This window comes from Acipenser ruthenus, chromosome 10, assembly GCF_902713425.1.
Source record: "Acipenser ruthenus chromosome 10, fAciRut3.2 maternal haplotype, whole genome shotgun sequence".
NCBI lineage: Eukaryota > Metazoa > Chordata > Actinopteri > Acipenseriformes > Acipenseridae > Acipenser > Acipenser ruthenus.
In genome coordinates this window covers 9,540,616-9,612,704 of record NC_081198.1, presented here as the reverse complement: position 1 = coordinate 9,612,704, position 72,089 = coordinate 9,540,616, and the positions used below count along the sequence as shown (strand labels likewise).

The window sequence follows — 72,089 nt, the reverse complement described above, 5'->3', positions numbered from 1 at the left end:
TATTGTAAAGGAAGAAACCTTTAAATATGAAAATTACACATTAAAGTCGTTTTCACAAGGCCTTATTCAACCCTGAAGGTAGATTCCTTTTACTCTGGATACTAGAATTAGGCAAAGCAAACTAAGGTAATGTATAACAGTGTCTTAGAAATTGTCAGCATCCTTTAGGCTGTTTTTAATAATTCAGGGGATCCTTGGCGAGACAGCAAGATTTCCTATGCTCTTTACAAGATTTTTTTAAGGTAATGATAAATACCCTATGGAATAGAAAGCTGAATTTACTAAAATGTTCTTTCAATATTCTTTCTTCGCTCTTTGTACAATAAATATAGAGGTTTCGTTACTTAAAATTGAATTGTGTTATTGAAGACTCAATGATCGAGTGAGCTGTAACATTCTAAGGGCTTCAAGAAAGGTTTTTACTGCTTCCCAGGGGAGTTCCTATTTTCTTTATCTCCAAAAGTGAGCACAGTGACAGTCACACACTGAAAGCCTGTGAGCATGAGCTGCTTAACAGCATTCAGATGCAGAGATGGCATTTGAGTCCTAGGCATCCCTGACTCCAACCGTCTTTATAGGAAATCTAAATCAGCAGTAAACCTACAGGGCATTGGGAAAGCAGACTTGTAATCTGTATAAAAAAGAAAATAATCCAATAAAAGGGACACTAAAAAAGTGCAAAAAGGTTCAGATTTACAGTAATTGAACAAACGGTGGTCCATATGCATGTTTTAAAAAATACCTTTGCAAACATATATAGCTGTTTAACGATAAGTATAGCATTCAATCCTACCTTTACAGTTTTTCAACTGTGCCACTTGTTGCTAAAGATGTTTTATCTGTTGTGACATGTGTTATTGCCTTAAACATTCATGTCTATATATAAAATACTGTATTTTTTGTGCTTGTTTTTACCAGTTTACAGCTGTATCAATTAGGTAATTAGATATTTTTCTTCTGTTTTCTTCTTGTGAAGGTTTGTGTAGAGTGTCAAAGTCAATTTTGCAAAGTTACCTTCAGAAAAATGTTCCCCTCTAACACACAAAAATCATTTGAGGAGTTTGTTGATACAAAAAAAACTAAAGCAAGGGATGAACCTTTGATCTCATGCCTCAGAGGGGGAGAAGCTACCTCCTCCTATCCACTTGCTTCATGTGATTGAAAATAAGGGCATATTTTGAACATCATTTAAAGTAGTATATATGTGTATACATTTAAAGTAGTATATATGTATATGTATATATATATATATATATATATATATATATATATATCCTCACGTTTTTATGGTATGGTAAACTGCATGTTGATTGGGTGCATTTTACAATCAATGAGTGATATTTACAGATAATTACAAAACATATAGACGGCAAAGCAAAGAGCACTGGGGGACCAGTGAATCAACAAGTTGGAGATTGCCGTTCCATAGGAAATTGAAAGTTTGTGTCAAAAGGAAAGAGTACCAAAGCTTACAAAGTGTAGATTTTAAAACTTTCCTATGCCTTTAAGATTGAATATATGCTAAATAGCTTATTCTCACCTAGGATAGAATTAATGTTGTGGTGGTTTCTGTTGAAATAACATTGCTGTATCTGTCCTACATTCCTTTCAGCTGAAAAACAAAACCTCCTGTTTTGAAATGCTATCATTCTGACAGTGTGACAAATCGCTGGAACAAATGCTAAATAGTTAAATGGACAGGTGATGGATGGCTTCATAAGCCTTGCAGGGCAGGCTGTGTAAGATACTAATTGGTTCTGTGGAACTGTTTTTTAGTCAATACATTCACTTGAGGTTTTTTTTCTTTCTTTTGTGTGTGTGTGTGTGACACCCTCAATGAATGTACAGCTTTTCTTCAGTTTTCATATCAATCAATCAATCTTTATTTTATATAGCGCCTTTCATAGTGGACCACCATCACAAAGCGCTTTACAAGATGCAGTAACAGCAAGAAAATCCATAATACTTTAAATACAGAGAAATGCATAATACATGCTATACAGTAAAAAAAAATGCATAATACATGATAGTAACATAATACATGAACTAGTAGCAGCAACACAGCAGCTAATAGCAGATATCGGGCTTAAAGAGCATGGAAAGCAAGAGAGAACAGGTGGGTCTTGAGAGTTGATTTAAAGCGAGCAACGGTGGGAGCATCACACACCAAAGCTGGGAGAGAGTTCCAGAGAGTCTGAGCCATGAAGCTCAACGAGCGCTCTCCAAGTGTGGTGCACTTTTGCTTGGGGATAACAAGCAGGCCAGAGTCGGAGGACCTCAGCTTGCGGAGGAGGTACTCAGGACCTGTGTGATGAAGGGCATTGTAGGTGAGCAGGAGAGTTTTGAAAATAATCCTGAACTTTACAGGTAGCCAGTGCAGCTGGGCAAGACAGGGGGTGATGTGATCACGTTTTTAACATCTGGTAAGGATCCTGGCAGCGGCATTCTGGACTAGCTGCAGTCGGTTTATGGTGTGTGCCGGGAGACCACCATATAGAGAGTTGCAGGAGTCGAGAGGAGACAAATGCATGACAAAGTATCTCCGCATCTGGGAGGGAAAGGTAGGGACAGACTTTGGAGGTGTTTCGAAGATGGTAAAAGGAAGATTTGACTACGGAGGCGATGTGGGCATCAAAGGAGAGGTTGCTGTCAAGAAGTATACCAAGGCTTCGTAACATATCATACCACCAGCATGTGTTATATTGGACATAGAGTAAATCAATAAATTACATGCCTCTACTATAGGCATATACCAGTTATGCAATAGATCTATTTTTTCAGTCAGTACCTACATGATTTTCAGAATTACCAAAAACCAGCAAACTATAGATCATCAAAATCCAGAACCCTTCCGATGCAGTGATACAAGCACACACATTATTTTAAGACTCGGTCGTAACTTGAATGCTGTAGGTTTGTGTAATATAGTCTGTATTTAGAATTGTGTAATTTGAAGGTCATGGACTTTCTAAAGCCCCTTTCACACTGGCATGCTCTACCCGGGTCGGAACCTACCTGGGTCAGGACCCGGTGTCATGCGGGTCGGCTTCACGATTTTCACACTGCTTTTGATAAAGCAGGGTTGACCTGGGTGACAGACGCAAGTAAACAATATACGTATCAATGCCCCGGAAGTAGCTTGTTACTGACGCTTCCATCCAAGCTTTTCTCGATTGAACCATTGGCCCAAATGTTGATTAGAGCAAATGTTTCTTCATCCCTGCTGCAATTTGACTCATGGTGTGTCTCGGGCAACAAAAATATGGCTAAACAGAATAAACAAAAACATTCCTTGAGGACGTGAAACCTACACGCAGGCGTGGCTGTTTGTTATTTTGTCAGCCGTCATGCATTTGGTCTTGCTCAACCCGGGTCAAAGCGTGTCAACCCACATCCTGAGGTGGGTCGCTGGGACCCAGGTCAACCCGGGTATGACCCAATTACGTGGTTTCACACTATGTAAGATTGTGACCCGGATAGCCATGCCAGTGTGAAAGGGGCTTAAGTGTCATTAAAATACCTCCACATTCTAGAGTTCCTAAAATCTACCCACTCTTGCTCTACCCTTTACTGTTTTGGTAGCAGCATACACATATTGCTTTTTTCATTATTATTGATTATTGGTACATGCAATGTGGCAGTCACCAATACAGGAGAGTTGTTTTTCCAACTTGGTAGATGCTCGCTTGAAAAGTTGAGCAAACATGTTGGAAAGTGATGCAGCTCTGGTATATGAACTGACTTGAGCGTTACTAGCGTGACACTGTGAAGTTAAATCGAAAATTTGAAATGTTTAGAACAAATGGAGTGGGAGGACATGACAAATGAAATATGGTGTGTACTGCCATTCCACTCCTGGCCTTTTTTTTTTTTTTTTTTTTCATTGCCAGGGTTTCCATGGAAAAATAAAAATACCTTTTTCTCATGTTATTTTGGTAGTACCTTTTGGGTAATTTGTGTTTCTGTCTGCATCCCAATTTGGATTTCCGCAACTACCCCACTCCACTTCACTCACAAACTGCTGATAAGCTACATTCTATTAACCTAATTTAGTATAAAAAGGGGAAAATAATAGGGCCCTGTGATTGTGAGTGCTTAAATGTATTCACTGCTTCAATAATGTTACAATTTAGCAATAACGGTAAGAGTCTTAAGCAGGCATATTTTTGTGAAACCTTTATGGCTTTTTTTCACTCAAGGGACATGCAAAGCAGCCAAGTGTAGAGCACACCAGATCCTTTAATTTGTGCTTCTTGCCTAATAAAGGAACTTCATAGTACTATATTTTAAATGGCAATGACCCAAATAGACCCCACGGGGGGTTCCTCTACCATTCCAATAAGAAAAGGTTCTTTGAGTGAATTAAATACATACCAACTACCACTATGGTATCTGAAACAAGCCACCATATTGTGTACAGTATACTGTCGGTGAGGTTAAGCTCACTTGACCCATGTTTTACCTTTCCTATACAATATTTGTTTACAATTTTGTTAAGTATTAGCATGTTCTGTACAGTTTATTGTCCTTTTTTTATAGCGTCCAACTAAATCCAGTGGAATACCAATTGCCCAAAAAGATGTCCGGTTTGCATAAAAACTTGTAAGGACATGACTCTGCTGGTTTACTTCTTCAATAGTATAGTATAGTATAGTATAGAGATGTGGCAAAGTGGCTAGTGAAGGGGAACAGGTGTAGCGGTGATGCGATGCAGGAGTGAACAGGCAGACAACGGTATACAGTGGAAAAATGGTGTTTTATTTATAATCCAGGTCTGGTGACCGTTAACTAATAAACCCCCGGCTATACACACCAATGTGTAAAGCACGGGGATAACAAAACAGGGCACAGTCCCGAACAAAAAGAACACACGGTCACCAGTCCTGGGTGAGTGCAGTCGTGCTGGTGCTTAGTGCAAACACAAGTATTTCCGTGACGTTTAGTGCAGTGGTGCTCCGGATTGTGCTGACCCTCGGCGACAGCTCCGGAGATGTGCTCTAACTGTCTGGTGAAGTAAAACACAAACAATTACCACACAGACAAACACAACACCAAAAACACGTATCACGTCTCTTTTATTTTCGTTATTGAGAGCTCCTCTCTCAGTCCTTCTCTCTCTCCCGTTTAACCCAAACGAAGGAAAAGAACAGCGTTACCCTGGCCCCTATATGTAATCCCGCATGATATCTAGGTAAACGGTTGCAGCTGCCTTTTTACTTGCAGCTGCCCCTTGTTTACCTGTCAAATCAATACGGTCTTACAACAGAGTCTCGCTTCCTTCCAGGCTGACCCACTTCCCGGTCCCGGAAACGAACTGTCAGGCCAGCCCTTCCAGATACTTCTCCTCCCGTTCTTTAGCGCCCTCACAGGTCGGGAGGAAGATTTATCACCAGAACTCATTGTATTTCTGTCACATATCCCACCGCTCAGAGTGGAGCCGAAGGAACACTCGGCTAAATCTACCTTTCCCATTGCTCCCCCCTCCCGGGAAAAATAATCCGCATTTTGGTGGTCTTTCCCCGCACGGTGTACCATATGGTACATGAAGGGCTGCAACGCCAGATACCACCGAGTTATCCGGGCATTGCTATCCTTCATTGTGCTTAACCACGTGAGTGGGGCGTGGTCTGTGACAAGATCAAATGAGTGTCCCAGCAGGTAGTATCGTAAAGAGTGAGTAGCCCATTTAATGGCCAAACACTCTTTTTCGACTACGGAGTAGTTACGTTCCCGAGGTAACATTTTTTTGCTCAGGTACAATATCGGGTGTTCTACTCCAGCTACTTTTTGGGACAAGACTGCACCCAAACCTACATCCGAGGCGTCGGTGTGGAGGATGAATCTCTTGGTGAAATCTGGGGTAATAAGAGTGGGGGCCTGGCAAAGTTTACGCTTAATCGTATCAAACGCCCCCTGACACTCAGCTGACCATTTAATTAAATTTGGAGCACTCTTTTTGGTGAGGTCGACTAACGGGTTAACCACTGTGGCGTACTCGGGGATGAAGCGGCGGTAATAACCGGCTAAGCCCAGTAGTGACCTCACCTGAGTCTTGGTTTTGGGGATCGCTGCATCAACCAAAGCCTGGATTTTGGTGACCACAGGTTTCACCCTTCCATTTCCCATTACAAATCCCAAATATTGAGTCTCTGTTTTGGCAAACGCACATTTTCTCAAGTTAGCTGTCAGCCGGGCTGCCCTTAGAGACTGAAGGACGGCTGCAACCCTAGCCAAATGCTCTCGCCAGGTGGAGCTGTAAATCACCACGTCATCAATATACGCTGCTGCATATTCATGATGTGGGCGTAAAACCTGGTCCATCAGTCTCTGAAAGGCAGCGGGCGCACCATGTAGCCCAAATGGCATGGTTTTAAAGTGGAACAGCCCTTCTGGTGTTGAAAATGCGGTTTTCTCTCTGGAGCTGCGGGTTAAAGGGATTTGCCAGTATCCCTTCGTCAGGTCCAGAGTGGAAATAAACCTCGCTTTTCCCAGTCTGTCTAAAAGCTCGTCGACCCGAGGCATGGGATACGCATCGAACTTAGCAATAGCGTTCACCTTTCTGAAATCTACGCAGAAGCGGTTGGTGCCGTCTTTCTTAGCCACTATGACAATGGGGCTGCACCACTCGCTCCTGGAAGGTTCAATTACCCCAAGCTCGAGCATATCCCATACCTCTTTGCGCACGCCACTTCGTCGACTTTCCGGGATCCGGTACGGTCTCTCTCGCACTGTGACACCTGGTGGAGAGATAATGTCATATTCAACTAAGTTGGTTCTGCCGGGCACATCAGAAAAAACATCGCTGAACTCCTCAATAAGCTTACGCAGCTCTCTTTGCTGATCCGGAACCAACTGTTCCCCCATCGAAATCGCTCTTGTGCTCGGGGTCTCTGGACAGGGACCTAAATCATCCTCCATATTGCCTGGGGCTATAAATAAGACCTCCCGTGCCTGCCAGGGCTTTAACAAATTAACATGGTAAATTTCACGTTCATTCCGGCGATCGGGCTGTCTAATTTCATAATTTACTTTCCCTATAGCCCGAATCACCTCATACGGCCCCTGCCATTTAGCACACAGTTTTGATTCTGATGAGGGAAGTAGCAGCATTACCTTGTCCCCTGGTCGAAAGGTTCGAATCCGTGCATTTTTGTTGTAATGCTGCTGCTGTCGGTGCTGAGCCGATCTGAGGTTGTCTTGGGCCAAACGACCGACCAAATCCAGGCGATCCCTTAGTAGGAGCACATACTTCACTACATTTTTGGACGAGCCTTTGTGCTCCTCCCACCCCTCTCTCAGCAGGTCGAGAATGCCGCGAGGCTGCCGGCCGTACAGGAGCTCAAAAGGGGAGAACCCCGTTGAACTCTGCGGCACTTCTCTCACTGCAAAAAGGAGGTAGGGAAGAAGCGATGCCCAATGTTTCTGCTCTTGTGTTACAAATCGCCTCAGCATCGACTTTAAGGTCTGATTAAAACGTTCCACCAGACCGTCCGATTGTGGATGATAAACGGACGTCCTGATGGGACGTATTTTCAATATTTTGTACACCTGCTGTAACGTATTGGACAGAAAATTGGTTCCGTGATCGGTCAAAATCTCCTTGGGGATCCCTACTCTAGCCATAATCTGCGCTAACTCGGTGGCTATTGCAGCGGCACTAGTGGACCTCAATGGAACTGCCTCCGGGTATCGCGTTGCATAATCCACCACCACTAATATATGCGTATACCCTGAGTCAGAAGGTAGCAAAGGGCCCACTATGTCCATTGCAATGCGTTCAAAAGGAGTGGAAATAATCGGCAGTGGGACCAAAGGAGCGGGGCGCACTCGACCCGGCGCTACTCGCTGGCAGTCTGGGCATGTGGCTACATATCTCGACACATCAGTATGAAGACCTACCCAATAGAATCGAGCCAATATCCGTTCCCTCGTCTTCTCGGCTCCGAGGTGCCCCGCAAAAGGGATATCATGCGCCAGCCTCATGACCTCGGTCCGACAAGACGGGGGAACCAACAATTGTGTTACAGGCTGTCCTGTGCCCGCGGCTAGGTTTACCCTATATAGTAATTGCCCCTTGATACTGAAATGTGGATATACTAGCGCCCCAGCGCCGTCAACATCCTTACCTTCAATGGACCGGACCTGCCCCCAAGCGTGCACCAGTGACGGGTCATTATGTTGGCCCCACACTAGGTCCGCGCTTGAGTACCACGGGTCCGGTACATTGAGAGGGGCCGGAATAACCTCTGCTCTGGTCGGTCCAGTAACCTCGCTCTCTCGGTCACACTGCGTTCCCACTCCCTTCGACTGGCGTTTGTTACCCTTGCAGCACTCTCCCACCAGACCCCAGCCTTGTCTCACAAATGCTCCCTCCCATTTCGCGGTCCGTCTCTCCTTATTTGTTTTTCTAGGACGGAAAAGAGGGGAAAACATTTCAGTGTGAAAAGGAAACACATCACCAATTCGTTCCTTTTTTTTTTTCTCTGCCACGTTTACGTGTGTGGCTGAGACTGCCATTATTTGCATCAATTCTTTGAATTTTGGCCAGTCTCGACCCAGAATAACTGGGTGTGGCAACCTTTCCGCCACCCCGACTACAAGGTGACGTTTTATCGGTCCTACCGATAAATATACTTTTAATGTGGGGTATGCCGCCGTATCTCCATGGATACAGGAGATGGCCACCTGACCTCGTGGCCGCCACGACACACCGCCCAGGAGAGCTGTCCTAATCAAAGTCTGCTCACACCCTGTGTCCACTAATGCGTGGGTTTTCACATTCCCTAACACAACATTAATCAAACAAGGCCCCTCCCGACCATTTTCCCCACGCTTACCAGTTTCAGGTGCCCAATTGCACGCGGCCACGTCACACTCCATGGCAGCGGGGCATGACCTGGCCAGATGTCCCGGCTGGTGGCACCTAAAACAGATAGGAGGGACAGAGGGGGCATAGGTCATAAATCTGTCCCGCTGCTGGTATGGCAACGGGGCAGGGGCAGCACCTCTACCCCAGCTGGGGGCCAACCTTGGTCTCCATGGGGGGGAGGCAAGGGGGCCCAATGGGGTCGGTGTTCTAGGAGGTCTGGGTCCCTGGAACGCGGGGGGGGGTGGTGGTGGTGGTGTTGGAGGAGAGGGAGGGAGAGGTCGGCTGCTCCGAAGGGCAGGGGCCGACAGGATCCCGATCCGGGCAGAAGTCAGGGAGTCTTCGAAGTCTTCAGCCAATTTGACCGCCTCCTCCAGGGTGTCGGGGTTGTGGCGCCGTATCCACGCCTGGGTTTCGGCGCCGACCACATGGCAAAATTGCTCTACCACAATGGCTTCCCCCATCTGCTGGGCGGTCTTCTTCCCGGGGGTCAGCCAATGCACCATGTGGTCGCACAACCGCTCTGCAACCACCCTGGGGCGTGTCTCCGGGGCTCTCCGGTACTCCCTAAACCGCGCCCGGTGGGTCTCCGTGGTGATGTTCAGCCGGCGGAGGATAGCCTGCTTGACCAGGTCATACTCGGTGGCGTGATGGTCGCTCATGGCTTGGTAGGCTGCCTGAGCCTCCCCAATCAGGCAGGGTCCCAACTGGCTGGCCCAGAACTCCCGCGGCCAAGCCGCCGCGGTAGCCAGCCGCTCGAACGCCACCAAATACGCCTCCGGGTCATCCTCCGCCGACATCTTCATTGCCCGTGCCTTCGGGGGCGACATCAGCGGTGTTGTGGTAGGGGTCGTTGCTGCGGCAACGGCCAGCCCTACCCGTTCAATGAGCGCCGTGTAGCGCTCCTCCCTCCTCCTCTCCTCTGCGTCGCGTCTGCTCTCCAGCGCCTGCAGCAGCTCCGCCAGTGCGTTGCGATCCATGATCCCGGATCTGACACCACGTGTGGCAAAGTGGCTAGTGAAGGGGAACAGGTGTAGCGGTGATGCGATGCAGGAGTGAACAGGCAGACAACGGTATACAGTGGAAAAATGGTGTTTTATTTATAATCCAGGTCTGGTGACCGTTAACTAATAAACCCCCGGCTATACACACCAATGTGTAAAGCACGGGGATAACAAAACAGGGCACAGTCCCGAACAAAAAGAACACACGGTCACCAGTCCTGGGTGAGTGCAGTCGTGCTGGTGCTTAGTGCAAACACAAGTATTTCCGTGACGTTTAGTGCAGTGGTGCTCCGGATTGTGCTGACCCTCGGCGACAGCTCCGGAGATGTGCTCTAACTGTCTGGTGAAGTAAAACACAAACAATTACCACACAGACAAACACAACACCAAAAACACGTATCACGTCTCTTTTATTTTCGGTATTGAGAGCTCCTCTCTCAGTCCTTCTCTCTCTCCCGTTTAACCCAAACGAAGGAAAAGAACAGCGTTACCCTGGCCCCTATATGTAATCCCGCATGATATCTAGGTAAACGGTTGCAGCTGCCTTTTTACTTGCAGCTGCCCCTTGTTTACCTGTCAAATCAATACGGTCTTACAACAGAGTCTCGCTTCCTTCCAGGCTGACCCACTTCCCGGTCCCGGAAACGAACTGTCAGGCCAGCCCTTCCAGATACTTCTCCTCCCGTTCTTTAGCGCCCTCACAGGTCGGGAGGAAGATTTATCACCAGAACTCATTGTATTTCTGTCACAAGAGACCAGAGACCTTTTTTGCAGTTACTTACATGATACTCATAACAGCAAAACCTATAACATAGAACAACTACTGATACTGCACTTAGAATGATGTCATTTCAGCAGGTAATGGACCTTCTAAGTGTCATTAACATACCACATATGCATTATTTTAAAAAGTCTGCTGATTGGTTGCTTTATAGTTTTAGTCCACCCAGAGGATCTCTGTTTGGCCCAAGAGTTGTCAACAAGACCAAAGGTATGTTAAAAAAGATGAGGCACAAAGGTGAATGCGGGGCAAGGGGGGGGTCGCTCGACCGATTAAATTATGCTTTGCTGTTCACTCTCGCTTGCCCCATATAGATGATGCTGGGTTCAACAAGCCGATGTAAACAACGCAAAGGAACGAATGCCAGTGTGGAAAGGGTGAAGGCAAGCATGGCTGAGGACGCTAGCCGCCTGGAAATATAAAGTAGTTATAATTTTGATAAGTACCCGAGTGGGATGTGTAGCACCTCAGCTGGGGAACGCCTGGGCAACCCCGACAGTATAGAGAGAGATTAGCAAAGTACAGGCTAAAGACCCGAGCCATACGGCGAGATCGCAGCACCTTTTGTTTTTAGTTTTATTATTGTATTTTATTTTCCTTCTTTCTTTTGCCTTCTGTTTTGATTATTATTTTCAGCACCTGCATGTGCACTGGAAGTCGTCTGATCAGAGAAATTTACCATCGTTGGTATTTTCAGTAAGATACCGTGAGACCGAACCTTACCATTGCTGGTATTGTTCATTCGCGGTACAACAGTGCCCCCTTGTCCCCTAAATAAACTTGGAGGTGATCTCAAAGAAACGTTCTGTCTCCCGTGTGAAACCCCACACCCTCTCACATTACACACATATATATATATATATATATATATAGAGAGAGAGAGAGAGAGAGAGAGAGAGAGAGAGAGAGAGAGAGAGAGAGAGAGAGAGAGAGAGAGACACACACACATACACACACATCAGACATGTAGGACTTGAGTTGGACTCGAGTCACATTTTTCATGACCCAGACTTGAGTCATGGCAGCAAAAGACTTGGATTTGACTCAGACTCAATCTTGTGTGACTTGGACTCAGACTCGAACATTCGGGCTCCATGACTCAGATATTAATGATGAGTCCTTTTTTTATTTTCTATTACACAAGTAATATTACAGTTACTAGGAAACTGTGCACAATAAAAGCCCACCCAACAAAACATTATCCAACCACTGCAGTACATTGGGTCTTGTACATTTTTTTTTACTTGTGCAACTTTGCGGTGGACTTCTTGCAAATAGTTTTTTTTCTTCTTTGATTGTCTATTTCCAGTTTAAGTTTGCAAAAATAATGTTTAATTAATGATAAATGTACCTCTTTTTGACAATAGGAAAACACCCATCAGAACGTAATTGATTGCACCTGAATCAAAATCTGACAACATACCACTTGTAATCTGACAGCATACCACTTACTGACATTACATGGGTCAAGTTTTGGTATGCGTACCACATTCTAACGATGTACCATTTTCTAACACTACACCGGCTTTATTGTCCAGATCACAGCTTCTATCAACGCATATCTATAAACTTCAGGTACATTCAAACAGTATTCCAATTTCAAAAGAAAAGAATATAGTCACAGACAAGTTGAAAAAGTCATGCAAATAGAATAATCTAGCTAGAAAAAATAAATCTAAATCATTTTTTTGTATTTTTATTTTTTATGTGAATTTTTCCTGAGGGATATCAGACAACGTCCATTAGGTAAACTGTTCCCACATAATACCACTAGTTTAATGAAAATTGATTTGAGTTTCTTTCAAGGACTTGTGACTCGGACTTGACATTCTGGACTTGCACACGGACTACAGGTTTGAGGACTCGACTACAAGTCATACATACATACATACATACATACACACATACATACACACACACACGTACGTACATACATACATACATACATACATACATACATACATACATACATACATACATACACACACACACATACATACGTACACAGATACACACATACACATACATACATACATACATACATACATAGATACATACATACATACAGGATTCTGCCAAGTCAATTTTAACCATTCATTTTCAATTTTTAATAACACTGTGTAACAATTTTTTCTTTTTTTTTTGGTTCCTGGGTAGTAAGTGTTATTTCCTAATTGCTTATGCCTCAAAAGTATAGAAAATGGCTATTATTCCCCACAAACTTTGCTTTTGTGACCAGGACAGTGATATTTTGAAATGTACCTATTTTCCAGAACATTCCAGATAGATTCAGTGCTGAGTAAACTTGGAGTAACTTCTAGAACTTTCTAGAACTTTCCAGTAATATAAATAGTAGTATAAATACAGGGGCCTTAAGCCCACCAGTTCAGTTTAGTTCCAGCTGCCTAAGTGGATACATATCTGCATTTTTCTGAGATGGCATCAAGGTCATAGGAGACTTCAAAATGGTGGCATTCCTGATGGGTCTCCAAGGCGGTTTTACCAAGTTTCCCTGCTATCTTTGCCTTTGGGACAGCAGGGACACCAAGGCGCACTACCACAGGCGGGACTGGCCATAGCGGACCGAGTTCTCTGTGGGGAGGAACAACGTCAAGTGGGAGCCACTGGTGGACCCCCGGAAGGTGCTGATGCCACCACTGCACATCAAATTGGGCCTTATGAAACAATTTGTCAGAGCTCTAGATAAGGAGTCGGCAGCCTTCAAGTACCTTCAAGACTTCTTCCCTAAGCTGTCTGAGGCAAAGGTCAAAGCCGGTGTCTTCGTCGGACCACAGATAAAGAAGATCCTGGAGTGCAATGAATTCCCCAAGAAGCTCACTAGTAAGGAGAAAGCGGCTTGGAACAGCTTTGTCGCAGTGGTTCGGGGCTTCCTGGGCAATCACAAGGCCGAAAACTATGTGGAGCTGGTTGAGACTCTGGTGAAGAACTATGGCACAATGGGCTGTAGGATGTCCCTCAAAGTCCATATCCTTGATGCTCATCTTGATAAATTCAAGGAGAACATGGGAGCGTATTCGGAGGAGCAAGGCGAGCGCTTCCACCAGGATATACTGGACTTTGAACGCCGCTACCAAGGACAGTATAACGAGAACATGATGGGAGACTACATTTGGGGGCTGATTCGTGAAAGTGATTTACAGTATAATCGTAAATCTCGAAAAACTACTCGCTTCTAAATCTTTTGTAGTCATTTTTGTATTACTTTAGTATAAATACATGTTCATTTGGATTCATATGTTGTTTTTTTCTGACTTTATGTGAACGAAAAGACACAAATTCGCCCGTTTTCTCATTGGAAATAGGTAAATTTCAAAATATCACTGTCTGGTCACAAAAGCAAAGTTTGTGGGGAATAATAGCCATTTTCTATACTTTTGAGGCATAAGCAATTAGGAAATAACACTTACTACCCAGGAACAAAAATTGTGTTACATAGTGTAACCATGCGCAAATAATGCCTGATGGGAAATATCGTGGCTCACGTGAAAAAAAACTGCCTAGAAGTGGTTGCTCTGTGCATCAATGATTCAGACGATTGCTTGCATCATCAGTAATGAAGGTTCAGAGGACAAAGACATGGATTCTGCATTTTCGGATGATACAGACCCTGCAGTCTGATTGATTATGCTTTCCGTTGCTATGCTACAATCCATATTTTTGATTATTATTATTATTATTTGCTTATTTTAGACTAGCACCAGAATGTAATGTTATTGTGTGATTAAGAAATAATACATGACAGGGTGTGTGTTATCACCCAAGAAGTGGTGGTATCTCATGATAACACACAGACCCTTGAGTGTATTATTGCTATTATTAAATGGGTCTATGAGTGTGTTGTTGTTGGTAAATAAAGAAGAATTTTTAGACAATTTTTAGTTGTGTCACTTTTGATTTTAAACCATTTTGTATAATATTTTCTTTCTTGGGGCTTCGATAATAGTTTCTTGTTTAGGCTTTGTAGATATTGACCTGGATGTTGCCATTCATTGTTTCAACATGTATACCTGTATATGAGTTTTGTCCAATAGACAGCACTGCTGCTGCTGCTGTGACGTTTTGTTTTTTAGATCAGTGTCAATGTTCTTTTCAGTTAGCCAGTCACGGAAAACTTTCATAGCCCATTCTGTCTGGCACTTGGTGTTTTCCTCAGTTGTATTCATTTCTAGGTTGTCTGAATCTGCTTCATTTACCTCAGTATGGCAAGGTTTTTCTTTTCTTTTTGAATGTTTTCAGCCACAGAACTTGTGTAGTTAATCTCAGGGATTGCTGTCATACTGACTGAATCAAGTGGTTTTGTTTACCCAGACAGTACAGTTACAGTTGGCGTATTGATTTTGTTTACAGTGATGAGGCCGCTTCAGAAAAAGAAGTTCTGCACTGTTGTGTTATCACCAGATATTTAATGACTAGGGAGAAGATCTCAGCCAATCAGAATGTATTATTTTCGCCAATTGTTTCTACCCATTTAATAATATGTGATGTATAATGACAAACAAGAAACCATCTTCAGTGCAGTGACATCATAAACTGCATTATATAAAAAAATACTGTTTATTTTAATAACTAATACAAACTAATTAGTGCAACAGCATGTATTCAAAACAAAATCAAATAGATATTTTATGAAAGATAACAAACTCGCCATGTCCATCCATGACATAAATTCCGTAAATCATTTTTTTCAGGACATATCCTTATTATATATTTTACTTTGAACAATACTGGCATGGATTAGCATTCTTGAGTCATTCAATGGATTAAAACATAATGAGCACCTAAATGTTAATCTGTTTTTTACATACATTCCCTAATCCAGCGTTAGAGTTTCTAAAAAAAGACATGACAGCTTTAACACCTTTTTCTTTTACATATTTTCACGACATTTAAAGTCCTAACATCAGTAAATCTTCATATGCTGTCTACAGCAGCAGAAAATTACAAGACTATGAATCATAGTCAAGAACAATTAAGGGGAAGAATGTTACATGAAAAAGATAAAGCTTGTGTTTTCAAAGGGCACTCTTGTCTAAAATGTTTAATTCGACTGGAGTCACAGCTCATGATCTAAGGCCTTGCTGATAACACTACAATCTTAAATGAGATTCAAAATTTACTGTCAGGTGGAAATTACCTCCACGTTATAGCTCTAATAGATCACAATGCAATTCAATGCTACAATTGCACCATTAATTCACAATAAATACATGGTATAAATGTCCATATGCTTTGAAAAACAAACAGACATATATTTACCTTTGGTAACTCATGAAGTCTCTTGTAGAGTATTTTCACGTACCCTCCAAATGTACTGATTTAGCCAGTGCAATACCTAATTTCTAACTTTGGTACCGAATCCCCACAAATTGATTGTGTGTACCGAATTTTGCGTTTCATATAAAGCTTTTTTTTTTTCTGCACAGCCTCGCCAGGCCACTAGAGGCACATCCCCATGGTACTGCCTGCTAGACAGATAGTTAGTAGACATCAAAGATATTGGTAGAGACCGCCCATTCAGAGATAATCTGTTATTAGAGAATGGAGATTAAAAACTGAAGAGATTTTAAGAATAAAAATATTTTAGGGTGTTTTTGTAAGACTGAATATCTTGTTGGTGCCAGGCATAGAAACTTCTACATTTCTTCATATTAACCCTACATATTTCCTTTATCCCTTATGCCTAAGGGAACACATGACTGCAATAATACTAATTTAATTTGCTGGAAACTGCATATTTTAAAGTTAACATTTCAAAAATACTCTGAGAGGGGCATGTCTCAGACCCCCATGGAAGCAGGTCACTCACTACCACACTATGAGCTGCTTGCTCTCTAATGTCACACAAGTGGACCTATTTTCATCTCTCAAATGTTGGAGGGTATGTTTTCAATATTTCTTATTTTGTTTTCTAAGTTACAGTACATCAGAGCTTTAAGTTTATTGGTACTGTTTAATATAATGCCTGTTTGTAGGCTGTTAAAATAATTACATGTTTTAATTACACATTGTAAGATGGAGAAAACACCTAATTACATTGTTTAATTACCTGGTTGGGCTTGATTTGTGTTTATATATATATATATATATATATATATATATGGATGGCTTGTTTGTGTTCTTGTTGGTTCAAGCGCTGTAAAATGATGACATTTGTAGAGGAATCATTGTTGTTTTCTTAATTGAACTATCTATAAACCTTAGAGGCTCTAAACTTAACTGGTTGTTGCTTCCAGTGGGGTTTTATAAGTTTAGAATTTGGTCAACACTTACAATCTGCAGAAGACATCTCAAGACCTGCAGCCTGTTGTTCACCTGTGTATATTTAAACTAAATAGGGTCTGTAATTAAAATGCAACAGCCTTCCTACATACTTTGTAGAAGTTTTTAGTGTTGAGATAACCAATTCAGATTCATCAAACGTAACCTCTCAATTCCTTGGGGAGAGGCCTAGCAGCAAGCCATACATCTCCACACACTTGTAATTCAGAAGCACTGAAGCAAAAGCTGTCAAAACACTACCAAAGTCGACAAGGATGTATGGTTCATTAATCTGTGAGCTGATGTGGTTGGACCTGTCTGGGATCAGTTTTTCTTTTTTCTTTTTTTTTTTTTAATTCAACATTAATTACAAGTTTATGCAAAATTAAATTGTGTCATTCAATTTCCTGACAATCACAGCAAAAATGTAGCTTTGAACAATGAGAAGTAGTATCTTGCACTACTGATACTACACTACACTATCTGTATTGTGGTATTCTGTAATGTGATATTCTGGAAAAATATTTTAATACAAAATAATAATACTTCTCTTATAACATAATAATACTTCTCTTATAATAATGATAGTACTTATAGTAGTGATATTCTATAATAGTTATATTCTTTTTTTGAATATAATATTGATAATATATGTATAATTTTGAATATTCTTTTTTTTGAAAAATGAATTTATTTGACGTTAAGAATCATACATCTTTTACTGGACACATTTTTATGAAGTTCATGTTACAGTGTAATGATTCTGATAGATGCAATATTTAGTAACCAAATAACAAAGCACATATTAACTTGCGTAGTTAAAAAAATAATAATAATAATAACTTAATTGAATTAGTCGTAGTGCTAGCATGTTGCCACAGCTTTAGCAGTGCACGTTAAGGAATCCCTTTTGTGCTATAAGGGAATCTTAATAGAAACATTTCACACATTATTACATTTAACCATCCTTGGAGATATATATGTTAAAATGACACGTAAAACGCTCCAGTTATATCTGTTGTAAACCCGGATGGGCACAATTAGGTAAGTAAAATTGGAATGTTTCTGTAATATCATTCTAAAATCTTACAAAGTTGTTTTAGACACCCATTTTTATTGCAGTGTGTGTTTAATTATTGGTATGTTTTTATTATGTGTGCTATATATAATATTAGCAAAGCCTGTCCTTAATTATCTTATAAAATTACACCTGACAGTCATCGTTTAATACCTCTATTTTCATTGGTTTGTAACCAATGTGTTACTTTGCAACACTTACTATAACTAATTTATGACAAAGCCTGAATAAAAAAGCTTTTTTAACTGCAATCTTCTAATGAAGGTAATTAGCAACTGTATTTATTACAGCCTCATATATTGATTTTTTAGGTAGAGCCCAAATAGAGGTGTTACTTCCAAAGTAAAAGAAGAGAAAACTGTACACTGATAATATTGTATAGTAATCGCTTTGTTATTTAAAAAAAAAAGGTGAAAAAAGAGGTGAGGGTACATCTGGTATTTGTGTCTTTTCATATTTCCAGATTATTATATGTAGGAACAGTTTTCCTTAATAAATCTAATCAAACAAATAACTAACGTAATAAATAACATAATAAAAAGCACTGTGTATTAGAACTCTTTTGATCAAAACACTTTTGAGCCCTCAGTCATCAGAAATGTCTTCCTGGTTTCTTTTAACCTCCTCCTGCCCATTCACCACCTTTGTATGCTATCTCTGTCCTGAAAGGTCGATAGTTCTCGTTTCCTCCTGAGGTACAAGGCCTAAAGCTGGAAATGATCTTAAAACAAATTTCTCCATCCCTAGCACTGAATCAACAGAGCCAAAAATAAAACAGTTTTCTGATTAACAAGTTAGCTTTGTTTCATAAATGGTCATGCTTTACCCTCTAATCGATACTAGAATTATTTAAGATTTAAGTCACTGGCGACAAACTAGAACTGACGGAGACAGCACATATTTTAGAGAAGTAGTTGTGCTCAGTGGCCTCTAGCAAAGTGCCGGCCTGGTTCACCTTGGATGTGACGAGGTGGGATATTCTGAAGATTTCCACTAGCCAGGAGGCACTTTAGTAGTCTATCCTTGCTGGGAAGTACCAGTACAGGTATACTTTGCTTCAAGGTTGGAGTCAAGCCTGTTTCATCTTCTTCAAAGTAATATTATGCTGTCCTTTTCTCAGATGCTTGTCTAGAGGCAAACAGTTTCCTTTCACCATTCCTGACAACAGAGCTAGCTAAAAATCACCAGGCGCATACTTTTGTGAATATACTGTATGTTTGTTGTGGTTTTTATTTATGGCAATTGTAATAGATATACAGGTAGGTGTTTGACCTTTGTAGAGCATTCTGGTTTAGAAATGTCTCCACCTATTACTAGATCTACTGCTGCCTAAAACTGAGGCGCAATAAATGCACGCACTACAAAATAATTACAGATGAGAAAACGGAAAGGAAGATCTTTTTTCAGCAACATACTCTATACCAGTTCAAGTGCGGCTCCCGGTGAAATGCTGGGTGATGCACACTTTGCAGCTCGAATGAACTGAAGAAAGAATAATAAACAAAAATGGAGAAAAAAAGAAAGTAAAAATAAACACAACGCGTTTATTATTTGTGTTCCCTGTATTCATTTGTGTTATTATTCGTTCTTCTCTCCAGTTTCTTTGAGTCTACATGTTCACTGCAAGGACATTTCATTACCTGGTGACCTTTGACAACGTGCGCTGGCGCATGCGTATTTTGATCACCTCGAGTGAAAGAGGGATGTGCAGTTGAAAGTGAATTTCATAATTTTGAATTAAGTTCTCGTTCGTTTCGTGGAGACAATGGCATTGAGCAAACCATCATCCGGTAATAAACTGAATGCAAACAGCAAATGGAGTTAAATTGATTTAATTAAATCATAATTAAGAGGAAACTATTATTTGCAAAACAGATTATAAATCTGGGAAAAACAATTTAACTGATCTCACATTTTGTGTTAGGTTTGAATTAAAAATAAGGAGCTGCCCTTTTTTTTTACATTATCAATTAAACAGATTCATGGTCTCATTCAAGTTAAGGGAGAAAAAAACAAAAGTGATCTTGTTTCACAATCAACGCTTTTCCAAGAGTTTAATTAAGAAATTGAGTCAGCTCAATAACTTTAAAGGTATATCATGTGACCAAAAATAAAAACCGAAAACAAAGAGCCCTATCCATGCCATACAAAACTCGCTTGAGTCGTTACATCAGATTCTTTACAACAGCTAAAGGAGCATCTGCTGACTGATGATGTGTGCTTTTAAAAAGGCTAGCTTGTTTCTCTTTAAGTCTGATCCAGGAGGATACTGAAATGAAAATGTGTTGTGATTTGTTTCATAATGACGTTTGACGCTGCTCGCCTTGTAAAGACTACAGTACGTAAGAGATTTGTTGCAGATGAGACACAGATGTTTACCCCTGTTTTCAATTATTATTATTATTATTTATTTCTTAGCAGACGCCCTTATCCAGGGCGACTTACAATCGTAAGCAAATACATTTCAAGTGTTACAATACAAGTAATACAATAAGAGCAAGAAATACAATAACTTTTGTTCAAGCAAAGTATAAGTGTGACAACCACAATTCAATAATACAGCAGATAATAGTGATAGTTACATCAGGGTATGATTAAATAGTGATAGTTACATCAGGATATGATTGAATACAAAGTACTACAGGCAATGAAAGCAAACTCTTCCTGCCCGCCAAGACAGAGCAGGGCAAGCGCCACAGAATGGGCAACAGTGCAGTCTGACTACGCCACTGAGGGAAATAGAATTAGAATAACAAACGGTAATATAACTATATATTGTATATTTAGTCAAATAAATACTCTTAAAATATATTTACCAGTATTTGATTGACCTACACAAATCCCATTGAGTCCAAGGGCACTGTTTACTCATCTTTTTTTTCTTTTTTTTTTTAAACCGTGCAACATAACACAAACTATGTGGTTAAAGACATTGCAGATCCTGTACCATGCTAACAAAGTTCTCTTCTGCCTGACAGGCAGTCTAAAGTGAAATGCTACAGGGTGGAGAAGCCTTCTGACTCCATTGCTTCAGAGGGTTATCAGTCCCCATTCATCAATGCTTTTTTAATATTTATCAGTCATGCCAAAATGTCACCAACTTTGTTAGCACTTGGTTGCATGCTTATCTGCAGGCGGAATCTATCTGTCTGATATGTGCCCACACTGCAATGACACAACCCAAGATATCACATTGATAATAATGGTATTATTTCCTGATGTGAGAGGTTAAAATCCATTTATTTGAGAGAGGTTTAGTCAGACACATGTACAAAGTTACTTGAACAATCATGGCTGCAGCAGCTCCATGCTTTGTGAAGCATGTTCAGCTAACAGTACAACAGAGGACACTGTTCAGTGCTTAAATAAATGTCATGATGTGTATTATGTTTCTGGTGTTAGTTTGATTGCCCGCTGAATCAAAACGCTGAACCGGGATTTAACCTCAATGAAGCGATCTCTCCTGTTCCTATGTGTAATAAGCGAGGTTGGGGTGGATTCATATTGTCAAGAGTTAGTGGACCCTGCATTTGGTAGAGAAGACTGAAATTCATAGTTTATAGGATAATATTATAGTTCATTATGTGCCACTGTTTAACTGTGCATAATTATTATTATTATCATTATTATAATTGAATGCAATTTCAAAATTACACAACACTGTTGAGTACCGTTTACATTCCTCTTCATCTATCTAAACAGTGTTCAAAATATGTAACTTTAATGAAAGCAGTGGATTGGAACATACTATTGTCTGGCAGCAGTGTGGAGTGTTTAGGGCTCTGGATTCTTGACTGGAGGGGACACTGCTATTGTACCCTTGAGCAAGGTACTTTACCTAGATTGCTCCAGTAAAAACCCAACTGTATAAATGGGTAATTGTATGTAAAAATAATGTAATTGTATGTAAAAATAATGTGATATCTTGTAACAATTGTAAGTCATCCTGGATAAGGGCGTCTACTAAGAAATAAATAATAATAATAATAATACCTTTCACGGTCAACACTATTATGGTGAAGATTGTATTAGGCCTTCATTTTTCACAGTTTTTTTTGGGGGGGGGGTGTCAGCTGATAAATTCATCGAGTAAAAATAAACCCTTTAGTAAATTGCATTTCCTAGCAGTGATACAGTAGCTATCAATGCAATCAGCATGGGAGCTCTTAAATGCTGTAGATGTGTTTTTTCTATTTTTTTATGTTTTTATTGTTTTTATTGATCACCACAAAAAAATGTGGACTCTGGAAATCCATTTGCAGACAGAGAGATAGTCTTTAAGTACACTTTGTTTGTGTGATGATATTGGTTACATGAGGTGCTTTTTTCTGTCAAGGACATCCATTACACACTCAAATTCATTGAATGTGGACATTTAACATCAGGAGTGGGAAATGTGTTGATGTGAAAGCTTTTCTGACCACATTAATCTAGTTCTATAAGCTCTTTAGGAGGCTGTGTGGTCCAGTGGTTAAAGAAAAGGGCTTGTAACCAGGAGGTCCCCGGTTCAAATCCCATCTCAGTCACTGATTAATTGTGTGACCCTGAGCAAGTCCCTTAACCTCCTTGTGCTCAGTCTTTCGGGTGAGACGTAATTGTAAGTGACTCTGCAGCTGATGCATAGCTCACACACCCTAGTCTCTGTAAGTCGCCTTGGATAAAGGTGTCTGCTAAATAAACAAATAATAATAATCTTTAAATACAATGCAGGTGCATTTTCTCATTTAGGTTAACTGGAGACAGAGCTATATGGTTCCCAAGTCACCTTAATATAGTGCAGGATCTGTTAAGTTTATCAGGAGCAAAGGAAATCTTATACATGAGCACATTTTCAGTTTTACCTGATAAAACACCCCCGATACAAAAAACATAAACTGGTATATAGCCAATAAACACCGGAAACCACCAAAAAACAAATGGAAATAGCTACTCAATTCACGTTGTCTTCACCCCTTTCTACTACTACTGCAAAAAATACCTTTCCCAGTGCAGCTGTACAATGTCCTTCTTTCCTGACTTGTATCTATTCGGCTGCGTTGTTTTATTCATCGGTGCTCTGCATCGCTGAGTTGGAAGTGACATCACTTGGTGCTCATCAGTGCGGGGGATTTAACAACAGTTTGGTGAATCAACATGGCTAATGATGTTGCTTCTGCTGCTTGCAAGGCTGTGGTTGACTTGTGTGAGGAATAGCATTAATACATGTTACTTTTTTTACTGCCACTGATCCTTAACACTTATACTGGCTCATCGATTGACAGCTGTACCTACCACTGCTCTCTAACTGGCCTCATGTTGGCAAAAACGGCACTGATGTATCGTCTTACATAAGCAGAGTCTACAAAATAAACTGAAAGCTCATTGGGACGAACTAAGAACTAAAAGCCTTATTATCTCTGTTAAGGTTTAGTTATCTTATAACCCAACAGAGCTCAACCAAGTGTGTGTAAAGTGCTGCACGACCCAGGACTTGCTTCAACGAGTAAGTCTGTTAGAAATGGAGCTGGAGGAAATGAGACAGGAGCTTGAGGAGCTGACACACCCACAATTCATGGAAGTCTGCACCCCTAGCAGACTGAAAGCCACCAGGGAGATGGAAGAGAGTTGAAACAGCTGGGTTCAGATAGGCAGAAGCAGGGAAAAAAAGAAACTTCGTCAAACACATCCACCAGAAATCCAAACATCCAACAAATTTGAGCCACTTCAACATTTAGATGACCAAAACCAAAATCAAGAGAATGAAAGGAACAACATCCAGCACCCTATAAACAGTGCTGACCAGGCAGCAAAAAGAAGGGAGGTCATGATTGTTGGGGACTCCATATTGAGAAACACAGCAAGTTCAGTTCACAGTTTGGACCCCCTTACTACAACATTATGATGCCTTCCAGGAGCCTCTGTCAAGCACATTACTGAGAACGTGGACAGGCTCCTAGAACGAACAGGAGACGACCCGGTAGTAGTCGTCCACATCGGTACAAACAACATTGGAAGAGACAGACCAAGATCCCTGCAAAACAAATTCAGAGAGCTAAGAAGGAATTAAAAGACAAGACCAAAACTGTGGTATTTTCTGGGATACTGCCGGCACCTTGCAAAGGACCATATGGACAGCTGGAAATACAAAATCAAAATGCATGGCTGAAATTGTGGTGCACACAGGAAGACTTCACCTTTCTTGAACATTGGAGCACATTCTACAACAAGGACTATCTATATAGGTGGGACAGACTGCACTTAAACAGAAAGGGAACCAATCTACTTGGAGAAAGGATCCTTGAGGAGGTCCAGAAGCATTTAAACTAGGAAGGAAGTGGGGAGAAAACAAAAAAACAGAAGGGAGACCACATCAAAACAAGGGCAACAACTCAGGTAAGACAACTATTAAATGTATTTATCTTAATGCTAGAAGTCTCAGAAACAAAATGTTAGAACTTGAAACTACTGCACTAACAAGTAACTACGATGTGATAGGTGTTACAGAAACTTGATTGTCTGAGAGTGATGGAGACGAATATAATATTAGTGAGTACACACTGTATAGGAAAGACAGGCAGGACAGAAGAGGCGGAGGGGTAGAAATAGTCTTGAAGCCAGGTGTTAAATCTGGACAAAGAAAACAACGCTGAATCAATATGGGTCAGAATAATGGACACAAATTTAAAGGGCATAATAATAGGAGCATGCTATAGACCGCCAAATTCAGACGCTGAGCAAAATAATCTGTTATACAATGACATTCGAAATACATGTAGAAAAGGAGAAGCCATACTAATGGGGGATTTCAACTTCCCCTGTATAAAATGGGAGAACCCGTGGGGAGAACGACGGACGAAATTGAAATGGTGGAAATGACAAATGACTGCTTCCTAACGCAATTTGTCAAGGCACCGACTAGAGGGGAGGCATGCCTTGATTTAGTCTTTTCAAATAACGAAGACAGAATAACTAAAACAGAGGTCAGAGAGCCATTGGCAAACTCAGACCACAACATGGTCTCATTTGAAGTATTTTTTAAAACCCCAAAAGTAATGACTAAAGCTAAGGTTTACAATTTTAGAAAAGCAAACTATGAAGGTATGAAACAGAGATTAACAGAAGTATATTGGAGTAAAACAGAGAAAACATTACAGAAAAAGGTTTTTTTTTTAAAAAATATAGTACTAGAGGCGCAAAACAATTACGTCCCAAAAGTAGACAAATCTAAATCTAAAACAAAATGGCCAAAATAGTTTAATAGATCAATTACAAAAAATATTCAGTGAAAACAGGCACTTTACAGAGTGTTTAAAAGGGACCAAAAACAAAGTACACAGAAAGAGTACTTGGAACTACAAACACAAGTCAAAAAGGAAGTTAGAAAGGCCAAGAGAGAGATATAAATCAATATTGCTAAGGGGGCTCAAACCAATTCCAAAATGTTTTTCCAATATTATAACAGCAAGAGAACATTCAAAGAGGAGGTTAAATGTCTAAGAGACACAAATGGCAAAATCATAGATGAAGAAAAAAAAATAGCAAATATATTAAATGATTACTTTTCACAGGTTTTTACAAAGGAGGACACAAACAGCATGCCCCACATGTCGACCTGTTCCTATCCAATTTTAAATAACTTTAGCATAACAGAGGCAGAAGTGTTAAAGGGACTAGGTGCTCTTAAAATAAACAAATCCCCTGGGCCGGATGAGATCCTCCCAATAGTACTCAAAGAAATGAAAGAAGTTATTTACAAACCGCTAACCAAGATCATGCAACAGTCTCTTGACACAGGGGTTGTACCGACAGACTGGAAAATTGCAAACGTAATACCGATCCACAAAAAGGGAGACAAAACCGAACCAGGTAACTACAGACCAATAAGCTTGACTTCTATTATATGTAAACTTATGGAATCTATAATAATATCTAAAATGGAAAATTACCTATATGGTAACAGTATCCTGGGAGACAGTCAGCATGGTTTTAGGAAAGGGAGATCGTGTCTAACTAACCTGCTTGACTGTTTTGAGGATGCAACATTGACAATGGATAATTGCAAAGCATAAGACATGGTTTATTTAGATTTCCAGAAAGCATTTGACAAAGTCCTGCATAAAAGATTAATTCTCAAACTGAACGCAGTAGGGATTCAAGGAAATGCATGCACATGGATTAGGGTGTGGTTAACATGTAGAAAACAGAAAGTACTGATTAGAGGAGAAACCTCAAAATGGAGCGAGGTAACCAGTGGTGTACCACAGGGATCAGTATTAGGTCCTCCGCTATTCCTACTCTACATTAATGATTTAGATTCTGGTATAGTAAGCAAACTTTTTAAATTTGCAGACAACACAAAAATAGGAGGAGTGGCAAACACTGTTGCAGCAGTAAAGGTCATTCAAAATGATCTAGACAGCATTCAGAACTGGGCAGACACGTGGCAAATGACATTTAATAGAGAAAAATGTAAAGCATTGCACGCAGGCAATAAAAATGTGTATTATAAATATCATATGGGAGATACTGAAATTGAAGAAGGGAACAAGGAAATAGACCTAGCAGTTTATGTTGACTCAGAAAAGTCTTCATCTAGACAATGTGGGGAAGCTATACAAAAAGGCCAACAAGATGCTCGGATATATTGTGAGAAGTGTTGAATTTAAATCAAGGGAAGTAATGTTAAAACTTTACAATGCATTAGTAAGACCTCACCTAGAATATTGTGTTTAGTTCTGGTCAACTCGTTACAAAAAGAATATTGCTGCTCTAGAAAGAGTTCAAAGAAGAGCAACCAGAATCCCAGGTTTAAAAGGCATGTCGTATGCAGACAGGCTAAAATAATTGAATCTATTCAGTCTTGAACAAAGAAGACTACGCGGCGATCTGATTCAAACATTCAAAATCTTAAAAGGTTTAGACAATGTCGACCCAGGGGACTTTTTGACCTGAAAAAAGAAACAAGGACCAGGGGTCACAAATGGAGATTAGATAAAGGGGCATTCAGAACAGAAAATAGGAGGCACTTTTTTACACAGAGAATTGTGAGGGTCTGGAACCAACTCCCCAGTAATGTTGTTGAAGCTGACACTCTGGGATCCTTCAAGAAGCTGCTTGATGAGATTCTGGGATCAATAAGCTACTAACAACCAAACGAGCAAGATGGGCTGAATGGCCTCCTCTCGTTTGTAAACTTTCTTCTTATGTTCTAATATTATAGGGATATTAAAATATTAGCAGGTAGAAAGCAAGTGTTCAAACAGTTTTATAATTATAATAAAAATCAAGTCACTGTTGTGCGTGTATGTCTGTGTGTCAAATGGGAAGGCAATTAACTTTTAACAGTGAAGACGTACAGTAAAGAAAGACTGCTTTACACACTCGAAATGGCAGGCTAACCAAATGTACGTACACTAAATATTCATAACATATTCCCATCTGTATTTATTTATTTTTCTCCAAAATATACTGTGACAGTCTGGCTCTCAGTGGTGACGTCACGGACCAGGAAGTAGAAACCAAAACAATGGATGGGCGGTTGAAGCTGAGTGCAACGGCACTCAGCGTATTTATTAATAAACAACAAAACACAAAACAAAAGGGCACGAGGGCCAAACGAATCAACAAACAAACAAGTAAGTGTCGTGCTGGAGAATCCAGCACATTTTAGCAATTGTTTTTTTAAATGTGACTCGCTCTCTCTGCTCCCCGTACTCTCCTCTGTACACCCAACCTCGAGTGCAGAGAGCTGCAGGTTTATATACTCTGGCCGAGGGATTAACTAGTTGTTAATTATCTTATTATCCCTCGGCCAGAGTCTGCACGCGTTTGGTAAGGATGCATGACTGTCAGCTAGTTAAATAATCAGTAGCTGATCAGCCATGCATCCTCACAGGGTTTTTAAATATAATAATAAAAGATGCAGCGCTTTCACCCGCGCCGTAAACAAAAATACAAATAATAATACATAGAGGCGGGACACTCCGCCACATATACATACATTTATTAATTAGTTTTCATGAGATAGTATTTATATTACATTACGTAATGCTGAAAGACATCAAAATATTTTTTTGTACTTTAAGGAAAATGTTGAGTTCAATGACAGGGCTTCAGATTGATTGACGCTTTGGTATGAAAAAACTTGACAGCATCAAAATACGCCGGATGCTTTGACCTGATGCGCTTGGTGTGAAAAAACCTTCACCAAAAACTATAATTTCATAGTATATAAAAAGCAAAACCACAGAAAAAACTGATTTAAATAAAACTCGAAAATAGCTCAAAATAAGCACCAAAAAAAGGAAATTAATAAAAACAGAAGCCCAGTGTATAGTGTATGCTGCAGCAGCAATAAACAATCCCCTTAAAGTCAAAGTGCCAACCCACACACAAAAACAGACACCTAATGTGGTTCAAAACATTGTTCTTAACAATAACACATGCAATTTAAACAAGAGACCCATGTCGGAACAGTAATTCATTATCCGAGTAACCTGATTTAATGAAAAAAAGGTCATAAAAAGTTTTTTTTTTTATTAAAGCACGTGTAAAAGTAGGATAAATGGATTGCTTGTCATAAACTGATTTATGTTTTCTCTCCTTTCCTCATCCACTAAAAATATTATATTTTTGTGTATTTCAATTTAGTTTTTGATCAAGCTAGTAGTTACTACGCCCAGCAATTGCCACAATAATCAGACTTTGATTGGTCAACATAATCAGGTGATAATGTGTTTGTGAAGTGACAGAGAACCACGTTTGACCGTTATTTGATCCTCTGACGGCTAAACGTCTGCTGTATCCTAGGATATACACTGTAGAGCTGCTTATTACAATGTCGGAGTCAAAATAAAACAGCATTTTAATCAAAATATTATGTGTTTCCTAGAAAATAGTACCAGGAAAATATACTAGATAGAAATTGGAAAATAAATCACTAAAAACCGACGTCCAGGTAAAAAAAAACAAATCCTGTAATTTTTCGGTAAAATTTGGAATAAACCGGAAATGCGGAACACTAACTATATTGTACAGTATTAAAACCAAATATTACTGGTAACTACACAATAAAAAATAAACAGATAAGTTTGGTAATTATAAATGAATACACTATATATTGTTCTGCCTGTCTTGTCTGAAGAGAGTAATTTGGTCCAGCATCATTATAAATATTTTTAACCACATCTAAAAAAATAAAAAGGTCCTTGTATCAGATACAATAAGGACATTTCAGATCTCAATATAAATCAATCACAAGATACTTTTATGTTGCCATGTTATACTAGTTAGACTGCGATGTAAACAGATACCACTTTCTGCGATTCATCCCACCAGAATAAAAGACACATATCAACACATATCTATCCAAGATCATTTCTGTCAAACCACAGGATGGATTTTAGCCAAATAAGTTGAGGAAAGGATCTGATAAAGGTAATTTTCATGAAGGGCATTGTCTGTAAATAAGTGTATAACATAATCATATGTCCATTACAGTAAGTGCCCCCTTAGAGAAATAGTGAGCAAACATGGAATTAGGTTTGTGTTGACTTTCAGGGCTATAACTATGCAGCAGACAAACGATGATATGTAACCTTATCTGTATGATATGTATGAAAACAATACTTTACATTTTGATTGAGAGGATTTGACCTTGCCCACTTACTGTAGCAAACATGGATTACTGAAATATCTCTCTGCTTTTTAACCACATCTTCAATCATTATTCACATACATTCATTGTGTACACACATGATATAGTTCATCACAAATATTCCAAGAAACAATACAATTTTATAATGCATTATCAATGGCAAAACAATGGATTTGAACCAGTGTACCATGATTTGTTACTAGTATGTTCAATATAAATTTGCCATGTAAAACTATTACCACCGTGCTACCATTACACCAATGTCTCATAGCATTACAGCTGCCCTTGTGCTACCATTTCAAGTTAGTATAGAACTGTTGCATTGTGCTACTGCACTGTCATTGAAGCTCAGGCTCAGACTAAAATGAACTAAATAAGTGCAGTGATTCACACAACTGGCAAATGTAATTTCAAACAGAAAGTTCAGTTGCTATACAATACAATATGCAGTTCACAGCACGACATTACTGACTGTATACCGTATTCCTTCAAATTTAAGGACACACTTTTTAAACCAATGTTTTCTTCTGAGTGTGTTCAGAGTCCACCTCTGAACGCACTCAAGAAAACATTGGTTTAAAAAGTGTGCACGACGTGAGTGAAAGAGAAACTAAAAGCTTGAACATAACAATTACTATGTGTGCTGATTATACCTCAGCACGATACTTGTTTTGTTTCGTGTCTGTTTTGTTTGTCTATTTGTTTTGGCCACCGTGCTGTTTATTTTGTGTTTTGTTTTGTTAAAACCTATGTATAATTAAAACGCGCCGCAGCGCTTTCATACCCCAGTGTTGTCTGTGTGTCTATTCTTTTCTGGGTCTGACATCACCATGCAGCCAACCTGTCACAGACCCCCATATTTTTCAACATGCCAAGCAATACCACAGTTCACTAAAAGGGAGAAAAATAGGTGCGAGTAATCACGACTGGAAATGAGAAGACGTGCATAACTGTAATGCTCTGTGTGACAGCAGACGGTCGCAAACTGCCATCATACATCGTAATTGAGGTTGTATTTTTGTAAATGCATCTTTATTTTATGTTTATTTTTTCCTCAAACTGAGGTTCTTGAAGAGGTCTTAAAGTCAAAGGAATACGGTAGGTATTTTAATTTTTTTTTTATTTAGACTGGGGTTGTGTGGCAGTCTGGCTCGCAGTGGTGACGTCACGGAACAGGAAGTAGAAACCAAAACAATGGATGGGCGGTTGAAGCTGAGTGCAATGGCACTCAGCGTATTTATTAATAAACCATCAAAAGATTTAAACAAAACAACAAAACACAAAACAAAAGGGCACGAGGGCCAAACGAATCAACAAACAAACAAGTAAGTGTCATGCTGGAGAATCCAGCATGTTTTAGCAATTGTTTTTTTTAAATGTGACTCGCTCTCTCCGCTCCCCATACTCTCCTCTGTACACCCAACCTCGAGTGCAGAGAGCTGCAGGTTTATATACTCTGGCCGAGGGATTAACTAGTTGGTAATTATCTTATTATCCCTCGGCCAGAGTCTGCACGCGTTTGGTAAGGATGCATGACTGTCAGCTAGTTAAATAATCAGTAGCTGATCAGCCATGCATCCTCACAGGGTTTTTAAATATAATAATAAAAGACGCGGCGCTTTTACCCGCACCGTAAACAAAAATACAAATAATAATACATAGAGGCGGGACACTCCGCCACAGGTTGTTATTACCAACATCACACAGCCTAGGAGATAACTATGCTGTCCCTGCACTGAGTATCCCATCACCCAGTCCCACTTCAGTTTCAAAAACTCCATGAAAGCAAACAAAAAAAGAATGAATCCCTTCATTTGCACAGATCCCGGCTGCAGAACAAAAATCAATACAGGTTGCCTAAGTAAAATCCCATTCTGACAGCACCTCCCTGTTGACTAGGCAGCATTACTGATGGTCTTGTCCTGGTCAGGGACAGCACTGAGATGTCAATAAGATTTCCTTCCACTTTTCCTGCTTGCCAGCTTCCATCTGCAAATAATTAATAAATTCCGGTTGCATTTACCTTTCCCAGTTTCTACCTCCTACCCACCTACACCCTTTGGCTACAGCCCCCCCTCCTCACTCCAGTGCCTCTGTGATCATTGTGACAGCCTTTACAATATGTCCCTACAAATCTACTTCAGCTTTAATATTTCACTAAAATGCCAATGAAAGCTCTGTTCGACCAACAGGAGAGCTGAATCTTTTTCCTGTCTTTGCACAATAGACAAAGCCACATTCCCATCAGACTAAACAAATAAGCAATAAAGAGAGAACAGGGGACAAATAGTCGACTTTATTGAGCTGCTGCCTTGAGCTGAAATGTAAAGAGTTTAACTCATTATTTGCTAAAAGCTATGGATGAAACAGAGGACCATTTTTTTTCTGAAAATACAAAGTAAACACTGGCTATTTCTTCTATTAGAAGTTTCAAAATGTGTCCCTTAAGCTATAACAGTACACAGCATGACTATAAAGTGATTTCCTTTTTAAAACAGTACTGAGCTACAATATGAAGGTCATCCACTTAAATTACTCAAGCTTCAGTAAATACATGTACACATAATAATATACACAAATATACTTCAAATTATTACATTAAATTCTTGCATTTTGTGAATGCCTAGCAAAGGGAGTTTTATGATATTTATTTTTTCTTCATTACATCATCCGACAATTAAGAAACTTGATTTATAACTCCCACACATTTAATGTTAAACATTGTATTTCTTTTATTCCAAATAACAAATTGTAGGAAAAGAAAAAGGAAACACATACCCAGCTCTGTATTTAAAGTATTGTGTTACTTTTAAACATTTGCATGCCATTAAACCAAAAAAAAACCCCGGTCACTTTTAAAAAGAGAGCATAAATATTGGGGGGCAGCAGTGTGGAGTAGTGGTTAGGGCTCTGGACTCTTGACCGGAGGGTCGTGGGTTCAATCCCCGGTGGGGACACTGCTGCTGTACCCTTGAGCAGGGTACTTTACCTAGATTGCTCCAGTAAAAACCCAACTGTATAAATGGGTAATTGTATTTAAAAATAATGTGATATCTTCTGACAATTGTGAGTCGCCCTGGATAAGGGCATCTGCTAAGAAATAAATAATAATAATAATAATAATAATAACAATGGGATTTGACCAGGAAATGAATAGGGATCCCATGAGTCAGGAATAGAAAAAAAGTAACTCAAGATAATTTAAGTCACAAGGGAGTTGTGGAGGACTTTCCTCATTAGTTATGTACCCAATACAAACCAATTACCAGTGTTTCTCTTTTATATATTAGTTATGTTTTTCAAAGATGGAAAGTACAATGCTTACTTACCAGTATTTATTTTTTTTAATCCAAAGGTCAAATGTTGTTCCTGGTTTAAAAATGAAATGTTTCACTGTTCATGCACCTAATTTAATTTACTTCTACTCTATAGAGTAGAAGTAAATAAATATCATTCTGGGCAGCAGTGTGGAGTAGTGGTTAGGGCTCTGGACTCTTGACTGGAGGGTCGTGGGTTCAATCCCTGGTAGGGGACACTGCTGCTGTACCCTTGAGCAAGGTATTTTACCTAGATTGCTCCAGTAAAAAAAAAAAACAACTGTATAAATGGGTAATTGTATGTAAAAATAATGTGATATCTTGTAACAGTTGTAAGTCGCCCTGGATAAGGGCGTCGGCTAAGAAATAAATAATAATTATTGACTATTAGCAAGCCAGAGGGCACAATGAAAGCACCAATTTTTCAAATAGAGGTAATTATGTGGAATTCCTTTCTTTGATTTCCGACTACGCATGTAGCATGTTAAGCAATCACTTGTCAATAGCCACAGTTTTCTCGGGTACCGCTAACAAGATTCTGAACGAATAAAAACAGAAGTACAGGAAGCCAAGTATGAAGCTGTAATGGTAGATTAAACAACATACGATGGAAGCAAAGCCGTGTTGTGTTTTCAGGTATGTGACTGACAGTGGCTTGAAAGAATGGCTGTTCTTTGAAAATGTGTTACATTTACTTAAAATAATAATTACTCATTACCTTTATTAAAAATGTGCATGGATTAATCTACCGATTAATCAACTAATGCCCATAAATTAACTGATCAAAATCTGTAATCGAGTGACAGCCCTAATCTCTCTCTCTCTCTCTCTCTCTCTCTCTCTCTCTCTCTCTCTCTCTCTCTCTCTCTCTCTCTCATAACAACATTTGGAAAAGTCCAAGGGGGGTGAATACTTATGCAAGGCACTATATATATATATATATATATATATATATATATATATATATATATATATATATATATACACACACACACTGTATATCAAAAATGTAGAATTCTAAATTAATAAAAAATTAATAAAGATGAAGGTGGACGCATCAGCATATGATAATTAACGTTCTGAGTTTTAAAACATTAACAGCAAGATGGGAAAATTATGAAGATGAAAAATAATAGTATTTAGGATAACATCATTGAATCATCCCCAATGAGCAAATTAATGTGATGTATAATCGTGGAGTCCCAAGAAGAATGAGGAATAGGTCAAAGTTTATATGACATCATGTGATCAAGATGAGATGACCTAATGCCCTGTAGAAGGAATCTTATTCAACAGCAGCTGCCATTGTCCAAGGCACAGCATAAAACGACATAATCTGAATGACCACTGGCAGGAGAAAGATGTTTAGCAATGTTTGGTTCTGATAAACTAGAACAAATTAACATTTTAATAAATCACTACGAATGGTGGAAAGGACTGGAAGGACATTGTGTAAAATATAGATATTTGAGATGATTAAATGTTCCTCTAATAATAATGACATATATATATATATATATATATAATGCAGGGGTTTGATTGTTAAATTGTGAGAGAGAGAGGTGGCTGGGTAAATACATGCATATTTGACTTAACTTACAAGATCAAATAAACAAAGCATTCTAGCAATGCCAGTTACTGCACATGTATCTATACTTTACATAAATATAAACTCTATTTGATATTCAGCCTCATTGAGTACTTACACTGATATTTATAAAAAGACTACATGTACATGGGTCATTAGTTTCACTTGTCTGGATGATTGGGTTCATAGTCAGACAATTGTAGGGCTAAGCTTGCAAATGCAAAATGTGATATTATTTCTAGATATTACTTTACAGCTGTGTCATTCTAATAGCTCTGAGGGTAGCGTAGATAAAAAGAAAGGGCATTTGAAAATCACCCCACTGATTACTTATCTCCAAATGGAATGAAGTCATCCACATGTTTTAACATTTACTGAAGTACACTGAATACACACTCCCAAATTCTGATCAGTACTGAAATATTTAAAAGGATTAAACATCCTTTTTAATTACCGAAGAAAGTAATTTGAACTACAGAGTTATATACTGCTGCACAGTTAAAACAATGTATTGTAGATAAAAACACATTTTCTACACGCTTACTAAAGGCCTTAAAACATGTCTAATGTTTGTTTGTTTTTCATTGAAAAGTTGGACACACTTTATCATTTGATAGTGTAAACTCAATTGAATTTTTTTAGGGAGATGGAAATCACTTATTCAATCCATGATTAGTGTGCTTCAGAAAGCATGGCAGTAAGTATAACCTATATAAATGTATAAAATACATTTTAGGAATAATAATTCGCAAAATAAAGAGTGTGCGATAGGAATTTTTGACAGAACTGTTTCTGAACACTCAGACAAAAAATCTACAGCTGCTACAGTTTTCTGATATCCTGCAATCTATATTTTATAACTATCCCAAAGTGTATAAATAATTTATTGTTACATGGTTGTAAAATGCCTGACATATATATTGATAGAATGATGTTTGCCATTTTTACTGTGGCACAGCAGGAAAGGTGCCAGATTTTAGTTTGTGAAAGAACTTATCCGTATATTTCAGAGAGGAACTGAGAACTAGAATCTGCATCCTGAGTAAACCACAAACTATATGTATATTTTTTTAAAAATATTCCTTATACAATATTGTGGCGGAGTGTCCCGCCCCTATTTATTATTATTTGTATTTGTTTGCGGCGCGGATAAAAGCGCTGCGTCTTTTGGTATTGTTTTTTATATTTATAATTTAAAAACCCCGTGAGGATGCGTGACTGATCAGCTACTGATTATTTAACTAGCTGACAGTCACGCATCCTTACCAAACGCGTGCAGACTGTGGCCGAGGGGGTAATAAGATAATTAACAGCTAGTTAACCCCTTGGCCAGAGTATAAGAATCTGCAGCTGTCCGTGCTGCAGGGTGGGGTATACAGAGAGGAGGTACGGGGAGATAGAGAGGAGGCAGACTTTAAAATAACAATTGCTAAAACGTGCTGGATTAGCCAGCACGGCACTTACTTGTTTGTCTGTCTGATTCGTTTGGCCCTCGTGCCTTTTGTTTTGTTGTTTTGTTCGAATCATTTGTTTTGTTTATTAATAAAATCAGCTGAACGCCATTGCGTTCAGTTTCACCCGCCCATCCATTGTTGTGGTTCAGTTACTTCCTGGTCCGTGACGTCACCACACCTCACCACTGCAAGCCATCCTGCCAAATATATTGTTGTAAATTTTGTTTATTCATTAAAACCTAGGTAAGCCTTTAAATCAGTATGGGGAATGTCAAGATGAACACACAGTTGATTAGTATTATCAATTCAAGATTATTGTCAGTGTTTTCTATTTTTTAACACTTACTGATTTGATAGTGGCTACAAAGAAATACATAAATACATATGGGAGTAATATGGGAGAAATGTTTAATGATGAATTTCAGCTCTGCCCTTTGACTGTGTGTGCTCTGTGTAAATATGAAAGAAAGAACAAAGATTAAACAAAACAGAAGTTCTATACTTTGTAAATTTTTAAAGTGTGCACAGAGCTAGAGCCCCAGACCATACCAATTATCCACATGGTATTAAGGTGAAACTGGTTATGATTAAAATAATTGTATTTAAAATACACTCTCAACCAACAGAGAGACCCCTGGCTTTTCCAACATAATATGTTCTGTCTTTCTAAAAAAGCTATACAATGGTATTCTTAAAGGAATACCCGGCATTGAACAGAAAAAAAAAACACTGAGAGCACAAGGCAACAACTACCTCACAAACTATTGATTTGTTACTACTGATTTAGATAAATTAATAACATCGCCACTTTGTATTGATAACACCGTGTAACAATTTTTTTTTTTTTTTGGTTCCTGGGTAGTAAGTGTTATTTCCTAATTGCTTATGCCTCAAAAGTATAGAAAATGGCTATTATTCCCCACAAACTTTGCTTTTGTGACCAGGACAGAGATATTTTGAAATTTACCTATTTTCCAGAACATTCCAGATAGATTCAGTGCTGAGTAAACTTGGAGTAACTTCTAGAACTTTCTAGAACTTTCCAGTAATATAAATAGTAGTATAAATACAGGGGCCTTAAGCCCACCAGTTCAGTTTAGTTCCAGCTGCCTAAGTGGATACATATCTGTATTTTTCTGAGATGGCATCAAGGTCATAGGAGACTTCAAAATGGTGGCATTCCTGATGGGTCTCCAAGGCGGTTTTACCAAGTTTCCCTGCTATCTTTGCCTTTGGGACAGCAGGGACACCAAGGCACACTACCACAGGCGGGACTGGCCACAGCGGACCGAGTTCTCTGTGGGGAGGAACAACGTCAAGTGGGAGCCACTGGTGGACCCCCGGAAGGTGCTGATGCCACCACTGCACATCAAAAATCACATCAATTTGTCAGAGCTCTAGATAAGGAGTCGGCAGCCTTCAAGTACCTTCAAGACTTCTTCCCTAAGCTGTCTGAGGCAAAGGTCAAAGCCGGTGTCTTCGTCGGACCACAGATAAAGAAGATCCTGGAGTGCAATGAATTCCCCAAGAAGCTCACTAGTAAGGAGAAAGCGGCTTGGAACAGCTTTGTCGCAGTGGTTCGGGGCTTCCTGGGCAATCACAAGGCCGAAAACTATGTGGAGCTGGTTGAGACTCTGATGAAGAACTATGGCACAATGGGCTGTAGGATGTCCCTCAAAGTCCATATCCTTGATGCTCATCTTGAAAATTCAAGGAGAACATGGGAGCGTACTCGGAGGAGCAAGGCGAGCGCTTCCACCAGGATATACTGGACTTTGAACGCCGCTACCAAGGACAGTATAACGAGAACATGATGGGAGACTACATTTGGGGGCTGATTCATGAAAGTGATTTACAGTATAATCGTCAATCTCGAAAAACTACTCACTTCTAAATCTTTTGTAGTCATTTTTGTATTACTTTAGTATAAATACATGTTAATTTGGATTCATATGTTGTTTTTTTCTGACTTTATGTGAACGAAAAGACACAAATTCGCCCGTTTTCTCATTGGAAATAGGTAAATTTCAAAATATCACTGTCCTGGTCACAAAAGCAAAGTTTGTGGGGAATAATAGCCATTTTCTATACTTTTGAGGCATAAGCAATTAGGAAATAACACTTACTACCCAGGAACAAAAATTGTGTTACATAGTGTAATGTATTGTGGTAGGGAGCTTATTTCCTTGTGGTAGGCCCTGCAGTGGTAAGTTAACCAGGCTTTTCTGGTGTCATACCAGGCCAGCCCACCCCTCTCTATCTCCTTGCATTCTGGTTGTGCAGTGGAAAAGAAGTAGTGTACTGTAAATCTCCACATCAAACATGCATAAACACAAGATCAGTGACATTTTATAGTTTTCTGTCCCTCTAAAAGCAAGATCAGCTCCATAATCCCAATGCCCACAATACACACTTCACAACTATCAGTTTCTTAAATGTTAAATACGAGTTGAATGAGAATTGAACACCATGGAGTTTTTCAGAATGCATTTGATTGATTATGAAGGTTTTGTCATTTTTCTCAATTATACTGGCTAGTGTTCCTTTAAAGAAAGTGAGGAAACTGCAGAATAATCCTGAGGTCAAGTATATGATAGGCAGTTAGAATAGCAGAACGCCTGTTCTGATAGTCTGGGCCAATGCACGTAAAGTTATACCCTCTGCCACAGTCACTCCGCATTCATGTTGTCCACACTTCTGGATTCTCAGTCCTCAGCAACAAAATCAATTACAATTAATGCCAATCTTTCAGATCTTGACATGTTGATAAGACCAGTAAAGTTCAAATTGGCTCATCATGGAGCTCAGAGCCATCACTAGAAGTGAAACAAATTAAATGTATTGAAGTTGATATTCATTCCCCTCTACCATTGTTGCACTGTAATTGGGGCAAGGATCTTAAAAAGAAAGTAAGACAACTCCATAAGGGTGTCTCCATGCAGATGTTAGTAAATCTAGTATATTTAGTCATTAACCTCTGTTAGTTATTAATTATCCAATAAGGACCATTTCAAATGTTTCAGTTTTACTAGTTCTGAATATTTAAAATGGTTGAATGTGACCTACAGGTTATGTGCAACTTCCTCTATGAACTAGTGCAAATATTGAATGACAGATGTAGACATGAATATGTCATGTTGACAAAAGTCATCAAATAAGATGCTAAACTCTGCAGCACTGGGGGACAGCACCTACCCCCATCCTAAAAGCTATAGTTCTAGTATAAAACATTTTGTTCCTTCTTTTAGGTTTCTGTTTTCATCTTATTAATAAAGGTATTCCAATGAGCTATAGGTTCAGAGCCTTGTTGCACCCAGTCCTAATCCAAAGCAGCCCACATGGTTTCAATTTAGAATCCTTCCACAAACAGCAAGACAACAGTGCCCAAAAGACAGAGAGTGGCACAGCCAATTCCCCCATAATTGTATATATATATATATACAGTATATATATTTTTATATATATATATATATATATATATATATATATATATATACATATATATATATATATATATATATATATATATATATATATATATATATATATATATTGTAAGACAGCAGGGAGGGGGTTAAAGCCTCCCTGAAGAAAAAAAAATGTGCGGAATGCACATTTGTTTAATTTAATTGTATTGGGCTTTATTGTTTAATTGTATTTTGCTTTATTGTTAATCAGTTCCAGTAATTGTTTTATTGCTTAATTATTCCCTGCACCTGGAGATCATTATTAAATTAGAACCAGGTACAGGGTATAAAAGGGGAGCAGTTAGTTTGCTTGTGGCTGCTGAGGAGAAGGAGGCAGAAGGGGTGCGCTGCTTCCAGGCAGTCATAAAGAGTGAGTGCAGAGACGAGTGTATTTTGTTGTCGGGCAGGTAAACGGCTTAGCCGTCCTGTGGGTTAGTTAGGTTCTCTTTTGTTTAGTCAGTGCTCTAAAAGGAGCTAGGTGTTTGGTTTATTTTGTGTTTTTGTTTGTATTAATATAAGTGTGTGTAAGCGCTGAACCTCCTATTTTTTGTGTTTGGGTCAAAAGTTACTATTTTGTACAAAGACAAATACTGTACAAAGAAGGTAAGGATTGTAGTGTAGTAATAGTGTACACTAAATTTTTGTAATAACCTCGTAATAATACTGTTAGGCCAATCAGTGTCAAATCAACCAATATAGAATGTGTGTCCTGTTTGGCTTTTTTCTTTAAGTGTAAGGTTTTAAATATGTATTTGAAGCAGCTGAATGTGTTTATTCTCTTTGCTGCATATTTAATAATTGTTTACCCCAGTTCCTGCTATTTTGTTATATTTGTTAAGTGTAGTAATTGTTGGCATGGAATAACTGTAGGAGAAATACTATAGTATGCAATACATTGCCTCTTGAAATGTGATTAGCAAACAGCAATTTATCCTGATGACAGTGCCCACCATTAAAACTGGAGCTGCATTTATAGCATAAAGACATTTTCTTTTATAGTAATACTTGCAAATGGCCATAATGAAAGACCATTTCGGTTTGGCTAGTTCTCAGAGTTATTGTCCAATTATAATGCCTCCTTACTGCAGCTGTCACAGCTTTCAGGCACTGTTATACATCTTTGGCTAACTGGCTGAAAAAACACTCACACACACTGGGCAAGCCTTGGATCAGAATTTGTTGTGGCTATTCCTTCTTTTCAAATGTCTAGGGCACCTGCTTCATTACAGCACCCACAGTGTATCAGACTCAAAACTACCAAGTCTCCATTTCAAACTTACAACTTTAAGATTCCTGTAAGCACTGTAAAGTCAAAGAAATTATAATTCAGGCTATGGGATTTAACGCATCCCTGCTTAATTTTAAGTACAAGTTATTTATATATTTTAATGGTCAATACTATAAGTTGAACTTGTATATTTATAAATTAAATAATTAAAGATTGAAACACACATACATGAAAATTACCAACAAAAAAAAAAAAACTACTATTCAATCTTAGGAAAACTTAATATGATATGCAACACATCTTTTCCATATTGTGTGATTGGTTAGCAGGGACAGAGTATTGAGCTTTTGTTCCATTAGGACAATATATAATGTTTTAGCATGTGGTATTTTTCAGAGGAATGTAGTAGAGGAATGCACTGCAATACTAGAATACTCCTAGGGATGGGATAGCAAATGTCAGAAGCTGATGGATATTATATCATTTTAAATATGAAATGTGAACCTGAAGTCCTGAACCTTTTCAGCTGCTTTTTCATCATTTGACATCCAAGAACAGGTCTAAGATCAAAGCCTAGTTATTGCCTACTCGCCCATTGCCAAAGTAAACAATCAAAATTGAGATGTTAAATCAGTGTCCTATTGTAAGTGACTCTACATATAATGCACAGTTCACAGCCTATCTCTGTAAAGCGCTTTGTGATGGTGGTCTACTATGAAAGGCGCTATATAAAAATAAATATTATTATTAAACAGAAATGTTGTGGAAAAAACAAACAAATATTTAATCAGGTTAATGTTCATGGATCACAAGGAAAAACCTTGACAAATGATGAATTAAGAAAGGGCCAGCAGGTTACTGCAAATTACTCAAACTCTAAGACAGGAAAATCATCGGGAAGACTTGTATTTATCCTGCAGGTATTGGTAACTCGCGGTGCCTTCTGATGATTTTGCATTGGTTGGTGTTCTTTCTGGCTTGTGTATTTATTTCAATTTGTTCCTGTTATCTGCGGAAATCTCTTATTTAGAACTGATAATGTGATGCCCAGTCATGTCCTCTACCCCTGGTTAGAATTCTAAGCACTCGTTTATTTTTATTTTTTTTTCACTTTCCAGCACTCGGCATGGAAGCTTTAGAAATATAAATCAAAATTATGTGTTTCTAGCAAACATTTGGAGCGCTACTTGTCTGAAAATCTGAATTCAGTCGCTGGCTTTTTGTGCAGATAACACTTTTATCCTGCTGTAAATCACTTCATTATACCAAACAATTTAGCAGTGGGCATTTTATTCCTATCAGTGGTGACAGTTGGTACATTTAGTTGAATTACATTACAGAATAAGGTTGATCACCATTTCATTCCATTTGGACCATACCCAATAGTAAAGTCATATTTGCTGCCAGTGCTAGGCTTATACAGTAATTCTAAACCACAGAGATAATCACATACCATAATTTTCAAAATACAACATGCAGACTGCATTTTATAGGCAAAGTGTGTCATGTGTTCCTCAGGTATCATTTATCTTCCACAGCTATTTTAAAAGTCATAAAATAGCTTAACCATAACTTTCAACATTCAATCATTAGGTAAGTTGTCTAATACACTGATGAAGACAATGTTTGTCCACTTGTTTCTCTTACCTACAAGTCTACTGCTGCTTGCTTTAATAGATCATTCTAGACAAGGCCTATTATATTAAAAATGACAGTTCTAGAAGTCTACAGTCATATATATATATATATATACATACACATAATCATTTTAATCACATATTCTTGTTCTGATGTATAAAGATCTTTAAATTCTGACAAAAAATAAATGGCTTTCCATAATATAGCCTTACTTTAAATATATCACAGGGTTAGGAAAACTTTTAATTAAATAACATATTTGAAATTTACAGTATGTTGTGCATGTAGATCGGCTATTAATCTTTTTGGTTTATGGCCTGCTTTGCATGTATGTATTCATCTCTTTTAATTGATTTTACATAATTTGAGTTTGTTTAACTGGTTATTATTCTTACTTAAATTGTGTGCATTGAATATGACTCTTCTTGATAACACTATGGTATTATCTTGCCAAACTAAAATGCACCCCACCCCAGGATGCATCATGTATTTGAATGAAATAGAATCTAAAACAAACAGTTCAATGTAAGTGTTACCTGGAATCTCTACCGCAATTTGCCAGATATGGTGTACTGCTTTGAAAAAGTATGTTTGTAGCAGGCTGCATTGCTTTTAAGTTTAACCATGCTAGAGACTAGGAATGTACACACAGCACGTTATTCCAGTCATGGGTTGCCTTGTCCAATAATACATCTTGTATGATCTATTCTATTTGTCCGTTTAACTGTAAGACTGAAAACTACAGATGTTTGTGTCTCAAATGTTGGCAGGCATAGTTACACTATCTTACATTTTAGTGCTAACGACACATTCTGGACTGAGAGAAATAAGCATCTAAAGAGAAAATATATTGATTTGCTATTCTATTAGAGTATTTTAATCAACAAAAGCAAACAATCATGACAGATAAAAAAAAAAAAAAATGGTTTAGGAAAAACCTTTCCCACATTTCTTAGCTCAAGGCATTGAGTTTATGAATATGTATAATGAATGGAAATTAGCCTAATTTATGAACAGGTGTTTTTACTCCCAATTCGATTACTGTGAACTGGTGAGAATGCTCCTGCACAAACATTAAAAAATGATCTAGAAGTCCTGTAAGTCAGCCAATTAAAATTGAATGCACAAAGAGAAACACATTGCTTTGCCATGATTTCTTAAAATAAGATGAAAATACCTGTACTTCTATAATCTACAAGTATACAGTTCTATGACATACCAAGTAAAAGAATAGTATTTAAAGATATTTTAGAGTATATTTGTGTGTGCATATAGGGAAACAGATTGTGTTTCTACAAAAGTGCCTGCAGTATGAATATACTGTAATGCTTCAAGTATTAGAAGCTGCCCTTGCCAAACTGTTGAAATTATGTAACATAAGGCAACATATTCAGAACAAGGCTGTATGCCTACTCCTAAAACTAATTAAACAATGCATGTAAGCATTGAAGGCATGATTAAAATATAAAGGGTACCATGGTTCAGGGAGGGTTTTAAATATCTAATATTCCTTCAGCCAAGGCAATCAGAATTCAGGTGACAGATAACAGATACCTGGCATTAAAACAAAAATGAAAAAAAGTGAGGTTAGGCCATCATAATCCCTCATGATAGGTAGTCTATCTGTCAAAGAAGAAGAATCCAAATCCTATAGGGAAATTATTATGACCAACACAACTGAAAACAAAAAGAAAGAAAAGAAGCACAAAGAAAGACATATTAATATCTTACGCTTTCCATTTACTTAACACTATTCCATTATTCTTTTTTATTAAAAGATCGTGAATACTGGAGCTCGGCATCTTTCAAAAACAATAACTGAGACACAGAGGGTGAATTGTAATGTAAACATTGTATTAAGTTAGCCCAGTGATTCGTTAAACTAGAGCTGCACTAACTTATTACTTATATAAATAGAACCATCTGATGTGCATTTTTAACCTACTGTAGCGTACCGGCTATTCGGACAGAAGAAGGAATAGAGGAGACGAGAAGAGATGACACATGACGAGATGATTCAGGTCCAAATGGTAATTATGTTATCCAGCAAATACAGTGGACATAACTCGGACAGCTGTTCAACAAGGCCCTCAGCATGCTTTTCATACCCCCCCCCCCCCCCCCCCAGAGGAGCTTGTAGGCTCCCCTTAAATAGCCAACAACAGTTCAACAATGTAATAACCCCCGACCAATCACAACCCCCAGTCCCTTGTTTCTGTCCAGGTGCACCCCTCCGTCCCTTCAGTCCCTCGGATCCCTGTGAATCTGCTGGCCGCTCCAAGCTCAAGATAAATCCAGTGCCCTCTTGGTGAAGGCTCTTCCATGTGGTAGTGGACCTTGACTTTCGTTAGCATCCTCGCCTTCCGCTCGGGAAGCATAATTCCCATAGCGCAAAATACCTTCCATAAAGATTTTTTATTAGGGCCATAAATCTTATACCTCTGTAGTACACTATGCTAACCTCATTTCAAGGCCCTTTGTTTCTGCATGATGTGTTTAAAGTGCCTAGTTAACTAGGTTGTGCCTGTTCCACACACTGTTTATGTTTTTGCATAGGAGTAAAAGGATTCCATTGCTGCATTGTTTTGAGTAATTTATCCCACTGGGAACTGCTGTTGCACTGCAAGGTGCACCCCAGTGTGTCATATATTTACAGTCTGGTCTTATATAACATGCAGGTTCTTAGTTATATTCTTCACTGGAAAGGGCAATTAACATGGTGAAGGGTGAATTAGGTTACTGTTACGGTGTGTTAGGACATACAGAAGAGGTAAAGTTTAGCTCTGGTTGGTAACATTACAGTTTGTGTAAGATTATGGTTAATTTTTACCTGCAGGGTTATTATAATGCATAAAAAATAAATATATATATGTTTTTTCCTAACCTCAGTAGAATATAATTCGGTATAAAGTCAGTAAGGCAGGATTCTGTTAAAACAACAGATATTTTTCATTTAATTTCTTTACTTGGTATCACACATACTAATCTTATTGTGTACCAGGATACTCTAATTTACAATGCTCTAACAGTAAACATGACTAGGGGCTGATGAGTCGGAGATGTACTAGATGAGGATGAGATGTATTTATAGACCAGTATTAATTAAAATGAAAAGAAACCTGTTAATGTAATAATATTTCAGTTTCAGTATTTCAGTATTACCGCAGTATTATTTAGAGAAACTTGGAAAGTAAGACAATTAATGAAGAAAAGGAGATGGGAACAAAAAGTGATGGCAGACAGATTATAAGATTATAAGATTATAAGGGCAGAGGAAGAAAGGAGAAGGGGGGGGGTTATTTTTTTATTAAAGATGGTGTAAAAGCCACAGGACTGTGGATGAGCAGTGAGGTTAGCAGAAAGATGATGTGAATGGGTCTACAGACAGATAGAGAGACGGGGGTTGAGGAAAGTAATACTAATGAAATGATTCATTATATGGCATGCTTTGGTGCAAACCTTTAGATTGAAGGCTTCATAACTCCATGTTTAAAATGTTTCACCCTACAGAGAAGCAGACTGTACAATGGCCATAGGTGATATACCAAAAAATACAGTACTGTATATACAGTACCATGAAGGCAACAATAGTTCTCTCAATGCAGCAGACAATACATTCCAAGGGGCAGGGGCTTCAAAGACAAAAGCCCTACAGCAACTCAGGAACACTCAAGTGAAAGGAAACCATCTGATCTTAAGCCTTTGAATATATCCAGGATGCTTAGTTGATGGTTTTATAACCACATTTGAACCATGTAGCACTCTCTCCTGACACAAAGATTAAACACGACCATCGTAGGTAAATGTAATAAATTGTTGTACTGAACTGTATATTCATTTTACCAGCTGCAGATCAGCATGTGGTCTGAATAAAAACCTTCACATTTGCAAAAACAGCCAAATTACATGTGATACATACACAATCAAGAGGGGTCTCTTGGATAACTGCACAGGATTTTTAGTGTTATCTCACAAACAGCCTCCTTTGGAGCTCAATGGCAGTCTATAGGATTCAAGCTTACTCTCACGCACCTCTTTTCCACTGTCGCGTTTTAAACTATATGGAGTTGGAACATTTAATGAGTTGATTCCAGCGCCTCTGATTGCATTCTGAGTACTTTTCTTGCTGTAGCACAATATCACAAACTGCTTTTTTTGATTACATTGCTCAGACAAGCACAGGTGAATTTAATATAGCCTATTACATTTAAAAATACCTTGCTTATCTATAATCTAGTTTAGAAACTCTCACATGGCGGTGATCGTAAGAGTAGCCTAGTATATACACACATGCAAGAAATAAAGAAAAAACTGCTACATCCACATTATATGACACATCCACATTATCCATTTTCAGCACACATGTAATCGATTCAATCTGAGTTGATGTATTTTTATTTTTTTTAAACTGCAGTGCCAGAAAGCAAAGTTGCAAGCATTCCTATTAAGTTGGGAAGCCTGTTTATTTGACAGTATTTTAGAGATGGCATGTTATTTGTGATCAGGACATTGGACTGGATAGTTAGTTACTTTTGTTGCAAAGTTTATCTCCACTCCCTCAAAATCAGTATCAATGCGTTCCAGATACTGCTGACTGGCAGCTGCCCAGACTCTCTTTTGCGGAATGATTGGAGATACCAGCTTAGCTATGAATCTCATTTGTGGTTAGTTTTTGTGCTAAAAATCCAAATTGGATACAAAGTAATACACTCTTGGCAAACTGAAGGGCCCGATGAATGAACATACATTTTGATTGAAAATTGTTATTTATCCAGCAAAAGAAAGTCTATTCACAATAATTAAGCTGCTGCATTGTTGATTGTTATTAACACTGCAAACAAAAGCTGTTTAGCTTTTCAGAAATACATGAAAAATGCTATATATGGTATGTTTTTCAGTGTAGTTATGTACTTAATCATGCTGCCACATGTAAGATAATGTAGCTATCTTCCTTACAACACATATGGTCCGTTTTTGATGAACAAATACAAGCAAACAAAGCAGAGGACATAAGGGAGAAAGGATTTACAAATGATCAATTAAAGAGAAAGAGCATGAAGCTGATAATCCTCACTGATTTTCTAGTAACAAAACACACAGTGTCATCACCTTTCCAGCATACCAGAATTTAATTCCTTGACTCTAACAGAGTGAGACACATTTTTGTACATGTTATCTCATTCTCTCACACACAGTAAAAATAAGCAAATTACCAACAAGAAAAGGGGGATCAGTGATAACACTGCTAATTCTATTAAGAGGTACACAAATGTCCTTGTTAGCTAACCTTGATTAGCACTGTAAGAGTCCTTTAAGACTAGCTAATTGAAGAGGCTTCGGGTGCCAAGTGCTACCCATAGAAACTGTCACAATTACACTCAATACAGTCCCTTAATTACATAGACTAATTAGGAGTAACACCCTGTATATTACCTGGCATTTCAGAAATATGTCTACAGTCAGATATATACATATAGAATTATACTAGGCAATTCTGCTTTCAATGGCAGACTCTCTACTTAATCAACCAATGCAGGTTATTCACACTTAAACCTTCTGAGTAAGATTTTTTTTTTTAGCCCACATTAGGTTAATGTAATTTCCTGAAATTTCTGCACAGTAATTGGTCTATAATGCTCCAATGACAGGAGATTTACAAATAGATTAGGTGGTTAGCCTCAGAACCATTATTAAGAAAGCAGCTAGTTTTGATTACATCATGATATGCTGACTGAGCCAAGGACGTCATAGAGAAGAGTTTTATATTTGTCCTCATTCAGGTCTATAAAATGATAAAAATAAACAACTGCAATGGATTCAGCCCAAAAGATATGGGATACTGAATGACCCTCTCTGTGACCATAATAAGACGTTTAGCTAGCCGTCTGGGGGAAGGGCGGTCCGTTTAGCCACATTCTCCGAGGTTTTATTTCCCCTACTAACCTGGTAACAGACCATGCTTGCATCAAAGCGAGCAAGCATAGGTGGGCCGAATGGCCTTTTCTAGAATTCTAGAATTTCTTTTGCATTACAATACAATTCTTAATAAATAAATTTAAAAAAAATACTACCATAAACTATCTAGGTTTCTAACATTTCAAACTACAGTATCTACTAATACACTATGACAAAACTGGTCTTTATTTCACATTCCACTGTTTTTGCATAGTTGCAGTTTGTTTGGATCACATCCTGGGATTATCCTTGAAAGTTCCTTATCCATGATGGAATCCTATACATTTGTCCAATGTTAACTGCTACTGCACATTCTAGTTCCTTTCCCTGCAGGAAAGTTGGTTCAAACCTTCATTTCAGAAGCTTTTACTGGATTGAGACCTAGAATAGGTTTACAGTCCTTTAATCTAAATTTAGGGGTGAACAGCATAAGTCGTGGGGGGGGGGTGGGTATACTGTAGTAAAATATGTTGTACCTGAACATAGGATGAAACAGTTCAATTAAACAATTTAGAGGCTGGCTGAAAGACCTGAAACAGAATAACCTGCAAGGACTGTAATTATCCACCCCTGCTCGAGACATTATAAAATAAATTATTATGCCAATAATAATTATAATTGATAACATATATCTTGAATTTGTGTTGAAGATCAAAGTTCCTTCTACAAATGTTGAATTAAATCCTTTTTTTCTTCTTTGTATCCAACTCCTTTGAAACTTGGTAGGAACAAACCTTTGATGCTACAAAAGAAACGGTGGATATGAGTGACCTGATTTTTTGGACCCATGTAAGCAGGTCAGGGTAAAAATATATATTTATTTATTTATTTTTGTATTCTTTTTTGCACTCGCATTAAAGGATAAAAAGAAAACATCCATCACATTTTTCACAGCTGTTCAAACTATTCTCAAGTGTGTGCATTGTGTTTTCTGTTTGTGTCTGCGATTAGGATTGTTTTTGAAGTTAACTGAAACCTAAATATCTCTAATACAGTAAACCATTACCTGTTGCAATTTAAGTACCATATTAAGAGTTTGCAGAATACCTAGATCTTTTTTTATTGAGTTGTGACATGCAGTAAAAGGATTATAATCACTTCTTTGTTTTTATATTTATTTTTTATTTTGTCTTGTAGTCTCTGTAGCAAAAAGTTTATAGTCAGAATCTCAACACTTAGGCTTCAGTGCTGATAAAAACAGTAACTTTTCCCACTGCTATCACTGTCACCATAGACCTCTCTTTACAGCTCACTTCACGTTACATTTTAGCACCAAGAACATACAACAGGCCTGTGCCAGTTCTTTTGCTTAGATTGCTGAGTAAAAGGGACAGGAAATCATTACAGTCAAAACATTTCTGGCAAAGGTCACTTTAATAGAAAATTAAACCAGTCACCTTGAAGAGAAACAGGGCTCTCCTGCTGATGAGGGAGGAACAGTTGTATTATTTTTGCTACTGGGTGAGATTTACATTTTTTTTTTTTTTTTTTTGACAAATTATACTATTTAAAAATAATATTTTCTTGATTCTTTAAATATTAAAATATACATTTTTGGTGCCCAGTTTCATCAGTTTATTGTATCAGGTTAAGCCCCCTTGGTATTTCATTAACCTTTTACAGTACAGGGAAATATCCCAGGACTGCATCCCGGGATTATCACTGAAAGTCCCTTATCCCTGATAACTTCAAATTGTGCCAACATGTTGACTGCTAGTGCACATTCTAATTCCTTTTCCTGAAGGGAGGTCCAGGGAACCAGGGATAACCTTGAGATGAAGAAACCGGGATAAGTGTCTGGGATAAATTGCCCCTAAGGTCTAATAATGTGTGAAGGTTTATTGGACTATTTAGTGTCTGATATTTTAATTCCTGCCATGTGTTTCCATGCATCAGGAATCATGTATTTTGTTTGTTTAGTTTTCAATTTATGAGTGTGTTTACAGATTTGTGTGCATCGCACAGCCTGTTTTAGAAGTTTTTCTTCATGTGTGTGAAGGAAAGATACAGTAATGGTTACCCTTGGGAATAGATAATAGGATTCTTTGTAGACAGGTTGACTTTAAATCCAGTTATTTTTTCCTGTGAAACATAAATGTTTGAAACTGAAAAGGTCACAATAGACAGGAGGCTTTTATAAGTTAGCAGCCCTCAAATCAGGATTCACAGCACCTTTCTAACCATTATAGATTTGCCAAATCCATGTTTCAGATGTGGCCAAGATACTTGCTGCACAGTTAATAGACAATTGGTGTGCAATGCAGACATTAGCATTTAAAGGGAATACATATAGAGTAGCATATTGGCATTCTTTTTAAGCAAACCGAAAGTGGAAAATAAAAATATAATTTTGATGTTACTGAAATATGGTGCTGTGGTTAAGTGTGCAGGTGCAAGAATGCAGCAGTGATCAATGAACAGATAGACAACGATAATCCAGGTGCAATGATATTTTATTTCTACAATCGAAAGTCTGATGACAAAACGGCAGTAAACAATAACAATGAGAACAGGTAATACAGCGGCGTGTATTGCTCTGTTATAATCCACGGGTTTGTCCCAAAATAATAGCAGTCCCATTTCCTAAACAACCACACGTTTATCGTGAAACAAGTGCAGTGATGTCCGGATATGTGCTGGCTCTTGGCGACAGCTTCGGATTGCGTTCAGCCGTCTAATAATAACAAACATTACTGCTTAATGGTTTATATATATATATATATATATATATATATATATATATATATATAATTATTCTGTAATGAAAACCTACATCGGTAAATATTGGGTACCTCTGAAGATTAAAATCCAATAAACAATAATTAACTTACTGGAATTGCTATATATTTACCCATGAAGGATTGAAAATCTCCACAATCAATAGAAACAAATAAATGCAGTTTCCTTCACAGCATATTAAAAAGAAAGCTTCCACTTTTACTGCATGTGTTTGTTTACCCCAAAACAGAATGTATATTATATCACTAACTGCAGGTATTTTACTTTGGTCTGCACAGAAACGTGGTGTGATGAATGTGATGAAGCTTATCAAGCATTGTTACAATATGATAATAAAGCTTTGTGTTGCTCATGTGTATAGTACCCTTTTATGCTTTGGAATTAATTGAAATTTGCTTAGGGCTAGTTGCAGTCAATGTAGTTAAAACATAAAATACATATCCAAAAATACATCAATTGAATGAATTGGTACCGTTAGTAAATGTAAAATACATTATCTACATTCCTAGCAAAGTAATGAAAGATACTATGGCAGGGTGAAAGCACTTGATATATATATAAAGTGTGTGTGTGGGAATTTAAGGTTGGCAGGGATGGGGTTAAATCTGTCTCTGCCAGCAATCATAAGTGTGGCCATTCCCCATTTAGCACCAGTTACCTAACTGGGGAATGGCCACATCTGTGATTGCTGGCAGAGACAGATTTAACCACATCCCTGCCAACCTTACATTCCCAAACATACACTATATACATTAAGGGATTTCATCCTGCCACAGATACGTGTTTGCTGGATTATACAGCAGCTTTGGAAAATTGCCAAACTGTTTATTTTTACTTTGTGATACATAGAAGTGTAGGAGTCAGTTTAAACATACCAATTAATTTCCACTGTAATCTGGTAGTGTAACATACTGTACAGTACATTGATGCTAATTTAAAAAGTGATGGATTCAAAAGATTCACCATACTATTACCAAAGTCATTTTATTTATCTTGCTCTTAATTGGACTCTTGACCGGAGGGTCATGGGTTCAATCCCCAGTGGAGACACTGCTGCTGTACCCTTGAGCAAGGTACTTTACCTAGATTGCTCCAGTAAAAACCCAACTGTATAAATGGGTAATTGTATGTAAAAATAATGTGATATCTTGTAAGTCGCTCTGGATAAGGGCGTCTGCTAAGAAATAAATTATTTATTATTTTATTGTATTATTACTTGTACTGTGATACTTGAAATGTATTTGCTTACGATTGCAAGTCGCCCTGGATAAGGGCGTCTGGTAAGAAATAAATAATAATAATAATAATAATAATAATAATAATAATAATAATATTAATAATAATAATAATAATAATATTAGCAGTTCATTGACAGCACAGCAAATACTAGAATGATTCATTTTTCAACCTAACATCCAATTTAACAAGATATAGGCATCCCAAAAGAATATACAATTACAAGCCCCAGGTAATTTTAATCTTCCCTAATGCATGACAAATTTGAGCTCTTTATTAATAAACTCTCTTTATTAACCCACTTGTTAACAGTTCCCTGGCTGCAGATCAAAATAAATGTTTTACACATGCCTTGCTACTATGACAGCTTGAGCAATCCTGTATACCAGGGGTCTCCAATCCTGGTCCTGGAGGGCCAGTGTCCATCCTGGTTTTTGTTCCAACTGTACCCTAAATTAATTAATTCTAATAAGTACTTAATTGGTCCAATTAAGTAATTTAGGGTACAGTTAGAACAAAAACCAGGAGGGACACCGGCCCTCCAGGACCAGGATTGGAAAGCCCTGTTGTATACCATTTCCTTTTATTGCTGGAGATACATACATAACCAACGGTTATAACGTTCTGACCTGCTACTTGAAGAATACATTTAGAATACAATTAAGGCCTACATCCAACTTAATTTTCTTCATTATACAAAATATGCATTCTAAAAAAATCAAGAACAGGCGTAGACTATTATTTACAGCTTATTAGCTGGATACAGCAGAATATTATGCAGAATCATGCTGTGAGGCTTGCCTTCTCTTCCAGTTCCTTCTCTTCCAGATACTGTACAGTATCATTTTGTAATTTAAACCCTGCTTTTGTGTGTGTGTGTGTGTGTGTGTGCACTTGAGAATTGAACATTTTACTTTAGCCTTGTCGATGCAATGTTAACATTTGAGTTATAAAGCAATTTGTTTTTGTTTAGTTTATTTCAAATATGGCAGTGCAGCTTTTTAATCATAGGAAAATACCCCCATGTCTACAGGGGTTGGGTTATAAACTTTACAAACTTACTTGAAGTTCCACCTCTCCATCCACCCCCTATTTTAATACAATAGTGCCCTGTCATATTAAAATGAGTTGTCTTGAAACAGAGGTGACATTTATTATACCAAACTGCAACATAAGCGCAAAACTGAGCAGAAACAAATGCATCAGTATCTGGTAGCATGCAGTGTCTGAACCCGTGCAGGCGTGGAATCAAGTTAATAGTCAGGATGCCCAATTATGCAACCTTATGTCAAAGGTGAAATATCACATGCACCTACTCTCTGAGACATATTAGATATTTATACTAGAGATGTGGAGGTATTGTAGGTATTTCGGTTGATACCTCTATTATTGGCTCAATATGTCATCTCATGCAGTTGAGTGAGAGGTTCAATACAATAGAATGACATTTATATGCAAAATAAGATATATTGGAACAAATCTTTAACAAAGAATAGTTGACTTCTCATTTGTGATTTATAATACCCTGTGACAGAGAAAGAAAGAATCTTGGTTATAAATCTCCCTTCCGACCTGTGAGGGTGCTGTGTAAAGGGAACAGTGTGCCCCGGACTAGATGGTCTGACAATTCATTCCAAGGAAAGGTGGAAGTCAGCCATCTAGAAAGGGGGCGGAGCCATGGTACACCAAGTCATCGCCCCAGAAGGGAAGTGATGTGGCAACCACGGATTGGAGGAGAAAAGGTTGCACTCACTAACCAAGGGGGTATGACTGACGGTACAAAAGGGGACGTGGCTAAGCGATCTGTTCCTTTGTTATGGTTGTGAGCGAACCGCTAAAGGAGAACCAAAAACGTACCATGAGTGTTTAGTGTTTGTTTGCTTTGTCGTGTCTAATTATACTTATTAGATGGCTAATGCGTACCAGGAGTTGTCACTTAAGGCCAGCACCAACCCGGACAACACTTCACAACTGTACACAAATAAATTGTATTTCACCACTTGCACGTCAGCACTCACTTTGGATTTAACCTGTTGTTTAAAACACTGCAATGCACATTGCTGTGTATTGCCTGGGATTGTTATTTACGGTGACAATGACCCGGATTACAAACAAAATAAAGATCTGTTTGGACCGTAAACTTTGTTGTCTGTCTTCTGTTACATATCACATCACCTCTACACCTGCGCACTGCAAACCACTTTGTCGCATACCATTATGAGGAAGGCTCTGGATTAGTCCCATAAGTGTGTTTTACTGTCCTGTTAATACTACAGAAGATAATGTGAATAAATATTACGGATGTGGCTGATTTATCTAGAAATATTCTATTTTGTTTTACCTAAAATAACCCACACCATGTAACATGGCTCAGTCCTTTCCTTTCGTGGTGCCCCCAGTCACTGATTGTGCCCTTAAATAATGCCACTGCTTTTAGCCGTTGTATCAAATTACCTATAATGTATCTGTTATGCTGTAAAAATACAATAGGTTGCATTGTATTTCAAAATACAGATGTCACAATACATGAATATGATAGCAGATCAATGATACATCAACCTCTGTAATCAAATCATCTTGAAGCCTTTTAGCTGAAATTGACAGAAATGTTTTGAGTATGTTTTATGCTGTAAAAATGAAATACTATTATAATTTTTTTTCACTGCAAATACAAAACTATTTCAAAGGTGTAATCTAAAACAATTCAAACACCAAGATGTGTTTAAAGCAACATAGCGCTTTATTCTTAGATATTTGGTTTTACAGTGTACCCAATGCAAAATAACTAGGTTTACTCAAAGGCATTGGTATATCCAATATGTCTTAATACAAATTACAGGATTTAAAAAAAAAATACGTATTTGAAATCATAATTAGAACCAACAACCACCTGCATGCAATAACATGTCTGCAGGCATCTGCACCACTGCACTGCAGTCGATAATCAGAGGTGTCTGTCACCTACTGTTGTAAGTTTAAGTGCTGGTTAAATTAGTGTGACATATCTGAATATGTGTACTGAACAAGGTGTCTGTGTATGAAGCCTATCATAAATAATTGAGATCATATTAAATAATTGAGATAATATTTGAGTGTAAACTGTGTACAAAACAGGTAGAAACTAGAGCTGGTCCAAGCTGTGATCTTTAGGAATCTGATGTATTTGGTCTCTGGTGTCACTGGGGTTATGGGTTGGGGGTAAAAACTAAAGTTTTGACACTTGTGATGCTTGTACAGATTTTGGCACAGGGGGTTTCTACACTTCAAATCAGTAGACACTGTATTTTTTTATTTTTTTGTGAGTTCCATAACTGTGACTAAACGTACCATTACCATAGTCTTTATGATGTACAACTTGGATTCCTTGTTCTTTGTTTCATAGTGTCAATGCAGTGATGCTATAAGTTTGGCTCCTGTAATTGAATGCGAAATAAATTGAACATTGGTTAGTTGGAGTGCTACCATAAGAACATCAGAGAGAGACAGAAAGAAAAAAGCGGACATCTTCCCAAGGAAGTGGTCTCATTATATTTTTCGTGTGGTAATGAATTAAATTAATTCCAGTTGCTGAGGATTTTGTTCTGTTCATTTATTGAAGAGAGAATCATCTCACATCATCAATCAGTGTCCTTCAACTGCACATTTTATCCTTGCCTAATAACAGCAGATGTGACTGGGAGTTTTTTAATTAAAGTATTTTTTGCCTCAAATGCCTTGCAGAATAAGAATGTATGAGCTTCTTAAGAGTACAAGAATATGAATAGCAGCTGGTGACAGGGACACAGAATTTTAAAAGTCTACAAGGTTGTGAAATAATTTTAGGTTTTTATTTCTTAAAAGCTCCATTGATCTGTGTTATTGTAATAGCCTTAATGAGTCACTGAAAGCCACTGCCTGATTGCGTTCTATACAAACCCTCAAAATGAGTCATATTTCAATGATTTTTATTAACCAAAGAGGATGTGTTTCAGGCTATTACTTTCTTCATAATTCCTTGATTAATCAGGTCCAACAGAAGTCTTGTAGTTTTTTTTTTTTTCAAACAAAAAAATGCAACATATCACTGAAATAACATGACCTGCAGACGTGTATTGTTTTTTTTTCCAATGCTGTAGGCCTCATTTTTAAAAACATAAATGCCATGCCCTTATATGAACCAGTTTGTAAAACAGCCCATTCCCCAAACAAGAATATATTAATCATGTTATCATACCTTGGAAACAAGGTACATGTATTTATTTACAATGAAACCTTGGTCGTTTACAAAGGTGGTATTTATTTATTTTTTCAAACTAGTTTACGCTGTCTCTCTTACCTGTGAACTATACTTATATGAGCACAATTGTTTTTCACACAACTGCAATCTGTGTTATTCCAGAGAGAATAAAAAAATGGAATCCTTTAAAATTTCAGTTGCTTGCCAGGCTTGATAATGCCTTGCATACCTACGCGCACTGTGAAGTCTTTCAAGATAACAATATTATAACCAACATTGCTTAATGTAGTATTTTAAATAGAACACTTGAATTTGCCAATGTGTGCATTACAAATAGCACCCAAAAGGGTTAAACACTCAACAGTGCTGCATTTACATGTTAATAATATTAAAAATAAAACTGTAAGCCAATGAGGTTGCACATTGGAGGCATCAGCTAAAACATTGCTAATTTAGCATTCTATACTCAAATACAGGCCAACTGATACAGATGATATATTGGAAAATAATATATTCTGCCATGCAATGTCCTTTGTTTACCAGATTTATATTCATATTTGTCAAGCAAGATATTCAAGATTTGGTTCACATTCAAGTACATGTTCCATTTATTAAAAAGACAAGGTTAACATAACCAAATCTGTATTTGTGTGTATATAATTATATAAATATTGATTATATAATTATAGTTGGTACCAATTAACCCTTAATGGGATGATTTTATAAGACTTTTTCATTGAATGGGCCTGCTTCCATTCAGTTTGGTTAGAAAATATTGACTATATGGGTTTGTTCAAGGCTGACGAAATGGAAATCAAGATTTCGGCTGCATATTCATATTCAAGAGCAGTCAAGAGTGAGTATGGTTTTGCAGCTTCACACTGCCACATGACTCTACCGCATCACTATAATATTCACATCACTGGTCACTAAATATTGTCATATTGTCAATTTTACAGAAAAAATAGTAAACTATTCTGTATTCTGTTCTGACAGAGCCAGTTCTAGCAATGCTGCTGACACATTTTCCACACCTCTATGGGCTGGACGTGATAGAAGTCCTCCGGGCCCAGCTGTGGGGTGTTACTGTCCAAGGGCAGCATGCAGTCTGTGGAAACCCGTGTCCTCCATGCAGTACCTTATGCAATAATAAGCACATTAGTTGTATTATTGTGCAGTACATAACTAACAAAATATCTGCTATCTGCCCTTCAAGGATTGTAGTCTTTTTCTGTATGATGGCTTCTTGGAGATATTGTATATAAATATGCCCAAGCAGGTCAATTATATAACACCAAACAATACATCATAGATAAATTACCAGGGTCTGTTAATGATTACAGTTACAAAGGTCAAATATACAGGTTTCCAAATTAATATTGACTTGGCTCTGTCACTGATATACTGTATCACTGAGGTAACAGTGTATGAATGTTCCTGTTAGTAAATAGACATAAGCATTGTTTTAGATATAAGCTTTTCATTTATAACGTTACTATGGATTTGTCCAGTTTAAAAGTACAATTTAATAAAGGATCACCAAAACACCTGAAATGTTTGGTGCTTCATTTTTATAAATACCAAAAAAGAATAATAGTGCTCAGAAGAAGATGCAAATCATAAGCTTTAAAAAAAAATAAAAAATAAATATGGATTTGGAAATTAATCTAAAATGTCATACAGATACAATTTTACTTATTGATATTCTTGCATATGCTGAAAATTAATTTTCTACGTAGACAACTCTTTAAATCCACCCCTAAAGAGGCTCTTTCTGAATATCAAGATCACAAATTTGCAGCAATCTAATTTAGGAATATTTCTCAAGAGGGTTGAAATGAGTGTCTGTAAAACATACTTTAAATGAGAATGTGTTTCTTTTGAAGTTTCCTTAATCCCTGGCCTGTTCACTTGGTATGTCACTAAGGTAACATCTAAGTAGGCCTAGGGGATTTCTACATTTACATGTCATTTTGGCAACTACATTTTTTTTTACAAGATCAGAACATTTATACTGATTGCTCAAATGTGAATATGTAAAGTGGGAAAGCGAAGCTAACAGAATGTGCTTGCTAAAATTACATGGTGGTGTTATTGTATATTTAGATTTAGATTTGCACTTGCTGCAGTGGTAGGGATTGAATATTTGAATTAAAGTAATTGTAGCTAACAAAACAGTTCCAGAGATTTTCTCCACCATGCACATCCATTATATAGGTATAGTGTAGTATTATTTAAAATCGGTTAATTTACTCATCAGTATTCCCAGTAGTTTGTTGCATTTGTTAAAAACATTTAGTCCATTTATCACTTTTAGAATTTTGGCGTCTTATCTAAATTTGTAACTACCTAACAAAGAGACCAAATGCATTTAATTAAGTACATATTACCATAATTATCCAACCGTTCGAAGAAAAAAAAACTTTTGTTAAATAAAACAAGAAAAGGCATCTTTTAATTAATGATTAAGGGTAAGCAAGATTCCCCAGAGTATATAGATTTGCCAGATATACTTACATCCCAAATAGTTAGGCAAGAAAGACATATATTTTGGAATTCTGTGCTGTTGACTGCATTGTCCTTTTATGCCAGTTATTTATTTTTATTTAAGAAGCTATGAGGTATTAACACGGAAGTGCCTTCATTGTAAATCCCCTGTGTTGCAACTCGTTGAGCACATTTGGGGGCATAGGCTACTAAGGGGCTAATCTGTATGAAGAAGGGACTAATATTGTAAGTTCAGTCAGGAATACTCATGCGATAGAAAGAACAATAGTTATTAAACCTTAGACAACAAATACTACATTATATATATTTTCATTACATCTTTGGCCTTGCCCTTTGAGGTACCCCTGTAGATAATTTAGTTTGCAGATAGTGGAGAGGCTGACTGTAGGGAAGCCATGGGCAGGGAGGTAGGATCGCTGCCCTCCCCCTCAGACGAAGGTGAAAAACAGGTGGCTGATCAATGGACGTGTTGTTAATCGAATATCACAACAAATCATCTGAGCGAATCTCATTAATCTTTACAGGATCTGTTATTTAGCCAAAAGGTTTTGATACTCGCTCTATAAATAGCCATTCGTTACAAAAACTACAATTAGAAAAAAAAAATGTCCGATACCTCACTTGGAAAACTTGGATTTCTGGAAGGAGAATCCACCCACTAATCAACACTTCATATCCAAGCACCATAAAAACTCTGTGTGGCTTGCATTCATGTCGCTTCTTTTTGTTTGGCCTCTCATTCACGTGCGGTGAGGCCAAACAGAGACGGACGTCTTTAGAGCCCGGAGGAAGGGCTACCCTCATCTCTCCCTACACACCCACTCGACCTCTCCGCTCCACCTGCACTAGAAGACTGACTCTGCCTCCTCTACGCTCCCCTGCCTCCAGAGCCCGCTCCTTCTCCACCCTCGCCCCGCAGTGGTGGAATGACCTTCCTACAGATGTCAGGACTGCCCAGTCCCTGACCACATTCCGACACCTCCTCAAGACTCACCTCTTCAGAAAGCACCTGTAGAACTCCTCTGTTTTTCCCCTGGGACACATATCCCCCTTCCTTAAATGTGCTTTACTTGCTCTTATCTGCCCCCTATTTTACTGAATTTAATACTGTACTTCAGAGTACTATAATCTGCTAAGTGTTTAATCTGTAGTATATTTTGTATTTAATTATATCCTGATGTAACTATCACTGACACTGTTATCTGCTGTATTATTGAATTGTATTTTGTCACACTTGTACTTGCTTGAACCAAAGTCATTGTATTCATCATTGTATTTATCTTGCTCTTAATTGTATTATTACTTGCACTGTGATTCTTGAAATGTATTTGTTTATGACTGTAAGTCACCCTGGATAAGGTCGTCTGCTAAGAAATAAATAATAATAATACCATTAAAATAGTTTTTTTTCTTTATTTTCTTTATTTTTTTTTTACAAACTTAGCATTTGCGTTTTTGCTCCAGACGTTTCTCTTTCTTTTTTTTATTGCTACAAACATAAAAGCAACAATAGAAAAACAATATGGGTTCAAAAATATATAGCCTGTGGAAAACTGTATGGATAGAAAGAATATCTATAACAGCAAGGTGCACTGGGATGCATACTTTTAGCAGGTGACTGCATCATCAGATAATTGGACAACTTTCTCTATTAATCACCAGAGCAGCCAGTAAAGCCATTGGGTCTCATGATTTCTGTACCACTTGTGCATCTCTGTTCTTTTTTCTTGTAGTCTGTCCTGATATCATGGTACTGGTAATGTTAAATGACTTAATACCTTTACCTTGTACAGCAACCCGCTGAGTTCAATTCTATATTCATATTCTGGTGCCCTGTTGCTAGAAGACAATGCTTTCTGCCAAAATATATATGAAGCTGTGGACAAAAACCTAGCTATTCAGAAATCCCTAGGGACATCAGTCACAAATTTCACTAGTTGACATCTTCCAAATGCTTGTCACAGATCTATTCTGTAGCTCATTTCCATCTGCCACTGGTTTAGTTAAACGTATGATTGATCCATGAACATTCCTAATGCAGCAATTTCAGTCATTGCTTCATCAGTGTGCAGCGTGTCAGGCACAGGAATAGTCATTAAATCCGGGCTGTCTGTGATGACCTGGGTTTTGTATAGTTGGTTATTCTGAAAGGAAACGATATGCCTTCATTACTTTTGTGCTTCCATGATTGATACTGTAACCAGAGTCACACATAATCTGTATTTCATGTTATTGGATAATCTGATATAAAATAAAGAAGTACATGCATGCATGCATAAATAAATAAATAAACAAATAAATATGTTGTCATTCAAGGTTTTATCACAGCTGAACGATCATTAATTGACTTTAAATCCATGTAAAGCAGTGAGTTACATAGTTTTCTGCATTGTAATTTTGAAACAATACACCAAACGAGATGAGATAATTCTACGTGTGATCTGAAGAAAGTATTAGTTGAAACAGTTGTCTCCTGTTTTTATATATTTTTTGTATTATATTTTATTATATGTTTAGAAATTACACAGGTATAATGGATTGTCTTTTTTTCACAAACCTACTAAACCAATAAGTAAAAATGTACTGGTGTTAAGTTACTTCCTTGGTCCACTAACTGGATCTGCAGTAAGAAAGCTAATAGACAGGAGAAATAAAAGAGAAATAGTAATGAGTAAACACGTGTGGAAACTTGTCAATTATGTTTATAGCTTTGTATAACAATGTTATGTTGCCTGTCATATTCTATATAGACTTTCACTGTACCTTGTCATTGTTTCTAAAGCTGGTTGGACATATATATACCAATAAATACATAATGCTATGTTATCTCTAAAAAAAAAAATGCCCCAAAATGTGATTGACCAGAAAATACCATACGCTCTAGCTGTTTGCACTGTGACTTTGCCTCTTTGGAATGCTTAAATCTAATAACAAAAAACAATATAGTGGAGCATTTCTTCCATTAAGGAAACATTCCTGTTCTATATTTAATGTTAAAGAGCAGTGTCACAAACCCAACAATAGCGTTCTTTGATCATTCCTCAAGCCACATGGGAAGAGTCATTTCTGTACTTGCTGTTTCATAATAAATAATGCAATTTCCACAGCAACTGTTAAATGAAAATAGGTGTTTCACTCAATTTCATTTATTTTTGTATTGCAGAGCCTAATTCAGGGAAAGCAAGGTTATCTTAAGGAGAAGCAGGAAAATACTATGAAATAAACAACTTTTTTGTAGAGCAGCTTGCAGAGAGTTTCTATTGCTCATGTTGAATTAATTAAACAGAGATTAGTTGCTATTGTGGTTACTGTATTGCTGCTGACAGTTAACCCTATTCTCTTTTTTTTTTTTTTTTAATTAAGAATCTCCAATTATTTTACTGCCACAGTCAGTGTGACCACCGCATCGCGTTCGGTGTGAACGCTCCATCATGCTAACTTTGCTATACTTAATTTAAAATAGATAGATTGAATATAAGGAAGCATGCATACATTGACAGACACCATTCATTTTTTTTTACAGTGGATTGATTTGGAACAGTAATTAAACATAGTTTAAAAGATAGCTTTCGAGATTTTTTTACCAAAGATTAAGGACCTCATGTTGACCAATCAGGTTAAATGAAATCTCAGGTTCATTATCTAATTTATTGTAAAAACCTAAGTTTAAGAAGAATGACATCATGACCTAAATAACTATAACTTTATTAACTTTTTGTTTAATTCAGACATCCCCAACTTTCGAGCTATCAAAAGGATTTTTGGATGACGCCCTAGTTTGTGTCTAAGTCAGTGAACATTCCTGTCTATGTTAACGCCAATCAGCAACAGTCAAGGTAAGGTACAACCTCCTCTGTTTATTGTAAATGATGTGCAATGTAAGTTACAGGTTCTTTAGATGCTTATTTCATTATGCTTTTGGGAAAATGTAGTGAGAAGCATTCAATTCTACCCCAGCAACCATCACGGTCTTGTGTTCCATTATTTGCAGGGAACTTCATTAACATGTGCCCTGATCTTGTACAAATTCTCATTACTTCAGACAAGCATGGCTTTAATTGAGAGAAATGCCAGCCTGGTAAAGTGGATCAGGTATGAAGGCGCTGCCTTCAGCAAATAAAATCCAATGTAATGATTGAGTGCTCTTTTTCTTATTCCCTTTATATGATAGATTTAATACTGCCTTTGTCCCAAGCCATATTGCTGTTTTTATTATGCTATTTTCAAGCACAATTGTAGATTCATATTGCCAGGCTGAGCAGCTATTGCTCTTTGGGTGTGTTGGACGCACTTTGGTGATGATTGACACATAACAGTTGCACCACAGAGCCACAGCATGTCTCAGCTACTTCAAAAACAAAACCTTTCTAACTCAAAATACTGTATAAGGGCTGGAAACTATTGATTTTTAGGGACTTCAAGGTCTGTTTTAAGTGAAACTTAAAAGGCTTTTTCCTCTGCAAATGCATTTCTTACATAATTGTAGATAATATTTGTACAGAAAGTTAGCTTTGTGTATTTATCTGTTCAGCTGAAATAAAACAAAACCATTCCCAACAAAATAACTGCTGGCTTTCTGAAGACATTTACTGTTATTTTAATATTGTTGTAATAAATTGTCATTAACATATCTATACTGTGCAGACAAGAATACACATTTTCAGGCAGGATGTAAATAAATATGAAAACACATGTTATAAGTTTGAGTATATACAACCATACATGTGGTGTTTTCTTTTCATTTGACAATTGACAATGGTTTTATTTTGCATGCATAGTACTGTAGTTGGAAGTTTTAGCAATAATAAAAAATTGACATTAAGATTCACATTTTCAGAAGTACTGTTGGTTTAATTAATGCCAGCTTCATGACATCCACATAGGTTGTTTTGGAACATAATGCTCAGGATCAAGCATGGCAGTGCATTTGGTTTTGTACAGCTTGCTCACAACTAATGGTCCTAATCATACAGGATGACAGCTTTCAGAAATTAATTGTTTCCCCTTGAATAGGTTTTTGTTTGCATAAGGTAAGCTTCAAAACTGAAAATGACAATCAGGAAACTGTGCATTTGTTTTAAAACCCTTAATAATGAAATTCTTTACAAAGTCCTCAATGCTGAAAATAAATAAATACATAAATGTTAAAGCTTAAGTTAGAGAGATTGATAGTGCTCAACATTATCAGAAAATTACCTAAAACTCCAGGGTCTTTGTTAATGATTTTAACAGTGGCAAATCTTATTACTGCCACCCTAGAATGTATAAACCTGATTTTTTGCAAACCTTATTTCACTGTATGTTTTATTGTATGTAGTAATGTTAAGATGTGGGTCAATAAACCCCTTGGGAAAACCCCAGGTAGACAAATATAGAGTTAAAGAGGGGACATATAGATCTGCTGACGTCATTAAAGGTTTGGTGAACATATAGATTGCATATTTACATTACCAGAACTGGACGCTTTGTCAATACTGTTTACAGTTAAATAGGAATCGTGTCAGAACTGTATGTCAGTATAGCATTGGAATGCCAGTAAAATCACAAAACGAAGAGTGTAATTACAGGGACTCTAATGTTTTGTTAATATGATTAAAAGCTTTAAAACCTTACAGTTTTCTTTCATACTACTGTTTAACTTCTGTGTAATGATTTTGTAGTTACAATCAAACCATATAGCCAGATTTCTAAAATACCCAAATTCTCGACTTGGAGAAAATAAACTTTCACTATCAAAATGGATACAAACCTTTCTTTTCCTGATTTTTATGAAGCGCTAATGGCTGAGCTGAACATAGAACTCAACGAACCAGCAACAGTGAAAATGATTCCCACTTGCTCTTAACCCCTTATGTGCTTGTTGCCTGGTTTCAGCAACCCTCTTTGAAAAATATTCTTACAGTGCCAGACATCACAACACAAGGCATAGAAATACAAACAACAGTAATTTATAAGTAATAATAATAATAATAATAATAATAATAATAATAATAATAATAAGACACTTAAAAAAGGGGGGGGGGGGGGGTTAACCCAATTCTTATACACCAGAGTAGTAGGAAGATGTCTGCCATTCTTTGGTTACATAGAAGACATCAGAGAGCAAGAATTAGGCATGGGAGGTCCTGTCCGCCCCATATCAAACCCTGAATAAATGTAAACAGTCACCCAGGTTACATTTTATTTCAAGGTTTTTGCCTCACACAGCAGGCAATATCAGTATTATGCGAGGAGATTAGACCCAAATTGGAATCTACCAAACAATCATATGCAATACCTGTCGAGGCTAAAGTTTAGCAGTTACAGTGTTTTACAGCATTTTATTAACAGTGTATGTTTCCGATTACAATTATTATAAGTATATCCTATAGGAATCTTGCAGAAGGTTTATAAGCCACACAAACTGACCCGATTTAAATATTTGGTCCAGATATCAGATTGGCCTGTCACATAAATGACTTTGTTTATGTTGCAGTGAGATTCATTTGGTAATGTTTGAATCAATGACCAAACAATGTATGGAATTGTTTAGTAGGTTACACATGTAAAACAATACATATGATGCAATTAATAGGCTACATTAAAACACCTAGTGTGTCATTATGTACTAGTGGGTAATCCTGTAGGCACCGCAATGAAAAAATTACTTTGTATAATGGAAGGGTTTCATGTAGGGCTGCATTATATGAGGGGTTTTTTAGTGCCCCATTTGGGCAGTTTTGTCTTGGTCCAGAAGCATCTTAATATCTTAAATATGAAAAATCATGTAATGTAATTCTTTTTAATATGTAGACTATAGAGACAGAGTAATCGTCTGGTATAGTTTTCAAGTCGATTCACTTTTGTGCCCCATGGGCAGCTTTGTCTTGGTTTGGCTTTTACCCACTCCGTGTTTTAATATACAGGTCATATGACTAAAATTGTAATGTGAAATTGTAACCACTTTACCTAAGTCAGGGATTGTTTGAATGCTGATATCTCACTAAACAAATCATTGGCCACAGAAAATCCTACACAGCATATAATAATCCATTTCACATTACTGTTGCTAGAAAGTAATAGAAATACAGCATGAAAGAAAAAAATGAAAGAAGTAACTCCTGTAACAACATGAACATGAATGTTAAAATGTACACCCTTGTTTAGCCATTTTTTGTTAAAACAAAGGCATTTTTAAATACAAGCTATAGTATCCTGATGTACTGTCGGTATTATAGTAATTTATTTGAAGGAGATAATAAGGTAAGAGTCCCACTGTCATGTTAAAAAGTGTGGTATTAATACAAATTAATTATTTATGAGAGCTGATCAAATGCCACAGGAAAACCACCATTTGAGGATTTGTGAATTACAGTGGAAGCGAGTAGTAAAGTTTGGTGATAATAACACCCCTCCAATCTTAACTCCAATTTTACCACTGGTACTTCAATCGGACTCTGTGAGAGTACAACTACATGATTTTAATGCAGCAGAAACTCAATACTTATCTTAATACAGTATTTACTCCTAGCTCGTTATAATTTCTCAGTTTAATTAGTGCAGGCCTGCTGAGGTTGCAGAACTGTCCGTTTTCTACAGTTTTAGTGATAAACTTTCCATCTCCGAACAAATGTTCATTTTGCTGTTTACTATACAATCTTTATCTTTTCATGCTGACACATTTAATCTTGTTTTTCCCATTTGCCACAGTCAGTGCAGGCAGTTTGATTAGAGCCTCTGACCATCCCATACTATTCATATTTTTCTAAGAAAACAGCTGGTGCAAAATACCTTAATTGTTGCATATAAAAGTTAGAGATGACAATGACAATTAATTTGTTCCAAATAGCAGAAGTAGAAGTATGTCAGCAGCTATGTCTGCAAATGCTCTGAATAAGATGATGAATAAACACAAGCTCATTTCATGTCAGAATTTAATGCTCCAATGCATGTTGGTTCATTTCAATAAAAATTGAAAAGGAAGAAGAGAACCAAATTCAATTTTTAGAATAAAACAACAGGATGTAATGTTTTGCACTGCTAAAAATGCATGGCAATACTTTAAACCATTATGCAATGTGAAGGAAAAAACCCAACGACAGTACAATGCAATTAAAAAAACAATCTTTTATACCACCTTTCATGTACAAGAATCTCAAGGAGCTACACAAACAAAACCCAAACTACTGCAGGGCAAAGCCCCCGTCAAACATGTTTTAAGCCTGCACTCATTTCAGAAATGTAAACACACTGTACAGCATGAATGTAACTGGGCAGCACATTTCCAAACGCTACCAAAAGCTAAAGGACCGTGAACAGCACAGTAAACAGGCATATGAACATCTGTAAAAAACAAATAAGAGCTACCGGTAACATGAAAAAGTAAACCATCATTACCTACATCACACTGAATACATATATGAAAATATGAGTGTGACATACAGTAAGACAAACACATGCCAGATTCTAATACTCAATAACTTGGGTCAAAGAATATCCAAACCAATAGAATAAAGTATGGGCATATATATCAAACCCAAGTGTGACATATGGACAGACAGACAGGATGCTTTCATATACCCCAATTTGTAATACTCCTAATAGCTCGTACAAAAGAATGTCCTTAACGAAAGGCAGTCTTACAGATGGAGACAGCCTATACACACACACCCATCTGCTACATTCCATAGACGATCCTTAGCAATAAACAGTCAAGAGTTAGATACAGACAGACTTCCGTTCAAATAAAAAGACTAAACAATATTTATCCCCATGTTCTGATTCTATCAATAATATTAATCTAAAGTATGTTCTTTGCTACAATTGCTTAAGCATATCTCAAGATACAGTGAATGTAAAAATGGAAGTGTGACATGCAGACTGAAGTTTCTGACATATTTGGAAGTAACTCATAAATATATTAGTTATATCTTCATAAAGCATTTAAAAACAACCAGTTTAAAAAAAAAAAAAAAAAAAAGAAATGCAAAATAGTGTAGTCAGATAATACTGTAACAAGCCATTAATGATTTCAAAATACGATGCACTGCCTGGCCAATATATGGATGTTGAGCAGTCAGCTGAATAAATTACAAAGGTTGGGTAAAATAAATTAGATTTGTTACCATGACTACCCCGTTTCTGTATCAACCTGTAGCATATGTATATGGCCACTGCAAATGTTGTTGAAAAGACTTGGTGGTGCTAGCGCAAGTAGTCTTTTTGTATTTTTTATCGACTTATTGACCATTATGCACCAAGTTACATAACATTAAACTGGACTAACACCATTTTAGTTCTGAATTCATGCCCCGTATTGGACAGACAGACACTCTACAATAACATACACAGTACTTTCCTGCCTGGCTAGTTCTTCCAATCCCCAAATAGCAGGGCTTCAATCAGCCCTTATTCTCTGCCAAATGGAACTAAAACTCAAAGCAAGCTGTTTACCTATATAAACCTAATACAGTCCTATGCAAAAAGACTTCTGTATAATTGGAAAAATTTTTTATCACCTATCCAAATATATCATTACATCACAAGTTGAAAGAGCTGTCAAGAAACACAGCTCTTTGGTTTTTCGAAAGTGTTGATTGGGATAGTCTTTGCACAACCCTCTTTAATCTGTGGTTGCAGTATAAACTGTCTAAGTGATGCGGTGGAGGCTGAGTAATGGATGTTGTAAAATAAAGGAACAGCAACATGGAGCAGAAGCTTTCATTATTTAAAGGTATGAGCAGTAACTGGCATTTTATCATCCATGGCATGCAAACAAGCTCCCTGAATATTGCATTTCACTGTCTTCATTAGTCTGTCTGGTAATGCAAAAATGAAACATATCTAATTCCCATTAATGACCAAGGCTAGTTATTTAGAAGAAAATACTGTACGGTATTTTATTTAAGATTTTTGATGCGCTCAGCAGCTCTTTTTACCTCCTTTGTGGCTGTCATGTTTGCAGGTTGTGCTTCGTAATGTAATCTAATTGTACTGTAATGTAATTGATCCTATGATAGATTGCAAGCAGTCCTGCTGGGAAGGGGCTGTAATTATTGAATTGGTTAATGGGATAACAAGTGATGAGCCAACATTCTGTCACATTGGTCAGCAAAAATAGCAGAATAAAACTGTTTAGTTTTTTTAATCAGTATTTATCAGTTTATCCATATTTACTCTATCATACTATAACATGACCAAATAAATACTGTATGGCTTTGATTAATAGCATTCCCACATTTTCCCAGTAAGGTACAGTATTGTTTTCTGTTTTCTTTAAAATATCATATTTACAGTTTGTGACAATTCATTAAGTGTGGATTCCATTAAAAGAATTGTATTGGCATGTGTGACAAGGACACCCTGTCGCTGGTTCTTGGGTGCATGTGTGCCTTTATAAAAGCAGCTGGGACTCACAACAGGAGTTGAGCAGGTAGGCTCGCCCAGCGCGGAGCTGATTGGGAGGTCCTGATTGGCTGGAGGGCGTGTTCGGGGAGGCTGTGCGGAGTCCAAAAAGCGTCTGTGCTACAGCTTGAGACTACTACACAGCAATAGCCGTACAGACGGGGCTGAGCGAAAGATTGCTGTGGTTTGTTTTGTGTTGTGTTTCAGACTCGAATCAACCCGGGAGCTGAAGCTATGGAGCCAGCACTAACCCCGGGAGCATTTACCCCTGCACACGACCACAACCCAGGAGAGCGTCCGCTCTGCAGGAACTGTAAGACGGTACTCGTGAAGGCATTGCCCAGCCAAGGCTGTGTGAAGGCAGGAGTCGCCTACCCTAGTGTCAGCACTTGTGTTGAATTAATTCTGCACACTTGTGTGGTGTGTCAACACCCAATGCTCTGTGTCTGCCTCATTATTAATCAGTGACAACTCACACACATGACAAACCCCCCTGTTACAGCATGTAATAACAACATGCGTGTGACAGTTCAGCATAACGGTATATGTCCTCGTTCTGCAAAGAAATCGAGATGGATTTGTTACCCAACAATCACAAATAAACACTGTATGTATTTTATATAGAAAAATAGGATAAACCATATGCCCCTATCTTCAGATATGCAGTTGCCTCATGTTACTTTTTTTCTTTGTTACTGAACCAGATTCCCTGCTGTTCCTGCTGCATTAGGTTTGTATTGCTCTCAAGAGGAATTTAAGAAGTTATATAGTTTCAAGCTAGAGAACAAAAAAGTGAACACATCAGATTTTACATCTCCCTTGCCAAGTTTTCCAATGAGTTGGAACAATTCTTTTAAAATTCCTTTTTTTTTTTTTTTCAGACTTTGTGATTTCTTATGGGACTTATAGTTTTTGTAAGAGTGCAGACATAATCATTTGTTTATTGAGATTCCCTATTTGCGAAATTGATTGGAATTCAGTGCCCTCAGGACAACTGGCAAGAGTTTTGGGTTTTTCTTTCAGGTCCTGCTACTAAGAGATCTTTTGATCATTAGTTTAAACAAAAACAAGGGATGGCAGCTGGTATGAATTGGTTTCGAGTACCCACATCTCAAGCATGTTAAGTGTTTTTCTACAGGCTACTGAACATGTTATTCTTGTATAATAACTCTGTTCAATCACGATTAATATACATTTGAGAAAATAAAGAATGCATTGCTTTAAATTTCACAAATGTACTTACAGTTCCAATATCTTTGTATGATGTTTGCAATTATTCCAAGTGGTTCTCAGTTTTATTCTTTTTTTTTTACATAGATGACGGGGTTGAGTGATCATTTAGAACTGCCAGTTTGTCTTTCATTTCATTTTTTTTTTTTTTTTTTTGATTTCGTATTGCTGTAATGTCTCTAACTGTCTATGTATTGTTGTTTGTTGTATTTTATGTTGCCTCTTGGCCAGGTCGACATTTTAAATGAGAACTTGTTCTCATTGTCTTTACCTGGTTAAATAAAGGTTTGAATTTGAATTTGAATTTCTGTATTTCACATCATTGACATTTAATACACTCAATACAGTTGTTACAGCCTGGGCCATCTTGTGCAAAGTTTAGGAGTTTTGTAGTTTGTAGTTTTGAGAATAGCTTTTTTATGAAAACACTGCCACATAACTACACACAGAGAACAAAAGTGTGTCTTCTTATTCACAAGAACCAGAAAGCTGTGAATGTCATACATAAGATAAGTATAACGATCTAATTAAAAGTAAAATTATATCCACTACCCCGTCTCCCTCCTCATCCACCAAGAACCTTGGTGTCCCCCTCGACCCCTCTCTCTCCTACTCTCAGTTAATCTCTACTCTGACACGCTCCTGTCGCTTCTTCCTCAGCAACATACACAGAATTCTCTCCTTCCTCAACGACCATTCCACACAGCTCCTAGTTCAGGCCCTGGTACTGTCACACCTTGTTACTGCAACTCCCTCCTGGCCGGCCTCCCTGCCTCTGTCGTCCGTCCGCTCCAGCTCATCAACAGCTCTGCTGCTTGCCTTGTCTTTTCCCTTTCTAGTTTCTCCCACGCTACTTTGCTGCTCGCATCCAATTCAAAACTCTTGTACTTGCCTGTTGCTCCCTCCTATCTCCAGACCATCATTTCTCCATAACCCCCTCTCACCCCCTCCACTCCGAAACCACCGGCATATTAGCTGTACCTGTTTAACAGGTATTAGCTGAACCTGTTTAACAAAGTCCACTCCCCCACTTCCGGAGCCTGCTCCTTCTCCTCCTTTGCCCCTCAGTGGTGGAATGACCTACCCACGGATATCAGAACTGCTCAGTCCCCAACCGCCTTCCGGCGCCTACTCAAGACACACCTGTTCAGACAGCATCTGTAAACCTCACAACTCTTGGCTATACTGGACTATATGGCACCCAATTGTTCCAGTACTTGCATCAGCTTGTACTTGCAGTGAACTGCTCCATACCTAGCTGTATTCTACTACTGCTCTTAATAATAACTACTTCCTGTATCTTCTACTTGATTTTACTCTTATAGGTATCCGTGTATTCATGTTTTTGTAATGCAATCAACATGCAGTTATTATACTGGCAGTAATGCTGTCCAATAGCATCTAACAGAAACAGAAGCGGTATGAAGAATCAGAATGAAAGCAGCATGGACTGAGATCTGGATAGCGGCACCGATTGAGATAATGTT

The 72,089-nt window shown here is 37.8% G+C and overlaps 1 long non-coding RNA gene across 1 annotated transcript; it reads left to right on the top strand.

Moving 5' to 3' along the window:
* The first annotated feature begins 39,804 nt into the window (after positions 1 to 39,804).
* Positions 39,805 to 70,696, top strand: LOC131738090 (uncharacterized). Its single transcript, XR_009329612.1, has 4 exons — positions 39,805 to 40,072; positions 49,017 to 49,087; positions 62,718 to 62,825; positions 69,580 to 70,696. It is a non-coding gene; the product is annotated as an uncharacterized LOC131738090 (long non-coding RNA).
* The last annotated feature ends 1,393 nt before the right edge of the window (positions 70,697 to 72,089 follow it).